Below are 55,561 nucleotides of genomic sequence, written 5' to 3' on the forward strand. Positions count from 1 at the left end.
TTGAAAAGATTTGAAATGGTTTTAATGAAATTACACTTCCTTTCATTCAAATTCAATTCAAATTATGCTTCCTTTGAGGTGTGGCCAATTCAAATTAATTTTTTGGGTCAATTCCGAATTAAAAAAATTCAAATAATTAATTTTAATTGAATTTGAGTTGGCCTCACCCCGCAGGTGTGTCATTTGGCCCTGATGATATCAAAGCAGGACAGTACTTATAGTGTGCGTTGTCCCATGAAACGTCATAACCATATTTTAGCCACTCTTTGCGTCACAAGTTATAATCAGTGAACAGAGGCATAGAAAAAAAATTGGCCTATTGAAACACTGAGTGTGTGTATATTATAATATTTACTGTAACAAACTAAAATGACCAATTGAAAATGATCGAACTAATTTCATACAACATTACAAATAAAGAGATACAAAAGAGTTAAATATTTTTTCTAAAGAACTTAACTCAGGTTTTCCCAAACTCGGGCCTGGGGACCCCAAGGGGTGCACGTTTTGGTTTTTGCCCTAACACGACACAGCTGAATCAAAGCAGCAAGCTTTGATAATTTGAATCAGCTGTGTAGTGTTATGTCAAACATCCAATCGCTGGTGGAACTCATCATTTACAGTCAATCATACTCAGCAAGATAAGTGTTCTGCAAGATCCTTTAGTGTCCACTAGAGGGCAGTGTCGTTATTGATTTGCGATCCAAATTGAAAAAGGAGCCTTGGACAGGAGTTGAGAGTCTATATACTATACTATAATACTAATAGACATAGTAAGTATATATGAATGACCAATAATGACTAAAGAAAATGTAGACTAATTAGGCCTGAACGGAAAAATGGTACTAATAAATCAACAAAGAATATGAGAAAAATATGCAATAATATAAAACTTTATGAAAAAGTCAAAATTAGAAAAGAAAGAAAAGAAGACCCGTGTCAACTATGTTCATGATTTATTTGCTGCTGAACAGGGTTATTATGCTAAAAGTCATGCTATTTAAAACCCAATTGTTTTAGCATCATATCTGGTCCTCTGGGATCGAAATGACCTCATTGTGAATATTCTGACAGAGTGGGTTATGCAATGTATTCAATTTAGGAAATGAGAAATGAGGGTCAATGTGGTTTCCTTTTACAGAATATAAAGCAATTAATCAGTCTTAAACCCTTTGGACAAATTCTACACTTTGGGACAGGAATAAGACACGGGATATATATTATCGTGCCAGAACAGTACTGGTCAGTTCTACTCTGTAAGCTCTATTGAGAATGACAATATACTTCGTATCTATTGAGAAATACATTATTGGTTTACTATTTGCTGATAGAAAAAACAAAAAACCTAGCCAGTAAAGAACTTTCAAATTCCAAAGGGAGGTTCACATGAAATATTTGACACCAATATTACATAAACCTTACATTTCCAATGATATTGTTAATCTGTTCTCTTTGAAAAAATAAATGCAAAAAATGAACCTGTAATCTCTCAGAGGTAAGACAAATCTGGAAAACTAGATCACAGTCTAATAATGAAATGCTGACTGGCACTTTCTTTACCTCAAAAACATCAGGATCATAATATCTGTTCCTAACAGTAACCCCTCTGCAAAGCTCTCCACCTCTCCCGCCTCTCACGGGGAGTAGTGCTTTCACTACCACTCCCCGTTTCCTTCACCCTTCACCCCAGGCAGAAATATAATTCTGACCTTCTGCCCCCCCCCCCCCCCCCCTCCCCCCCCCCCCCCCCCCTCCCATATACACCATTGTTGAAATGCTGTGCTGTTTAAAAGGTGCTCCAAATGAGATTTGCACAGGCACTTGACTCATCCAATCCAAGCTTACTCTGTATGTGTGGGGTGGGGACCTGTGGGCTGCTGGTGCTTAGAGAGAGTTGTGAAACTCTTAGCTGCTTGCACTGACCTACAGTTGGAGAGTCTACACTGCAGCCTGGATCACACACACACACACACACAGAGAGAGAGAGAGAGAGAGTTTTTTGGGACACTCACTCTCTCCTATTTGAAGGACTGAGCCTCATCAGCTTCATCAGTATTTGGAGCTGAACCGCTGTACCAGCCCGTACTGCAGCACCTCACTGAAGACAGGCTCTTCATAGTCACTGGCATCTGACAGAAAACCCTCCTACCACACAAAGAAAGGAAGGAAGGAAGAAACCAAAAAGAAGACAGATAAGAACAAAAGCCAGAGTGTGACTTTGACTTCAAATCAAAGCAAGTGTGTTAAGTGAGAAGACTTGTTCCATACTGCCACAGCCATGGCAGACAGTGTGATTGAGGAGTCAGACTACTACCCTGGGAAGGATGAATTGGACTGGGGATATCAAGAAGGTAAGGGATGTTGGAGGTTTTAGTATCACTTTGTTTCCTTTCACTCTATTTCTCACACAAAAACACAATTTTCTTCCCCATTTTGGCACCAAACACATGCATTGATATGGGAATGTAGTACTCTCTTTCACAGATATAACACGAAGAGAAGAATGTCTCTCTGTCTTTTCTTCTTCTCTCTCTCTCTCTCCTCTTCGTCTTCTTCTCTCTTCTCTCTTCTCTCTCTCCTCTCTTCTCTCCCTCTCTCTCTCTCCTTCTCTCTCTCCTCTCTCTCTCTCTCTCTCTCCTCTCTCTCTCTCTCTCTCTCTCTCTCTCTCTCTCTTCTCTCTCTCTCTTCCTCTCTCTTCTCTCTCTCCTCGCTCTCTCTCCTCTCCTCTCACACAACATACAGTAGGTAAAGAACTTAAAGAAGGTAGGGTCATTTGATCAATGCACTCCTTATTGGGGTAACTTGATCATGCAAATTAGCTGTCTCGAACTGAACTTAAGATTCTGGAAGTCACACCAATGATTTGGTATTCTAAGAGAGTAGTGGTCTAGCTACCATGCTTTCATGGTTTTGAGCTTTACCAGCTCCTGTCCAGGGCTCCATTGTGTGCTTTGTGTGTCTCAAATTTGCCTCTGGGCTCTTAGGGTAATAGGGTCAAGGTTTCCAGTAACTGGGAAAAGAACCTGAGAGATTGTAACATCTAAGTCAAGAGCTGACCTTTTAGTGACTCTAATAGTCATATTGTTATTGGTGTTGACTTGAGAAAACATTTGTTCATCTTGTTGGTAGGGGATAAAGTCATCCATACACTAAAGGAGGAGAGGGGAGTTGTCTGTAGTCATAACACATTAGCCGCTTCATTTACTAACTCCTGGCTTTGCTTCAGAAAGCATGTTTTTGTGCTATGTGCTCCCTCTGCGATTCAAAGCCATGGTTTCATCATCTTAATTACAAGGCTAAGTACGCGTGTAGGAGGTCAGACACTTCAGAGTGGGTCTGTATTTAGATTGGGTCAGTGATGTATGAAGGGAGAGCTTTGATCCCGTTTATGTCCCCCATCATGGGACTAGAGGAAGAGACACTGTGGAATCAAATCAAATCAAATCAGAGTTTATTTGTCACGTGCGCCGAATACAACAGGTGTAGACCTTAAAGTGAAATGCTTACTTACAGGCTCTAACCAATAGTGCAAAAAAGGTATTAGGTGAACAATTGGTAGGTAAAGAAATACAAACAACAGTAAAAAAGACAGGCAATATACAGTTGCGAGGCTATAAAAGTAGCAAGGCTACATACAGACACCGGTTAGTCAGGCTGATTGAGGTAGTATGTAAATGTAGATATGGTTAAAGTGACTATGCATATATGATGAACATAGAGTAGCAGTAGCGTAAAAGAGGGGTTGGCGGGTGGTGGGTGGGACACAATGCAGATAGCCCGGTTAGCCAATGTGCGGGAGCAGTGATTGGTCGGCCCAATTGAGGAAGGATGTACATGAGTGTATAGTTATAGTGACTATGCATATATGATAAACAGAGACTAGCAGGAGCATAAAAGGAGGGGTTGGGGTGGGGGGGCTCACAATGCAAATAGTCCGGGTAACCATTTGATTACCTGTTCAGGAGTCTTATGGCTTGGGGGTAAAAACTGTTGAGAAGCCTTTTTGTCCTAGACTTGGCACTCCGGTACCGCTTGCCATGCGGTAGTAGAGAGAGCAGTCTATGACGGGGTGGCTGGGGTCTTTGACAATTTTTAGGGCCTTCCTCTGACACTGCCTGCTGTAGAGGTCCTGGATGGCAGGCAGCTTAGCCCCAGCGATGTCCTGGGCCGTACGCACTACCCTCTGTAGTGCCTTGCGGTCAGAGGCCGAGCAATTGCCGTACCAGGCAGTGATGTAACCAGTCAGGATGCTCTCGATGTAGCAGCTGTAGAACCTTTTGAGGATCTGAGGACCCATGCCAACTCTTTTTACTTTCCTGAGGCTTTGTCGTGCTCTCTTCACGACTGTCTTGGTGTGTTTGGACCATTCTAGTTTGTTGTTGATGTGGACACCAAGGAACTTGAAGCTCTCAACCTGCTCCACTACAGCCCCGTCGATGAGAATGGGGGCGTGCTCAGTCCTCCTTTTCCTGTAGTCCATAATCATCTCCTTAGTCTTGGTTACATTGAGGGACAGGTTGTTATTCTGGCACCACCCGGCCAGGTCTCTGACCTCCTCCCTATAGGCTGTCTCGTCGTTGTTGGTGATCAGGCCTACCACTGTTGTGTCATCTGCAAACTTAATGATGGTGTTGGAGTCGTGCCTGGCCATGCAGTCGTGGGTGAACAGGGAGTACAGGAGGGAACTGAGCACACACCCCTGGGGAGCTCCAGTGTTGAGGATCAGCGTGGCAGATGTGTTGCTACCTACCCTCACCACCTGGGGGCGGCCCGTCAGGAAGTCCAGGATCCAGTTGAAGAGGAAGGTRTTTAGTCCCAGGATCCTTAGCTTAGCGATGAGCTTTGAGGGTGCTATGGTGTTGAACGCTGAGCTGTAGTCAATGAAAAACATTCTCACAGAAGTGTTCCTTTTGTCCAGGTGGGAAAGGGCAGTGTGGAGTGCAATAGAGATTGCATCATCTGTGGATCTGTTTGGGCGGTATGCAAATTTGGGTGCAGGGTTTCTGGGATAATGGTGTTGATGTGAGCCATTACCAACCTTTCAAAGCACTTCATGGCCACGGATGTGAGTGCTACGGGTCTGTAGTCATTTAGGCAGGTTGCCTTTGTGTTCACAGGGACTATGGTGGTCTGCTTGAAACATGTTGGTATTACAGACTCAATCAGGGACATGTTGAAAATGTCAGTGAAGACACTGCCAGTTGGTCAGCACATGCCCGGAGCACACGTCTTGGTAATCCGTCTGGCCCCGCAGCCTTGTGTATGTTGACCTGTTTTAAGGTCTTACTCATGTCGGCTACGGAGAGCGTGAACACACAGTCGTCCGGAACAGCTGATGCTCTCATGCATGCCTTAGTGTTGCTTGCCTAGAAGCGAGCATAGAAGTGATTTAGCTCGTCTGGTAGGCTCGTGTCACTGGGCAGCTCGCGGCTGTGCGTCCCTTTGTAGTCTGTAATAGTTTGCAAGAAGGGTGTGTCCCTGACAGATTTGATCTCAAATCTGATTCGATTAATTGTGTTTTGCACTCTCTCTGCACATACAGCAGAGTGATATGAAATAACTATGAAATAATTCAGGGCATGGTATGGAAAGACCAGAGACCTAAGACAGCTAGCTAACAGAGTGCTCTTACAGAGTGTGAAAAGATGTGAGAATATAATAATGAGGATTTTTTTCACAAACCATTTACACACAGAATGGAGAGATGTGGGACTAACAGTGTAAGAAATAGAGGGGAAAAAAGGGAGATATAAAAGTGAGAAAGAAAGTGTGAGAGGTGGGAAGAAACACGAACTAGAGCGTCCTTGTGTCCCTCTGGTGACAGTTATTCTTGGTACCGACTCCCCAACTGCTCAGCGCAGTGACACTGAGGAATTGGTGAACTCTTTAACTCCAGTGTGTGTGGTGTGCGTGTGTATGCGTGTGTCTCTGTGTGTGTGTGTGCATGTGCACACATTAGTGCGTCCTCACTTATACACTTTGTTAATGCTGCTTGCGTATTCAATGGCTGGATTTACACTACACTAGACATACTCTGTCACCACTTTGTGAATTCACCACGCACTGCATGGAGGCCTCTGCATGGAGATCTCAGTGCATGGAGGCCTCTGCATGGAGATCTCACTGCATGCCAGAGCCCAGAAGTTGTAACTTTACGCAAGCGTCAGTGACGTTGAGTGTAAGTCTAAGTTGTGCGTGTTTTCAGGTGTAGAGTGGGGTTTGCTGTTCCCTGATGCCAATGGGGAGTACCAGTCACCCATCAACCTGAACTCCCGGGAGGCGCGTTATGACCCCTTGCTCCTGGACGTGGGGCTAACACCCAACTACGTTGTGTGTCGGGACTGTGAGGTCATCAACGATGGACACACCATACGCATCATGCTGAGGTCCAAATCAGGTGCAGAACACACATCCAAAAAGTTAATTTAACATTACCATGGTACACATAAAAGCAATTCATAGGTGGAATTTATGTCAACCCTCCACTATAGTAATGATCTTGAATGCACTTTTTCAATGATCTTACATTAGCCGTGACCCCAGAAAGTTGAGTCAATGACTGTGTGCTGCAAGGGACATGCACATACACTTCAGAGTTTAATCAGAATTCAAGCCTACATTCAAAACGCAAGATCATCTGATGTGGTCTGCATTTCCTGTGTCTGCTCTCCCATGATGCTCTGGGTTTCCTGTCTGCAGTGGTAACTGTGGACCGTTGCAAATTGATCATGAGTACGAGCTGCATGAGGTGCGCTTCCACTGGGGCAAAGAGAACCAGCGGGGCTCAGAACACACCGTCAACTTAAGGCCTTCCCATGGAGGTATGGGTCTCGGCCAAACACACACACACACACACGCACGCACACACACACATACACACACACACACACCACACACACACACACCACACACACACACACACACACACCACACACCACCACACACACACACACACACACTGTCCGCTTCAAGGCCCTGACCATGTTTATTTAAGTTGGAGGCCACTGTTACAAATCAAATCAAATTTTATTTGTCACATACACGTGTTTTTAGCAGATATGGTGCGGGTGTAGTGAAATGTTTGTGCTTCTAGTTCTGACAGTGCAGCAATATCTAACAAGTAATATCTAACAATTTCACAAAATAACCCAATAACACACAAATCTAAGTAAAGAATGGAATAAAGAATATATAAATATTTGGACAAGAAATGTCAGAGCGGCATAGACTACGATACAGTAGAAAAGTACAGAATGCAGTATATGCAGTTGAAGTCGGAAGTTTACATACACTTACAGTGGGCAAAAAAGTATTTAGTCAGCCACCAATTGTGCAAGTTCTCCCACTTAAATAATGAGAGAGGCCTGTAATTTTCACCATAGACACTTCAACTATGACAGACAAAATGAGAAAAAAAATCCAGAAAATCACATTGTAGGATTTTTAATGAATTTATTTGCAAATTATGGGGAAAATAAGTATTTGGTCACCTACAAACAAGCAAGATTTCTGTCTCACAGACCTGTAACTTCTTCTTTAAGAGGCTCCTCTGTCCTCCACTCGTTACCTGTATTAATGGCACCTGTTAACTTGTTATCAGTATAAAAGACACCTGTCCACAAACTCAAACAGTCACACTCCAAACTCCACTATGGCCAAGACCAAAGAGCTGTCAAAGGACACCAGAAACAAAATTGTAGACCTGCACCAGGCTGGGAAGACTGAATCTGCAATAGGTAAGCAGCTTGGTTTGAAGAAATTAACTGTGGGAGCAATTATTAGGAAATGGAAGACATACAAGACCACTGATAATCTCCCTCGATCTGGGGCTCCACGCAAGATCTCACCCCGTGGGGTCAAAATGATCACAAGAACGGTGAGCAAAAATCCCAGAACCACACGGGGGGACCTAGTGAATGACCTGCAGAGAGCTGGACCAAAGTAACAAAGCCTACCATCAGTAACACACTACGCCGCCAGGGACTCAAATCCTGCAGTGCCAGACGTGTCCCCCTGTCTAAGCCAGTACATGTCCAGGCCCGTCTGAAGGTTGCTAGAGAGCATTTGGATGATCCAGAAGAAGATTGGAGAATGTCAGATGAAACCAAAATAGAACTATTTGGTAAAAACTCAACTCGTCGTGTTTGGAGGACAAAGAATGCTGAGTTGCATCCAAAGAACACCATACCTACTGTGAAGCATGGGGGTGGAAACATCATGCTTTGGGGCTGTTTTCTGCAAAGGGACCAGGACGACTGATCCATGTAAAGGAAAGAATGAATGGGGCCATGTATCGTGAGATTTTGAGTGAAAACCTCCTTCCATCAGCAAGGGCATTGAAGATGAAACGTTGTTGGGTCTTCAGCATAGACAATGATCCCAAACACACCGCCGGACAACGAAGGAGTGGCTTCGTAAGACGCATCAAGGTCCTTGAGTGGCCTAGCCAGTCTCCAGATCTCAACCCATAGAAAATCTTTGGAGGAGTTGAAAGTCCGTGTTGCCCAGCAACAGCCCCAAAACATCACTGCTCTAGAGGAATCTGCATGGAGGAATGGGCCAAAATACCAGCAACAGTGTGGGAAAACCTTGTGAAGACTTACAAAAAACGTTTGACCTCTGTCATTGCCAATAAAGGGTATGTAACAAACTATTGAGAAACTTTGTTATTGACCAAATACTTATTTTCCACCATAATTTGCAAATAAATTCATAAAAAATCCTACAATGTGATTTTCTGGAATTTGTTTTCTAATTTTGTCTGTCATAGTTGAAGTGTACCTATGATAAAAATTACAGGCCTCTCTCATCTTTTTAAGTGGAGAACTTGCACAATTGTGGCTGACTAAATACTTTTTTGCCCCACTGTAGGTTGGAGTCATTAAAACTCGTTTTTCAACCACTCCACAAATAGTTTTGGCAAGTCGGTTAGGACATCTACTTTGTGCATGACACAAGTCATTTTTCCAACAATTGTTTACAGATAGATTATTTCACTAATAATTCACTGTATCACAATTCCAGTCGGTCAGACGTTTACATGCACTAAGTTGACTGTGCCTTTAAACAGCTTGGAAAATTCCAGAAAATGATGTCATGGCTTTAGAAGCGTCTGATAGGCTAATTGACATCATTTGAGTAGTTTTGGAGATGTACCTGTGGATGTATTTCAAGGCCTTCGGTCTCAACGTAGACTTTAATCTGAAGCCATTCTTGTGATTATTGTGACTTTTGCCATTGTAATTGTTTGTAAGCTTGTGTAGTCTAAAATGAATCTATGATCGTATGCTATCCATTTGTTTTTTGTATGCTGTTCTTTGTATGCCATTTTAATATTTGAGAATTAACCAATGATATTAAACCACGCTTGGCCATGATTACAGACACCTGAGTGTCTTTTGACACTATATAAACGAGTCACCCTGCAGTGTTTGTGATTATACCCTGATGAAGACAGCTTGCCCGTCGAAACGTTGGCTATTACATTTTTGCATCTGAGCTCCTAGAGTGTGCGGCTCTCCTTTATTTTCAAGTTTTCTATCCACTAGCCAGCACCTCGCCTAAATAGGTGTGCGTTTCTTTTTCTTCTAGATTGTATTTCAAGGCCTACCTTCAAACTCAGTGCCTCTTTGCTTGACATCATGGGAAATTCAAAAGAAATCAGCCAAGTCCTCAGAAAAAAAATTGGAGACTTCCACAAGTCTGATTCATCCTTGGAGCAATTTCCAAACGCCTGAAGGTACCATGGTCATCTGTACAAACAATAGTACGCAAGTATAAACACCATGGGACCACGCAGCCATCATACCGCTCAGGAAGAGGACGCGTTCTGTCTCCAAAAGATGAATGTACTTTGTGCGAAAGTGCAAATCAATCCAGAACAACAGCAAATGACATTGTGAAGATGCTGGAGGAACAGTTAAAAAAGTATCTATATCCACAGTAAAACGAGTCATATATCGACATAACCTGAAAGACCGCTCAGCAAGGAAGAAGCCACTGCTCCAAAACTGCCAAAAATAGCCAGACTACGGTTTGCAACTGCACATGGAGACAAAGATCGTACTTTTTGGAGAAATGTCCTCTGGTCTGATGAAACAAAAATATAACTGTTTGGCCATAATGACCATCTTTATGTTTGGAGAAAAAGGAGGAGGCTTGCAAGCCATTGAACACCACCCCAACCGTGAAGCACGGTGTGGCAGCATCATGTTGGGGGTGCTTTGCTGCAGGAGGGACTGGTGCACTTCACAAAATAGATGGCATCATGAGGGAGGAAAATGATGTGGATATATTGAAGCAACATCTCAAGACATCAGTCAGGAAGTTAAAGCTTGGTTGCAAATGGGTCTTCCAAATGGACAATGACCCCAAGCATACTTCCAAAGTTGTGGCAAAATGGCTTAAGGACAACAAAGTCAAGGTATTGGAGTGGCCATCACAAAGCACTGACCTCAATCCCATAGGAAATTTGTGGGCAGAACTGAAAAAGCATGTGTGAGCAAGGAGGCCTAAAAACCTGACTCAGTTACACCACCTCTGTCAGGAGGAATGGGCCAAAATTCACCCAACTTATTGTGGGAAGCTTGTGGAAGGCTACGTGAAATGTTTGACCCAAGTTAAACAATTTAAAGGCAATGCTACCAAATACTAATTGAGTATGTAAACTTCTGACCCACTGGGAATGTGATGTGAGAAATAAAAGCTGAAATAAATCTTTCTCCCTACTATTATTCTGACATTTCACATTCTTAAAATAAAGTGGTGATCCTAACTGACCTAAACAGGGAATTGTTACTTTGGATTAAATGTCAGGAATTGTGAAAAACTGAGTTTAGGTGTATGTAAACTTCCGACTTCAACTGTACATATGAGATGAGTAATGCAAGAAATGTAAACATTATTAAAGTGACATTATTAAAGTGACTAGTGTTCCATTTATTAAAGTGGCCAATGATTTCAGTCTGTGTATGTAGGCAGCAGCCTCTCTGTGCTAGTGATGGCTATTTAACAGTCTGATGGCCTTGAGAAAGAGGGACTTGTTATATTCACATAAAAACAGGTTACTTCGGGTCAGGGCTTTTAAAGCTCATTACTTTGTTACATATATTTACACATCACTCAGGCCATTGACGCGTTTGAAAGGGCCTGAAGAGGCTATGCCAATGGTGGTTTGGCTTTATAAGCTTCCTTTTCTATCAAAGGTGTTTTGTGCTCTATTTCAAACTGTAGAGTGCCCTTACGTCCCGTACACCTGCTCTGTCTCGGCCCTGTCTTCTGCAGCCTCCCTCTGCCCATACTTCTTTCATTTACTTTCTTTCTTTCATTTTCTTTCTTTCTTTCTTTCTCTTTCTTTCTTTACCTGAATATCATACTGTATGTGGTTAATCTTTTTTGTGATCAGCTTCACTATAATATTGTACAATACAATACATGCGCTTCCCCCCCAGCTCCATCTGATCCACTGGAACACAACCCTGTTCAACAGTGTGGAGGAAGCCCTGGGTAAGAAGAACGGAGTTCTCATCATCGCTCTGTTTGTGCAGGTATTGTTTGCTTTGGTCTCAGTCTATAGTCATATGCGAATCCCCTCTTCTCATGCTCTGTATGGTTTTGTTAGGCACTTGGTTTATTATTACTGTAATTTATATCATATCATATTCATATCAGCTTTGACACTAAAGCTTTGACACTAAATATACATTTTTTTTATTGTACTGAGAAAAACCACCACATTGAAATAACCATGATAACATTTGACTGATATGAACTAGCTTGAGGCAATGACTGAATATATGAATGGACAAACACTTAGTGGTGTAAAGTAACTAAGTAAAAATATTTTTGAAGTACTACTTAAGTATTTTTACTTCACTTCATTTTTACTTTTACTTCACTTCATTCCTTAAAAGGATCTGACACTTTTTCCCATTTTCATCTAAATTTACATACCCAAATCTAACTGTCTGTAGGTCCTGAGGCAAGGATATGCATATTCTTGATACCATTTGAAAGGAAACACTTTGACGTTTGTGGAAATATGAAATTAGTGTAGGAGAATATAACACATTAGATCTGGTAAAAGATAATACACCGATCCCGTAGAGGTTAAGATAATATGTACTTTTTTACTCCCAAACGTTTTCTCTGACACCCAAAAGTCTTTTGTTACACTTTGAATGCTTAGCAGGACAGGAAAATTGTTTAATTCACACACTTATCACACTTATCAAGAGAACACGTTGTCATCCCTACTGCCTCTGATCAGGCGGACTTACAAAACACAAATGCTTCGGGTTGTGAATGATGTCTAAGTGTTGGAGTGTATCCGTAAATACAATAATAAATACAATTGTGCAGTCTGGTTTGGGATACTTCGGGATTTTGGCAATGAAGCCTTTTATCTACTTCCCCAGAGTCAGATTAACTTGTGGATACCATTTGTATGTCTCTGCGAGCGATTTGAAGGAAGTTGCTTACTAGCGCTAGCACAATTGTTAACTAGCGTTAGCGCAATGAGTGGAGGCTAGCAGATACCCATAGACTTCCAGTCATTGAGCTAATGTTAGTTAGCACTGGCTCGTGAAACTAACTCTACCTTCCTTCCAGAGACTAACTCTACCTTCCTTCCAGAGACTAACTCTACCTACCTTCCAGAGACTAACTCTACCTACCTTCCAGAGACTAACTTCTACTCTACCTTCCAGAGACTAACTCTACCTTTCTTCCAGAGACTAACTCTACCTTCCTTCCAGAGCTAACTCTACCTACCTTCCAGAGACTAACTCTACCTCTCCTTCCAGAGACTAACTCTACCTACCTTCCAGAGACTAACTCTACCTACCTTCCAGAGACTAACTCTACCTTCCTCCAGAGACTAACTCTACCTTCCTTCCAGAGACTAACTTCACTACCTTCCAGAGACTAACTCTACCTACCTTCCAGAGACTAACTCTACCTCCTTCCAGAGACTAACTCTACCTACCTTCCAGAGACTACTCTACTCCTTCCAGAGACTAACTCTACCTACCTTCCAGAACTACTCTACCTCCTCAGGACTAACTCTACCTTCCTTCCAGAGACTAACTCTACCTTACCTTCCAGAGACTAACTCTACCTACCTTCCAGAGACTAACTCTACCTTCTTCCAGAGACTAACTCTACCTACCTTCCAGAGACTACTCTACCTACCTTCCAGAGACTAACTCTACCTACCTTCCAGAGACTAACTCTACCTTCCTTCCAGAGACTAACTTTACCTACCTTCCAGAGACTAACTCTACCTACCTTCCAGAGACTTACTCTACCTTCCTTCCAGAGACTAACTCTACCTACCTTCCAGAGACTAACTCTACCTTCCTTCCAGAGACTAACTCTACCTACCTTCAGAGACTAACTCTACCTTCCTTCCAGAGACTAACTCTACTTCCTTCCAGAGACTAACTCTACCTACCTTCCAGAGACTAACTCTACCTACTTCCAGAGACTAACTCTACCTTCCTTCCAGAGACTAACTCTACCTACCTTCCAAGACTAACTCTACCTACCTTCCAGAGGACTAACCTACCTCCTTCCAGAGACTACTTACCTACCTTCCAGAGACTAACTCTACCTACCTTCCAGAGGACTAAACTCTACCTTCCTTCCAGAGACTAACTCTACCTACCTTCCAGAGGACTAACTCTACTTCCTTCCAGAGACTAACTCTACCTACCTTCCAGAGACTAACTCTACCTACCTTCCAGAGACTAACTCTACCTACCTTCCAGAGACATAAAAATGGTATCCACAAGTTCATCTGACTCTGGGGAAGTAGATAATGGGCCTAATTGCCCAAATCTCAAAGTATCCCTTTAATATAAGGAATTTGAAAGTATTTATTGCATTTACTTTTGATACTTAAGTATATTTTAGCATTGAGTTTTACTTTGATAAGTATATTTAAAGCCAGATACTTTTAGACTTTTACTGAAGTAGTATTTTACTGGGTGACTTTCACTTTTAGTTGAGTCATTTTTATTAAAGTATCTTAACTTTTACTCAAGTATGATAATTTAGTATTTTTTCACCATTTTCACATCCTTCCAGGATGCTCCAAACACGTCAACAGCCCCATGTTAAGATGTGTTAACATCATAACATTACGTTGATCTGTTAGGACCATCTTTCATGACCTCTTTTTGACATTGTTTCCTTCAGATAGGGAAGGAGCATCTGGGGTTGAAGGCCATAACAGAAGTGCTGCAGGACCTACAATACAAGGTAAGATCTTGGCATCCACATTGTTGACCAAGTCATATTGTTATGGTGATGATGTTATGGTTATGAGTTGTCATGGTGATGAGAGGACAGAGGTTATGAGAAATTACTGATATGACCTTAACAGGGTAGATGCCCAATGCTTAACTGAGAGATAGAGGAAGACATACAGTACATAGACAATCAAACTAGGCAGTTAACAGAAAATCAGTAGAGTTGCAACGATTGGAGCATGCAGCAATTGATCCATTTGTTGATTTTCCAATTAAACCTGATGGAATCAATGCTCCAGATTGACTTGAAACCATCTGAAACATTTCAGATTAGACAGGTGAAGTGTTGATGCAGAATGTGAAGAAGGAGCTCCAGTAATACAGATGATCTGCAATAATACAGTCATGACAAACATGGTGGCGAAATAAACAGTACATTACAAACGAAGCAGGTCAACAAATATTTTTGTGTGTTCACCTATCTGTACAGGGGAAGACCAAGATCATACCGTGCTTCAATCCCAACACACTACTTCCTGGTGAGTCCTTCATCTAATTGTGTATGATTCCTGCTTGCATGTATGGTGTGACACAGTATTAGATGAAGACATGGGCATGTGTTTGTTACTCCCTCCAGACCCTCTCCTGAGAGACTACTGGGTGTATGAGGGCTCCCTGACCACCCCTCCATGTAGTGAGAGCGTCACCTGGATCCTGTACCGCTACCCACTCACCATCTCACAGTTACAGGTAGGCCGTCTGACACAATGGTCTGGCTCAATTAATCAATTAAATGTATTTTATACAGCCCATTTTACATCAGCAGTTTTCACAAAGTGCTTTATAGATACCCATCCTAAAACCCCAAAGAGCAAGCATTGCAGATGCAGAAGCACAATGGCTAGGGAAAACTCCCTACCCTACCCAGCATGGTATAGCTGGCCGAACAGAATGGTCTAGCTGTCAAACTGGTTTGACCAGCATGGTCTAGCAAGCAAAACCACAACCATAAAGATCATATTTTCCAGCATGCTCTATTGCAGTTCCATRTGTTTTTTTTTTACCCCTTTTTCATGGTATCCAATTGGTAGTTACAGTCTTGTCCCATTGCTGCAACTCCCGTATGGACTGAGGAGAGGCGAAGGTTGAGAGCTGTGCGTCCTCCGAAACACGACCCAGCTAAGCCACACTGCCCACTTAACCTGGAAGCCAGCTGCACCAATATGTTGGAGGAAACACCGTACACCTGGTGACCGTGTCAGCGTGCGTGCGCCCAGCCCGCCACAGGAGTCGCTAGAGCGCAATGGGACTAGGACATCCCAGCCGGCCAAACCCTCCCCTAACCCGGACGACGCTGGGCCAATTGTGGGCCGCCCCATGGGTCTCCCGGTCGCAGCCAGCTGCGACAGAGCCTGGACTCAAACCAGGATCTCTAGTGGCACAGCTAGCACAGTGATGCAGTGTCTCAGACTACTGCACCACTCAGGAGGCCCTGCAGGTCGATTGTTTTTGCATGTACATTGACTGATTAATTAATCTCATGTGACACAAAGATAAATTCAATTTTTTTCAACTAATCCAATCTGAATTAGTAGTTGGAATTAGTAGTCATTCAGAATTCAGATTGTGGATGAATTAAAGTTCATAATGTGACTTCCAGTCCTGATGTGGCCACTGTATTAGGGAAAAACTAGGCCTTCATTTATGATGTATGTAATGTATTGTCTTAAGTAATTAAACCTGCAATATGTAACTTTTTGGGTAACCTAAAATTTACATAGAAATGTGTGTTATAGATCTGTCATTCTCATTGAACGGAAGTAAGAAGCGGTAGATCTGTTCTATGTGGGCGCTATGTATATGTCTGCCATCCTTCGGTTTTGTATACCAGCCTCAAACAGCTGAAAATACAATATTTTTGGTTATGAAAAATATATTTCACAGTAGATGGTACAATGATTCTTACTATTTTTGTCACATAAACAGAAATTAGGGAAACTATTAGAATTTTAGCAACCAGGAAATGGCGGAGCGATTTCGTCATAGTGCATCTTTAAGCACTTTGATGCTTGTTTTGTTGGTGACCAGCATATGCTGGTACTTATGATGATATGCTGGTTGCCAGCATCACAGCATCACCAGCATACCAGCATAAGCTGGTCATCAGCATCAAAGTGTCCAAAACACAATGAAGGCTGGTCACCAGCAAAACCAGCACTAGTCACCAGCATATGCTGGTCTATGCTTTTATTTTCAGCAGGAACCTAGTAAGAAACCTAGAGAGAAACCAGACCTTTTCTGGCTGTACTGGGTGATGCTTTTAGAGTACATGTGGCCATTAAGGCCAGATCATTTTTCAAGACCTTCAAATATTCATAGATGACCAGCAGGGGCAAATAATAAAGAATTGATTAATGTTGGCTTCTAGACCCTTGCCCCAGGTCCTACCCCTAGGTCTTATCCCTTCACATGTCAATGGTGATGGCACCTGCTAGCCCTCCAAGTGGCCGTATTGCTTTTATACCAAGTGTTATTCAAACCAGCTCATAGATATTGAGGTTGCTCTAGCTACCTGCATTGAAGTGTGTGTTCTGCTAGAAGGTAAAATACAGTGTTGTGATTGATTTGGCACTTATAAGCCCATATTTATGAAGCAAGGTCCCAACTTCTGATTCAACAGCATTGCACAATACAGTTTGTTCTCCAAGTCAGCACACTTTCTACAGAGGCTTTGATTCTGAGCAAGCCTTTCATGTAAAGGCCAGACACCTCCCTTTGAGAGGACGGAAAGGTTATGGTGGAGAGCAAAGGCACGAATTGAAATATCATAAAGCTAAAAAACAGAGTGATTAATGAATTGTTCATACGTATTGAGCGACCAATTATTCACATACAGTAAATAACACAGGACAGCTCATAGAGATCCTATAATTCAGTGTTATATAAACTCTGGAGGGCAGTTACCCAATATGCAGCCTGTTTAGGAACACCTTTAAACCTGTGCTGTGATGGTAAATCATTGTTCAATGGAATATTCTATGTAGATTTTCCCATCTCCCAGCTGTAGCATTGTTTTATAACTGTTGACTACTGACTAAAAGCACTATGAAAAGTACAACATGTTCCGTATGTGTACCATCTAAGGAAGCCAGAACAAATAAAACACCTTTCAGTGCATTTTATTGATAGTAAATGAGTCATCAGTATTGATTGATTCATCTGATAATGGTTGTTAATGGCTCTGTTTATGCAGACAGCTCTATGAAACTCTACTGTTGTCAAGTAGTTAGTTGGCTGTGCCTCATAAAATCCTGTATTACTGAATCCATCTGTCTTGTTTGTTTCGGGCAAACACTATCCTCCTGCATTGGCAAAGTCTGACTGACCATCCAACCAGATAACTATTAGCTTAGAGCTAGGTGTCCAGTCCAGTACCCAATGAAAATCTTAACGGAGAACGTCTGTCATTTTACTGCTACACACACAAGACCAGACTCAGCTGGAAAGAGGTCTGTAAAATAGACCAGGACAGGAAGAAATTAGCTCTTAGCCTAAGCATACAGTAGAATGCCAACATGTACAGAACACTGAAAACAATAAATAAGATCAGATATAAGATATACAGTGCATTCAGAAAGCATTCAGACCCCTTGACTTTTTCCACAATTTGTTACGATACAGTCTTACTCTAAAATCAATTAAATTATTTTTTTTTGGTCAGGGAGGTGACCAAGAACCCGATGTTCACTCTGACAGAGCTCCAGAGTTCATCTGTGGAGATGGGCAAACCTTCCAGAAGAACAACTATCTCTGCAGCAATTCACCAATCAGGCTTTTATGGTAGAGTGGCCAGACAGAAGCCACTCCTCAGTAAAAGGCACATGAAGGCCTACTTGGAGTTTGCCAAAAGGCACCCTAAAGACACTCAGACCATGAGAAACAAGATTCTCGGGTTTGATGAAACCAAGATTGAACTCTTTGGCCTGAATGCCAAGTGTCACATCTGGAGAAAACCTGGCACCATCCCTATGGTGAAGCATGGTGGTGGCAGCATCATGCTGTGGGGATGTTTTTCAGCGGCAGGGACTGGGAGACCAGTCAGGATCGAGGAAAAGATGAACGGAGCAAAGTACAGAGAGATCCTTGATGAAAACCTGCTCCAGAGTCCTCAGGACCTCAGACTGTGTCCAAGGTTCACCTTCTAACAGGACAATGACCCTAAGCACACAGCCAAGACAACGCAGGAGTGGCTTTGGGACAAGTCTCTTGAGTGGCCCAGCCAGAGCCTGGACTTGAACTGATCGAACATCTCTGGACAGACTTCAAAATATCTGTGCATTGACGCTCCCCATCCAACCTGACAGAGCTTGAGAGGATCTGCAGAGAAGAATGGGAGAAACCCCCCAAATACAGGTGTGCCAAGCTTGTAGCGTCATACCCAACAAGACTCGAGGCTGTAATCGCTGCCAAAGGTTCTTCAACAAAGTACTGAGTAAAGAGTCTGAATACTAATGTAAATGTCATATTTCCTTTTTATTACATTTTTATCAATTCACAAAAAATCTAATCTGTTTATGCTTTGTCATTATGGGTATTGTGTGTAGTTTGATGACGGATAAAAACAATTTAATCAATTTTAGAATTGATAGAATTAAAGTAACAAAATATGAAAAAGTGAAGGAGTCTGAATACTTTCTGAATACACTCTACTTTATTAGTCCACACAAGATGGACATATGTCTTATGCTTTTATCCACATTAGGTTTGTAAAGGCTGGAGCAGAGGGCAGCCGCAGTGCAGCTAGACAGAACATTGATCAAAACTAGACTGAATACTTATCTTAATTAATCCATCACCACTCTTTACCTTCGCCATTCTTTTCATCATCTCTCCCAGATAGAGGAGTTCAGGAGGCTCAGGTCCCATCTGAAAGGTTCTGATCTACCTGAGGGGAACGACGGGATGTTGGGAGACAACTTCCGCCCCTCTCAGCCCCTCAGCGACAGGACCGTCCGGGCTGCCTTCCAGTGACACCCCCCTTCCCCCGTCCATCCTCCACGGGGGATCTTTAGCCCCACGTTTAACAGGTAAATGTCAACCATGTAAATACCAAGTACATGGTTTTTAAATACACTACATGACCAAAAGTATGTGGACACCTGCTTGTCGAACATCTCATTCCAAAATCATGGAGTTGGTCTCCCCTTTACTGCTATAACAGCCTCCACTCTTCTGGGAAGGCTTTCCACTAGATGTTGGAACATTGCTGTGGGGACTTGCTTCCATTCAGCCACAAGAGAATTAGTGAGGTCGGGCACTGTCGGCGTTCCAATTTATCCAAAGGTATTCGATGGAGTTGAGATCAGAGTTTTGTGCAGACCAGTCAAGTTCTTCCACAACAAACTATTTCTGTATGGACCTCGCTTTGTGCACGGGGGCATTGTCATGCTGAAACAGGAAAGGGCCTTCCCCAAACTGTTGCCACAAAGCTGGAAGCACAGAATGGTCTAGAATGTCATTGTATGCTGTAGCATTAAGATTTCCCTTCACTGGAACTAAGGGGCCTAGCCTGAACCATGACAAACAGCCCCAGACCATTATTCCTCTTCCACCAAACTTTACAGTTGGCACTATGCATTGGGGCAGGTAGCGTTCTCCTGGCATCCTCCAAACCTAGATTCGTCCGTTGCAGCGTTTCCACTGCTCCAGAGCTTTACTCCACTCCAGCTGACGGTTGGCATTGCGCATGGTGATCTTAGGCTTGTGTGCGGCTGCTTAGCCATGGAAACCCATTTTATGAAGCTCCCAATGAACAGTTATTGTGCTGACATTGCTTCCAGATGCAGTTTGGAACTCGGTAATGAGTGTTACAACCGAGGGCAGATGATTTTTATGCACTACGCGCTTCAGAACTCGCCGGGCCAATTCTCTGAGCTTTTGTGGCCTACCACTTTGTGGCTGAGCCGTTGTTGCTGCTAGATGTTTCCACTTCACAATAACAGCACTTACAGGTGACCGGGGCAGCTCTAGCAGGGCAGAAATGTGATAAAATGACTTGTTAGAAAGCCGGCATCCTATGACAGTGTCACGTTGAATGTCACTAAGCTCTTCAGTAAAGCCATTCTACTGCCAATGTTTGTCTATGGAGATTGCATGGCTGTGTGCTCAATTTTATACACCTGTCAGCAACAGGTGTGGCTGAAATAGCCAAATCCACTAATTTGAAGGGGTGTCTACATACTTTTGTGTATATAGAGTGTACTTTATATATGTATAGATATTTTCAAAAGTGTTTATGACATCTGTGTGACTACTAGATACCATCGCTCTTCACAACCACAAACCAGGTTCAAACCTGATGGGAAGTCATTTATACCACAACAACAAAAATAACCATGTTTCAAATGAAATCGGGGCTATATTGTCATGCCCTGGAAGTCATAGTTTAATAGAAATAGGCCAGGCATTTCCCAGAGGTAAAACTGTCTCTTATACACATCTAGATGTGTATAAGAGACAAGCCGTTGTTGCTGCTAGATGTTTCCACTTCACAATAACAGCACTTACAGGTGACCGGGGCAGCTCTAGCAGGGCAGAAATGTGATAAAATGACTTGTTAGAAAGCCGGCATCCTATGACAGTGTCACGTTGAATGTCACTAAGCTCTTCAGTAAAGCCATTCTACTGCCAATGTTTGTCTATGGAGATTGCATGGCTGTGTGCTCAATTTTATACACCTGTCAGCAACAGGTGTGGCTGAAATAGCCAAATCCACTAATTTGAAGGGGTGTCTACATACTTTTGTGTATATAGAGTGTACTTTATATATGTATAGATATTTTCAAAAGTGTTTATGACATCTGTGTGACTACTAGATACCATCGCTCTTCACAACCACAAACCAGGTTCAAACCTGATGGGAAGTCATTTATACCACAACAACAAAAATAACCATGTTTCAAATGAAATCGGGGCTATATTGTCACTGTCTCTTATACACATCTAGATGTGTATAAGAGACAGTTTCAAGAGTGCACAATTTTCATGTTTTTTTAATTTACGGACAGACCGTGGCACACTCCAACACTCAGACATAAATGACAAACACAGTATTTGTGTTTAGTGAGTCCGACAGATCAGAGGCAGTAGGGATGACAACACGTTATATTGATGTGTGTGAATTGCACCATATTGCTGTCCTGCCTGATTTAAAGAAAACTACTTTTGTGTGCCAGGGAAAATGTAAGGGAGTAAAAAGTTAAAAATATATTTTCTTTAGGAATGTTTTGGAGTAAAAGTTATAAAAAATATAAATAGTGAAGTACAGATACTTTCAAAAAACGATTTAAGTAGTACTTTATTGTATTCATACTTAAGTACTTTACACCACTGTGAAACAGTGTAGCTACAGAGAGAAATGCGGGAGAGATAGTGGAGTATTGTCTCTTTGGTAAGGGATATTACCTGCCCATACCTGAGAGGGGCCAGGAAAAGGAGGAATAGAGGAGGAAGAAGGAAGGATAGAGAAAGGGGGTTCTGAAGGGATAGAGAAAGGGGGTTCTGAAGGGATAGAGAAAGGGGGTTCTAAAGGGATAGAGAAAGGGGGTTCTAAAGGGATAAGAGAAAGGGGGTTCTAAAGGGAATAGAGAAAGGGGTTCTAAGGGATAGAGAAAGGGGGTTCTTAAGGGATAGGAGAAAGGGGTGTTCTTAAGGATAGAGAAAGGGGGTTCTAAAGGGATAGGAGAAAGGGGGTTCTAAAGGGATAGAGAAAGGGGGTTCTTAAGGATAGAGAAAGGGGGTTCTTAAGGGATAGAGAAGGGGGTTCTAAAGGATAGAGAAAGGGGTTCTTAAAGGGATAGAGAAAGGGGGTTCTTAAGGATAGAGAAAGGGGGTTCTGAGGGATAAGAGAAGGGGTTCTAAAGGGATAGAAGAAGGGGGTTCTAAAGGGATAGAGAAAAAAAAAGGGGTTCTGAAGGGATAGAGAAAGGGGGTTTTAGGATAGAGAAAGGGGGTTCTGAAGGGATAGAGAAAGGGGGTTCTGAAGGGATAGAGAAAGGGGGTTTCTAAGGATAGAGAAAGGGGGTTCTGAAGGGATAGAGAAAGGGGTTTGAAGGGATAGAGAAAGGGGGTTCTAGGGATAGAGAAAGGGGGTTCTGAAGGGATTAGAGAAAGGGGGTTCTGAAGGGATAGAGAAAGGGGGTTCTAGATAGGGCAGTAGAGAAAGGGGGTTTCTTAGAAGTGATAGAGAAAGGGGTTCTGAAGGGATAGAGAAAGGGGTTCTGAAGGGATAGAGAAGGGGGTTTAAGGGATGAGAAGGGGGTTTCTGTTAAGGAATAGAGAAAGGGGTTCTGAGGGATAGAGAAAGGGGGTTTCTAGGTGATAGAGAAAGGGGGTTCTGAAGGGATAGGAAAGGGGGTTCTGAAGGGATAGAGAAGGGGGTTCTGAAGAGGGAAAGGTAGAGAATAGGGGGTTCTATAAGGGATAGAGAAAGGGGGTTTAAAGGGATAGAGAAAGGGGGTTCTGAAGGGATAGAGAAAGGGGGTTCTGAAGGGATAGAGAAAGGGGGTTCTTAAGGATAGAGAAAGGGGGTTCTGAAGGGATAGAGAAAGGGGGTTCTGGCAAGGGATAGAGAAAGGGGGTTCTGACGGGATAGAGCAAGGGGGGTTTTAAGGATAGAGAAAGGGGTTCTGAAGGGATAGAGACAGGGGTTCTGAAGGGATAGAGAAAGGGGGTTCTGAAGGGATAGAGAAAGGGGGTTCTTAAGTGATAGAGAAAGGGGGTTCTGAAGGATAGAGAAAGGGGGTTCTGAAGGGATAGAGAAAGGGGGTTCTGAAGGGGACCTGACTGTTGACTCAAATTGCACAATTCAGCAATACCTTAAATTATATTACCAAACCATTACTTGTTAATCATAAGGTAATAATGCATGTAATTACATTGTAGCACATTTGTAAATGCAGGTAGTTAAATGGGTCTGCCAATTGTCAATACTGTTTACCATGGAAATACTAAAAGTTTGACAGTACTGCATAATTGCATGCACTAACTTAGCTTGTTACAATTACATCAAATAATTTGCATAAGTGATTTTATATATATTTTTTGTATAGACCATTTATTTCATTTTTTCCTATTTAACTCAAAACAACCATACAGTATACCAAACTATACACGTGCCCAATGGGCCACAACAAATAAAATACAACAAACAATAACCAACTAGAAAAACCAGTGTCGTGTCTTTGCTATCATTAAATTGAAGACTTATAGTTTATATCAAAGATTCCTGTAATTAGTTATTACGCGATCAACTGGTTAATAACGTAACTAATTAACTATGAATTCGGGGGCACCAGGGAAAGTAGTCAGATTACAAAGTTATAATTTCCCAATATAACCTTTCAGATATTTTCATATCTGATCAATAGTCTTCTGATTAATGATTTATTTATTTTTACCTCACGTTAGTCTCATTCCAAACGTCGTAAATTGTTGGTTATCTGCACGAACCCAGTCTTCACTATGAGTCATCCATACATCAATTGTCTTAAATCATTTATTTATTACTAACTAAGTAATTCACAGAAATSCATAAACAAACAAACAAACTTAAAATGGTTACATGAAATGATGGGAGAAATATGCCCTAGTGGGCTGAACCGGCATGGCGGCTTGTTAGACAAAGGGAAAATTGTGGGTCGACTAGTTCATAACTATAACAATTGACATGCTAATCCTTTACACATGAACGCTCACTCATTCGGGAACAATTGCAATCAATATATATATATTTACGCTCAGTGTGTCGTCTTGATCGCTGGAGAAAAGTTAGTTTCTGTTGGAGTTTCCTCTGTCTCTGTCTTGGTTATTGTGGATAGTTCAGAGTGACATTCGTTATAGAATGGGTGTTTCGGCGGTTGTCTTTCTTCGCGTTCAATGATACCGAATTCCTAGCTGCAGACTAGTAGTCAATATCAAAGACTTGTTCTTATTCGTCTAAGAGTTTAACCACGTGGTATGGTTAAAGATTCAGCAATGGTACTTAACCTTCGTTCTCCTCCTATGGAGAAAAAACATGGTCTGCTGATAATTTCTCAGAGTTGGGTCTTTATTCGGATTGYAGARAGGKGCTGTCCCAGGATGTCTGACCCAACTGGCTCAGGGGCAGGTCCTCGGATTTAGTTCAAATCAAAAGGGATTTGTATTTTTCTTCATTAAACAGTCCAAAATCATATTACACAATTATACAAACAGTATCATACTCACTCATTAATTTTATACAACACTCAGATGTAAACCTCATATCTGAGGTTATTATACAAACAGCTGTATGGTAATGTAGCCACACAGTCTCCCATGAGTTTCCCACATGGTGACAAACGGACATGTTAATAGCTGGAATCTTCACCGATCTTTTATACTTTTTCCGGAAMWTGAAATTTGTTCGTACCTCAAGCTCTGTGAGGTGGAAGAAATTTCCTTTGTCCTGAAAGTTTACCCTCTCTCTAATACTGTTTGGCCATGAGGAGATTCTCAGGAATTTACGACGTCTCTCTATGACAACAGCATGGGTTGAAGGAGGAAAGGGGGAGGCAGGGAGTGGCAGGGAGAGGGGAATGGGCTTTATGTACCTAAACAGGCAACGTCATGACACCAGCATATTCAGCAAAAGCACAAATACACTAACAAAATACATAAGGAGAGATTTTATCTTCTGATAAGTGATATTTTATATCCATGATATTCCTTTGTGCCTTTAAAAAAAAACAAGAACCGTTSCCATATCTTTTTGGAGTCTGTATTATTTTTGTCTTTGCTAACATTTACATTTGAGTCATTTAGCAGGCATTCTTATCCAGAGCGACTAGAGTTAAGTGCCTTGCTCAAGGGCACATCAACAGTTTTTTCCCCACCTAGTCGGCTCGGTACTGGCCCAACGCTCTTAACCGCTAGGCTACCTGCCGCAATGTTGTTTTTATCAACAGATTTCGAAATGTTATTGACCCAGTTGGTTCTCTGGTATTGTCACATCTGCTCCTGCAACGTGTGATTGTGTGGGCGGAGACAAGTGTGCTGGAGTCAGAGCAGATCCACACCAGCTGCAACCTGTTCCATAATCAAGACCTCTACAAATACTCAGCCTTGCCACTTCCACGCTGCCAGATCGTAATCTCTGCTCAGTCAGTCTACGTTTCTAGCYGTTTGTTACTATTCAGATCCTGTTGTGCCTGTTTTCCTTGCCTGACGCTGTTTTCCTCTCCACTACAGTTCTGCGCGCTGTGACTCTGGTCCCTGTCTCCAGTCCCACATCTCGTCATTCTACTACTCTGTCCTGGATTCCCCACTCTACTACCCCCTTGKAATCCCCTCCRGACCTGCTTAGCCTGTCTCAACCTCTCTCGCTCCAGCCTCAGCATCCTCACCTGGTTTCCAGCAACCCGCCCGAGCTTCCCATGACCTGCACTCCATCTCCCCCCTGTGTTTCAATAAATACCTTGGTTATTTCATCCCAGTCTCCTCRTCTGAGTCTGCTAATGGGTTCCACTCCGCGTAACAGGTATAAGGATTCATAAGGATTATGTGACATAAAGTGTGCCTGAAAATGTAATTTCTAGCTCTGTAACCATCATAGCGCATACATAGAAAACAGGATAATAGTTTGTGGATTTAAGAGTGGAAAATATTAATATTAATATTGCACAATGTCAAACAACTCTAACCCAAAACATAGGACTTATAAAAATAACCCTTTGCTCCTCTACCCGCTACCTCTGTTTCCAAACCCAGTCGTAGCGGCGACATGATTGCTGGAATGTTCCAACATCTGCAAAATATTCCCTTTTTTTATTTTCATAGTGAGAAAGAGAGTGAAACGAGAAAAAGGAGGAGAGAGGGAGAATGGCCTTGTTGAATCAGCTGGATGGCTGGAAGTTATGTTACATTGAATCCCCTGGACTGGTAGCTACAGATTGTAACACCAGATTTGGACCACTATATTGGTAGTTACAGAAGTGGCTGTACAAAATGTTGCTGGAGATTTTTCAACTAACCTGRTATTTGCGATACTATCTTCGTCCTCGAATCGTGGAAACAGGCATTTCATAAAATGGCTGTGTCCAGTTTCAGGGGGTCCATTTGAATCGATAAAATGCTCTGTTAAAATAAATAAATGTTTGTTTGGTCCATGAAGTAATCCAACAATGTGTAMACCACCATCTCGTCTTTTTCAAATCTTCTCATTGATTGAGACAGGGGGGTCCACCCCAAAGGGCTGCATGCCAGGATGACAGAAGCCTGTCTCGATTAATGATTCGATTAAGATTTGTAAAAAGAAGATGACGGCATACACATACCAGGTTAGCTMAAAAATGCCAACGTTTTGTAGAGCCACACCTGTACCTACCAGTATAATGGTCCACATTTCTGTGGTTAAATCACATTATCTGGTGTTACAATTTATAGCTACTGGACTTGGAGGGAGCTCACAAAGGCACGATTTTACTCTGTTGATGAAGGTAGCGCTGACAGACCAACCAGCTGGCTTCACCTTTGACCTGGAACAAAGCCATTTGCTGTTGGCTGGTACAAGATGTCTCCATGCTCTGGAAGGAGAGACATGATTGGCTCTGATCCAATATCCACACTAACAGTAGTATACTAGATGGAAGCGCTGGATTGGTCATGCATTCTTACTGGTGTGATAGTGGGGTTATTGGTGGAATGTAGTCCTTGTGATAGGATTTGTGCAGGCTTTATACTTAGCTTGGGGCATGTCATTGTACTGTACTGTCATGCAGGTTGTGTAATAAGTAGAAAAATGTTAATGAACTAACACCTGTTCCTAGGGATTTTCAAAATATGGAAAATAAATGTACAGTACATTACTTTAAAGAAAGATGCTGTTAAAACCGCACTGTCTCTCAGAATAGGAAACACACTAACAAGCAGAAACATATGTAGTTCTGTATAATATACATGGGCAGGTCAGGTTTAATGACCTCAGGTCAGGTTTAATGCCGTATAATCTCAGATGTCTCACAGGCTGATATTTGTTGAGATATTTCCGTCAGCTTCTGGCTCCTGTCCTCGCAGTATTAAACACAGTGTTTTTGTGTTTTTCGATATCTGCTTATCTAGCAATAGGAAGCATGACAATAGACGATTAGACCACAGTGTGCCCTTTCTTGTAAAAACAAAGGAGACATCCATCAAAGGTAAATGACCTTTTAAGGGCTATAGACAACACAGTACAGCACAGGGTTATAGGCTATGAAAATGAAACAATGAAGACTTGAATTTTGTTGTGATGTTTTTAGACATTTTAAGGTTCTGTAGTTCTTGTACTGACTAATGTGATAATGATGATGATGATGATGATAAAGATTACTCTTACTGTAACTTAACAATAAAGGTCAAACTGTTAGTAGTAATACATTTGTCACTGGTGTTATTTCAACTATCTAGCCAGTTCAATTTACCATTACACCACTGAAAAAGATCACTACCATTTAGTATGGGTAGGTATATTTTCATTACATAGGACCAAAGTCGCAGACTTCTCCAGTCCCTGCCACACTATACCATGTATACATCAGGCCCTACTGTACTAGTGTCTGTCTCCAGCATTCCCTGACGAAGAAACCAAGGGTGTGTTCGTAAATTCCATCTGGAGTGCCAGAGTGCGCTCAGAGTGCGCTCTGTGTGTTTGTAAATTCAGAGCATTGTGTTTCGCTTGCCACAAGTTCAGAGCGCACACTGGACGCTCTGGCCGAGGAGGTGGGTTGATCCGAGCGTTCTGATCTCACAACAGAAGTCAAGCACCCAAGCTAACTGGCTAACATTGGCTAACTTGCTAGCTACTTCCAGACAGAACACCTCACTCTGACCATTTTACTCGCCCTAGCAGAGCTGGTTAGGCTGTTTTCATGTTATCCAGAGCGTTGGTGACTGTAACTGTGCTGCTGGCAACAATTTAATTACGCTTTTTCGCCGAGGTTCACTGACACCTTCCATATTCAAGGGGTGTTGAGTGTTCATAAATTCCTCAGTTATTCTGCACTCTGCACACTCTGAAATCGGAGCAGATAGCCAGAGTGAATTTATGAACGCACCCCGAACTGGATCGGTGACATAACAGCCAGTTAATGACATCACACCTACAGCTGGAGGCCATGTTTACAGCAGGATGTGCTCGTTACACGGGCCATAATGAATAAAGTCACTTAAAACAACAACAGGCTTATCCAACCTACCACACCCACCTATCTAATACACAGCTAATCTGCCCATAGGGAGCTCTCTTCTCACAGTGCAACAGTACAACAGAGACCCACCCATATTATTAGTATAAGCCATAAACGTACTGGAATACAATACAGAAGAGCGCTTAGAAAGCCTATGCCAAAAGGTCTTGTTTAATTAAAAAGTATTGCAAGTTGGGCCAGGAGTTTTTCCTGACAATGTGACCTGGGCCAGGAGTTTTTCATGGCCAAGAATAACTACAAACATGTCCAGCATGTTTTACTGTTTTGTGGCCTTGAGGAGATTGGAATCACTGTAAAGAAATACAAAACATTCATACTAATATTGGGGTTATTCATAAAAAGGATAATGCTATTTATATATGTTTCACCTGTCATAAAATATATGCATTATAATTAATTACATAACTACTACATAGTTATAAGAGCAACTTAATATAAAGTCTGATGGTTTRAGCAGGAAACCATATACAGCTGCACTATGCTGGAGCATCTATGGTAGGAATGTGAATGAGACCAAACAGGTCTTACAGCGCCCTCCTCTGTMTGAATGACTAATGGCAGCACCGAAACCTAGCCATGTCTCATACRCTGATAATGACTAACATAGCACTGGAGAAAACACGACACCTGAAAGGTCATTGACAAAGGGGGTCACATGGCTGTAGCTAGACACACTGTAGTCACATACAGTAGGCTAGTTGGGTGAGTCGCAGTACAAAGACATGTAATTGACCCACATGTACTATCATGACTTTATCTCTTGCACAATCCTGTGTAGTTGTGATGTTTCCTATCTATTGGTCCAACTATCTTAAGATTTAAGTTTTCATTCTTTAGAAAGCGTGTAGTTAGTGGTGTGCATGCACCATTCACAGCAAATGCCTCCCTAGTAGTTTCCTTACAAATGTATCTGAGTTGCGGTTATTCAGTGAAACAGCAGGGGGCACTCTAATCCAATGCTGTGAGAACCTGGTACTGAGAGAGAGAGAGAAGTAACGGGGGAATGTTCCAACGGGGGAATGTTCCGGGCCACAGGGCATCTAACTGTTTGATCAGGCGTGGCCTTTCACGGACCGAGAGAGAATATCAGCGATGACGGAACATCTCGTCTGACATTTCTATTATTTCGTTTCTATGACTCTYGCAGAGGAGGGAGGATAGAAAAAGCTACATTATTCTATGATCAAGAGCACCGAAAGAGAGTGAGAGAGGAGAAGGGACACAGAGGGAAAAGAGAGTGAACAGAAATGGAGCCTTACTGTTGTAAAATGTGCCTCATGCATCCTCAAGAGAGTGCAAATGTCTATTGTCCTCGTCCTTTGATTTTTACCAAGTTGGAGTGGAGCAGCGTGAAATGGATCCTCTTCAGATAACATTGTATAGTACATTTAACTTTCCCATCAGTAGTTGCTCTCTCACGGGCAGGGAAAAAGGTATTCTGGCTCTAAAACSTACAGTAGTTGCATCCATATTTAAATTCCAACTACTCCCAAAGTCCTGTCCAGATTCATGGTAGAAAGAAACAGAAATGTACTGATGCAGTACATCATAGTCAATATGAGAGATGAATCAAATCAAATCACATCAAACTTTATTTGTCACATGCACCGAAAACAACAAGTGTAGACTTAACTTTGAAATGCTTACTTACAAGCCCTTAACCGACAGTGCAGTTCAAGAAAAGCTAAGAAAATATTTACTAAGTACACTAAAATAAAAAGTAATAATTAAAAGTAACACAATAAGAATAAGAACAATAAGAATAAGAACAATAACGAAGCTATATTCAGGGGGCACCGGTACCGAGTCAGGCTGCGGGGGTACAGGTTAGTTGAGGTAATTTGTACATGTAGGTAGGGGTGAAGTGACTATGCATAGATAATAAACAGCTAGGAGCAGCAGTATACAAAAGGATGTGGGGGTCAATGTAAATTGTCCGGTGGCGGCCCGTATTTCCTTTTATTAATTGTTCAGCAGTCTTATGGCTTGGGGGTAGAAGCTGTTGAGGAGCCTTTTGAGCCTAGACTTGGCGCACCGCTACCGCTTGCCGTGCGGTAGCAGAGAAAACAGTCTATAACTTCGGTGACTGGACTCTCTGACAATTTTATGGGCTTTCCTCTGACACCGCCTATTGAATATGTCCTGGATGGCAGGAAGCTTGGCCCCAGTGATGTACTGGGCCGTTCGCACTACCCTCTGTAGCGCCTTACGGTCAGATGCCGAGCAGTTGCCATACCAGGCGGTGATGCAATCGGTCAGGATGCTCTCGATGGTGCAGCTGTAGAACCTTTTCAGGATCTGGGGACCCATGCCAAATCTTTTCAGTCTCCTGAGGGGGAAAAGGTTTTGTCGTGCTCTCGTCACGACTGTCTTGGTATGTTCGGACAATGATAGTTTATTGGTGATGTGGACACCAAGGAACTTGAAACTCTYGACCCGCTCCACTACAGCCCCGTCGATGTTAATGGGAGCCTGTTCGGCCCATCTTTCCTGTAGTCCATGATCAGCTCCTTAGTCTTGCTCACATTGAGGGAGAGGTTGTTGTCCTGGCACTACACTGCCAGTTCTCTGACCTCCTCCCTATAGGCCGTCTCATTGTTGTCGGTGATCRGGCCTACCACTGTTGTGTCATCAGCAAACTTAATGATGGTGTTGGAGTTGTGTTTGGCMACGCAGTCATGGGTAAACAGGGAATACAGGAGGGGACTAAGTACACACCCCTGAGGGGCCCCAGTGTTAAGGATCAGTGTTGTCAGTGTTGTTGCCTACACTTACCACCTAGGGGTGGCCCGTCAGGAAGTCCAGGAKCCAGTTGCAGAGGGAGATGTTTAGTCCCAGAGTCCTTAGCTTAGTGATGAGCTTAGTGGGCACCATGGTGTTGAACGCTGAGCTGTAGTCAATGAACAGCATTCTCACATAGGTGTTCCTTTTCTCCAGGTGAGAAAGTGCAGTGTGGAGTGCGATTGAGATTGCGTCATCTGTGGATCTGTTAGGGCGGTATGCAAATTGGAGTGGGTCTAGGGTGTCCGGGAGGATGGTGTTRATGTGAGCCATGACCAGCCTTTCAAAGCACTTCATGGCTACTGACGTGAGTGCCATGGGGCGGTAATCATTTAGGCAGGTTACCTTCACTTCCTTGGGCACAAGGACTATGGTGGTCTGCTTGAAACATGTAGGTATTACAGACTYRGTCAGGGAGAGGTTGAAAATGTCAGTGAAGACACTTGACAGTTGGTCCGCGCATGCTTTGAGTACACGTCCTGGTAATCCGTCTGGCCCAACGGCTTTGTGAATGTTGACCTGTTTAAAGCTTTTGTTCACATCGGAAACTGAGAGCGTTATCACACAATCATCCAGAACAGCTGGTGCTCTCATGCATGCTTCAGTGTTGCTTGCCTCGAAGCGAGCATAAAAGGAATTTAGCTCATCTGGTAGGCTCGCGTCACTGGGCACCTCGCGTTTGGGTTTCCCTTTGTATTACGTAATAGTTTTCAAGCCCTGCCACATCCGACGAGCGTCAGAGCCAGTGTTGTAGGATTCAATYTTAATCTTGTATTGACACTTTGCTTGTTTGAYGTTTTGTCTGAAGGCATAGCAGGATTTCTTATAAGCGTCYGGATTAGTCTCCCGCTCCTTGAAAGCAGCAGCTCTAGCCATTAGCTCAATGCGGATGTTGCCTGTAATCCATGGCTTCTGGTTGGGATATCCATGTACAGTCACTGTGTGGACGACGTCGTCGATGCACTTATTGATGAAGACGATGACTGAGGTGGTATACTCCTCAATGCCACTGGATGAATCCYGGAACAYATTCCAGTCTGTGCTAGCAAAACAGTCCTGTAGTGTAGCATCYGCRTCATCTGACCACTTCCGTATTGAGCGAGTCACTGGTACTTCCTGCTTTAGTTTTTGCTTGAAAGCAGGACTCAGGAGGATAGAATTGTGGTCAGAATTGCCAAATGGAGGGCGGGGGAGAGCTTTGTATGCATCTCTGCATGTGGAGTAAAGGTGGTCTAAGATTTTTTTCCCCCTGGTTGCACATGTGACATGCTGGCAAAACTTTGGTAAAACTGATTTAAGTTTGCCTGCATTAAAGTCTTCGGCCACTAGGAGCGCCGCTTCTGGGTGAGCATTTTCTTCTTTGCTTATGGCCTTATAGAGTTGGTTGAGAGCGGTCTTAGTGCCAGCATTGGTCTGTGATGGTAAATAGACGGCTACGAAAAATATAGATGAGAACTCTCTTKGTAGATAGTGTGGTCTACAGCTTATCATAAGGTACTCTACGTCAGGCGAGCAATACCTCAAGACTTTTTAAATATTATACATTGCGCACAAGCTGTTATTGACAAATAGACACATACCCCCACCCCTCGTCTTACCAGAGGTAGCGTTTCTGTTCTGCCGGTGCATGGAAAATCCCGCCAGCTCTATATTGTCGGTATCGTCATTCAGCCACGTSTTGGTGAAACATAAGATGTTACAGTTTTTGATGTCCCGTTGGTAGGATAATCTTAATCGTAGGTCATCAATCTTATTTTCCAATGATTGCGCGTTAGCAAGAAGAACGGATGGCAGTGGGAGTTTACTCGCTAGCCTACGGATTCTCAGAAGGCTGCCCGATCTGCTGCCTCTTTTCTTGCGTCTTTTCTTCTAAAGAAGAWGCCCATTGTATTTTGACCTACAGATGTGGTATCTCAATTTGATCACTCTTTTGTTGCTGAGAATTTTCCTACACGGCAAGAAATGCGAACTTGTAGTGTGTTTTAGTTTTTAAAAGGCTTCTAAAGTTTGTAATTTCCACTTTGAAATTTCAGACTTGATTTGCCCTAAMGAAAATGCATCAACATCTACAATAAAAATTCCATTAATTATAATCCACATAATAATTCACATTTCCTGTTGCTGCGGGATTATTTTCCTGCTGTAGCAAACTGGCTCAAATTAAGATCCTACATCTCTATAAATATCTCCCTTCCCTTTCAGAGTCAAAGAGAAAGGCACAAACTAAAACCTTAAAGCTGAACCATAGAATCCTCCATATCCTCCCAGTTGTCCACCTCAGCATTCTCTCACGGCGTCTAATAGATTTATCTCATAGCAGGAGATGATGTTTGACACAGATGTACTGACCATAGCCCAGCAATGGGCTCTTCTATTGTTCTGCGTTCATTCAAAGGTTTATTGATGTCCCTCCTAACGTGACCCTTTTGATTCGAGCCTTTCGGACAATAGAGCCAGAAGGCCAAACAGATGGGCAGGTTTCTACACACAGAGGAGGAGACACTGACCTTGGTAAGCTATAGCTRCCATAACGTTACTCTAACGTTATTCTGTATCCAGTCATTCACATCACAGCAAACCTGATGCAAAATGCATAATACCAGCTGTATTTCTGTGTTTTGACAGTTATATTCTTGAAAATTTGATTGCTGACATGCAAAACATGTTGGGAGTATATCAACAATGGACTAATGGAACAAATACCAAAATATAGTTTTGGGGTGGAGTTTTCCTTTAACCAAGGGTGGTAATGACAATGTAATGACAGGTACTCTGTGAGGGGGTGAATGAGTGTAGATATCTATAGGTATCTCAGAGAGTGGTAATAGCTGCTAGACCGTGGGTGTGCTTTTCTGTGTTTGTGCTCTCAGTGGTTATTTAGGACTGAACTGGTTGTGTGTGTGTGTCTGTTGTGTGTATGTGTGAGTGTGTGTGTCTCTGTGTACATGCGTGCGTGTCTTACCTGAGCACGTACCCCAGGTATCTGTGAGGAGGGTACTGACCCCACCCTTCCCCTGTACAGCAGCGTTTCACTATACTGTATAGCAGGGTTTTACTGCAGCCACTGAGGTGTGAGTGGAGTGGGCCATTCCTGGAGTGCAGCGGAGCATCGTAAGGACAGATTGGAGCTGATGTGTGATTGTGTGAGGGCAGGGACCCAGAAAATGGACGGTTATTGAGCCCATGCTATGGGGAGGGTTCAGCAGTACAATGTCCCATTCAAACCCTGGATGTTACACAAGTATACCCATGGATACTGATGGATACTGATGGTGGAACACAAAAATGGGAAGAGATTTGATAAAAATACAAAATTCACTTCCTGGTTGGTGTGAGACTGAGCCACCCATGGTTGAAATTTGTGTTTGGGTGTGAGTGAGGGCACAGACCATTTCATCTTTAATAGTGTCATTTTCCACTTGTATAAAGACTAATCTCTCCTGGAAAGACTTCGTAACATAAGAGACCTTAGACTCGTGAGAAATGATGTCTATTCATGAGGCGCTCTCAGTTAACAATGGTAAGATCACGGTAAAATCATCATTGATAAAAGAGGTTGGATTGTGGCAGAGCGGTAATATTTTTCTGACCACACTTCAAAAATAGAAAGTCTCAAAACACCATGATTGTGTAATGAAATCATGAAAAGTATCGCACCTCAACTGAGATCTGGTGTTTGGAGGGTGTTTGAATTTAAGTGGAAGTGTTTTAATACACAGAATGTGTTTTAAAACAGAAATTAAGTACTCCGAAACACCCAAAGTGGTTCTTCAACCTGAATTTTTGAGTTTTTAAGAGAGTGTTGTGAAATCACTTTTTGGGGTTTAAAAAGGCTGCATCAAAACAAAAACGGTGTTTTTCTTTATTTTTATTTCCCCCCCCCAATTTCGTGGTATCCATTTGGTAGTAGTTACAGTCTTGTCTCATCGCTGCAACTCCCATACAGACTCGGGAGAGGCGAAGGTCGAGAGCCATGCGTCCTCCGAAACACAACCCAACCTAGCCGCACTGCTTCTTGACCAAATGCACATCCAACCCGGAAGCCAGCCGCACCAATGTGTCGGAGGAAACACTGTACACCTGGCGACCTGGTCAGCGTGCACTGCAGAGGCCCCAAAAACGGTGTTTTTCATACAATCAGCGACCCATCACTGATGGCCTGTCATACAATCAGTGTATTGAGCCCCACATTTTTAGCAAAAACAAAGATACATAAATATATATAAATATACATATTTTTGGGGGGGGCTTGCCTGTTTTGCATGTTATTTTGCCATTAATATATGTCACATATCAGTTTGCAAACAATTAAATGTTTTAATATATATAATTCAGCTAATAAAGCTGCATACACACATGGTCTCTTTTTGTTTTCTTGAGTAAGGCAGCTCCAAAATGCAGATGTTTCAGCTTAGCTCAGTGCTTTCTGTGGTGGTGGGGCGAAATAGCAGAAAATAGGAGCATTGCGCCGTGATTGGCTCAGTGTTCTGTCACTCATAGGAACAGTACGTCATCGTCAAGTTAATGTCCTTAGTAAGGGTAGACATCCCAAATTTCAGCCCAAGCATTGCAAAGCAACCACTAACGACAGCCTGCTATTCAATATAGTGGCTGTGTGTTTTTTTTCCAGAGTTCCCACCATAAATCCACAGAATGCCAAACTTTGATGACAAAGTTTGATGACAAAATTTGCCCACAAAGGACCGCTGCACCACCTTCACAAGGTGAGTGCAAAAATGTTTTGTGTGCTGCTGCATAAATTATGCAATATGCAAGGAAGATATGTATACTGTAGCTAAGAAAGTAATACTAAGTGTATGTTGTGTAGTAAGCTGTTAGTAGCCCATGTGCCTCACCCTAATAATTTGGTCTATTTTCACCAACGCGATACTGTTAACACATTGTTCGTGGCCCGGTGTGTGCTTGTTTGCCAACTTTCTTGTACAGCTTTGACAGTGCTACTGATAGTAGTGGTGGCGCTTGGCTTGCACGTGCAAATTCAGAACACACAACATTCTATAATAGAATATTATTTGACACGTCAAATTAAAAGCTTATTTAACGGGTCAAATAGTGTTATATGACATGTATCTTTTTTGACACGCAGAGACCCAAACAGCGTTCAATGTGCCTCACCCTAATAATTTCGACTATTTTCACATTTAATTTTGTCTACGGTTCTAACTTGGTGGTGCATATGTAGCCTTTAACCTGTTTTAGAGAAATGTAAGCATTGAATATCGTAAGAGCTTTCATTGTCTGCTCATATGCCCYCTTTATTTATCCTACGGTTCTGACTTGGTGTACAGGGAGAATAGTGTAAGAATGGCCCATGTTCTGAATTCTGCTGCTGTACATTTCAAAAGTGCTGAACAAATTGTTATATTGACTACGTTCGTCATCGCTCGCTCATTAATGTCTTAATCGAATTGCGGATTGCCTCCTATCTGCTTGTCGTCCCCTTATGCCATCGGTTGTACATCTCAATTGTCAGTAGAAACCACATTTGTTTAAGCAAAATCAGCCATATCAGATATGGTTTTTTAAAAGGCAGCAAATGAGGCTAAATGAAATGTTCCGCTGCCAGGCAAGGCTCCGCTGAAAGCCAGTTGTAGAAGTGGTAAGTTGTTGGGACTGCTGTTGGGACTCTGCTGTTAGGATAGCTTTATGTAGGCCCTAACAGTTTTTGCGCACCGTTTGTCACTGTTATAGTGCAATTAATGTATTGTTTAGTGTTGTGTTGTGGCTTTGCTGGCATGCATTTTGTTTTTGCCCCAAGATTTACATGCTAAAATCGCTACTGCATACAATCAATGGTTTATAAATGCAAATAGTTTTTATACTAATTATTGATTGATGATAAGACAGTATGGAGAATATTTGTTGTGGAATTCCACCTTAATTATTTCAATGATTTATTTAGACAGATTGGAAACAGGAGGGACAGTAAAATTGTATATTTCCTTGGAATTTGACCCACTCAACCGCATAGCCGAACTGTAAGAAATTATTCTGGGGTGAATTGAAATTGACTACCTGTAACGCACCCGGTTTTGTCACCCCTCTCCCTACCGAAGACCGGGGTTAAATTCCCGCTCCAACCCTTCAATCTGTTTCTCCCACCTATCTGTATCCCCTCTGTCATTTCAGAACTGTCTTAATAAAGTGTCAAAGTACCCCCAAAATATATGTAAAAACATTTATGTAAGTTGTTTCAATTATTTTTTCAATTCATTCTACCAAAAATAATGTAAGAATAAATCCAACTTCATTTGTTGCTCAAAATGTAATTTCATGAGGATAACCAAAGAGAGAGAAAATTGAGTGATCAAACTCATTGGAAGTCTGGTTTTGATCAACTTGCCTTTCCTATCTTGCCACTTCATTTTGACTTTATGATTCATTCGCACAATGTTGTATGCATTTTTGAAGAAAGAAAAGTATATGTATTTATTAGTATTAAGCTTGTTGTGCCATGAGGTGTAATGGATCATGATGAACGGATATCAAAACTGAGAATTGAGGTTCAATGGGGACAGAACCCATTCCCAAACTCATGATTGCCAATGGAAGAGGCAAAGGCAGATTCCTCAATTCTTGCAGTTCAGCCTGGAGTTAGTGCTGGTGGTTTGAACACTGTGTCTGACAATGCTTGCAAAAATTTTATAAAATGGCAAATTATCAAATACATACAATGTTAAACATCAGCACTTCAGAAAAAATGAAATAATTCTACACTAGAGAGGATTCAAAATATCATAATGGTGTTTAGAAGCTGTGAACAGAGGAAAGGACACCAAACGAGAAGGTATCTAATTCTGCACGGAACAAGACTCAAACATCAACATAGTGTTTTCAATATTTTCTGTTCGTGCTCCCAGTTCCTGGAAAGGTGTTGCACAACACTTGATTTAGTGGTGTTACAACACACCATGTAATGTTTCAAAACTTCTCAGGATGATGTGTTTCAATACCAGAAAGGTTAGGGTTTTGTCTCCTTCAAGTTGGTGGCAGCTCAGTTGCCACTAGTTTTGGTTTTACAAAGCACTTCATTTTCACAGTGCAACAGCAGCTAGGCTAGAGCCTGTCTGTTTCTGCTTAAGCCAACTCATTTGTCTATGTCATGCCTAACAAAGGTAAACACAGCTGCCCCTTATAAAACATTCCTGTCGTTCCCAAACTCACAAGTCAAACATCATGCACTATATACAATTTATTACATGTATACACTAGATGATTGACGGACCAAACAAGAAAAAGCTCAACTGCTATTTCTCTTCTCCTTTGTGAGCCATTGGTGGCTTGTCATCAATGTATTGATTACTAATCTATTATGCTTGGGATATGGGATATGGTCTGGCCCTATCATCCAGAAGGCGATGTCAGTACACGTGCATCACAGCTGGGACCGAGAGACTGAAAAACAGCTTCTATCTCAAGGGCATCAGACTGTTAAATAGCCATCACTAGCACATTAGAGGCTGCTGCCCTATATACATAGACTTTAAATCACTGACCACTTTAATAATGTTTACATATTTTKCATTACTCATATCATATATACTGTTTTCTATCTTATTCTACTGTATCTTAGTCTATGCCGCTCTGACATTGCTCATCCAAATATTTATATTTTCTTAATTCCATTCCTTTACTTTAGATTGTGTGTATTGTTAGATATTACTTGTTAGATATTACTGCACTGTGGGAGCTAGAAACACAAGCATTTAGCTACACCTGTAATAACATCTGCTAAACACGTGTGTGACCAATAAAATTAGATTTGATTCAGACTGTTTCCTATGAGACTGGAAGTTGAGTTGAGCTCAGGTGCATCCTGTTTCCATTGATCATCCTTGAGATGTTTCTACAACTTGATTGGAGTCCACCTTTGGTAAATTCAATGAATTGGACATGATTAGGAAAGGCACACATCTGTCTATTTAAGGTCCCACAGGTCTGGGGAAGGGTACAAAAAATGTATTAGGCTACGGATGAAATAAGTTATGATGAACTTCACAGGGTGGTGAAACTGCACAGAGATGAGCTTGATGCTCCTTTCCAATAAATATCCAGGGTCTTCTTCTGGTGACATGATGATCAAATCAAATCAAATATTATTTGTCACATGCACCGAATACAATGCTTACTTACAAGCCCTTACAAGCCCTTAACCAATAATGGAGTTAAAAAATTATAATAATATTCTGAATAAGAAATAAAGTAACAAATAATTAAAGAGCAGCAGTAAAATAACAATAGCGAGGCTATATACATGGAGTACCAATACAGAGTCAATGTGTGGGGGGAACCGGTTAGTAGAGGTAATTGAAGTAATATGTACATGTAGGTAGAGTTACTAAAGTGACTATGCATAGATAATGACAGAGAGCACCAGCAGCGTAAAAGAGGTCAATGCAAATAGTCTGGGTAGCCATTTGACTAGTTGTGTAGGAGTCTTATGGTTTGGGGGTAGAAGCTGTTTAGAAGCCTCTTGGACTTAGACTTGGCGCACCGGTACCGCTTGTCATAGAGCAGTCTATGACTAGGGTGRCTGGAGTCTTTGACAATTTTTAGGGCCTTCCTCTGACACTGCCTGGTATAGAGGTCCTGGATGGCAGGAAGCTTGGCCCCAGTGATGTACTGGGCTGTACGCACTACCCTCTGTAGTGCCTTGCGGTCAGTGGGCCAGCAGTTGCCATACCAGGCAGTGATGCAACCAGTCAGGATGCTCTCGATGGTGCAGCTGTAGAACCTTTCGAGAATCTCAGGACCCATGCCAAATCTTTTCAGTCTCCTGAGGGGGAATAGGTTTTGTCGTGCCCTCTTCACGACTGTCTTGGTGTGCTTGGACTATGTTAGTTTGTTGGTGATGTGGACACCAAGGAAATTGAAGCTCTCAACCTGCTCCACTACAGCCCTGTCAATGAGAATGGGGGCATGCTCGGTCCTCCTTTTCCTGTAGTCCACAATCATCTCCTTTGTCTTGATCACGTTGAGGGAGAGGTTGTTGTCCTGGCACCACACGGCCAGGTCTCTGACCTCCTCCCTATAGGCTGTCTCATCGTTGTCGGTGATCAGGCCTACCGCTGTGGTGTCATCGGCAAACTTAATGATGGTGTTGGAGTCGTGCCTGGCCGTGCAGTCATGAGTGAACAGTGATTACAGGAGGGGACTGTGCACGCACCCCTGAGGGGCCCCCGTGTTGAGGATCAGCGTGGCGGATGTGTTGTTACCTACCCTTACCACCTGGGGTCAGCCCGTCAGGAAGTCCAGGATCCAGTTGCAGAGGGAGGTGTTTAGTCCCAGGGTCCTTAGCTTAGTGATGAGCTTTGAGGTGACTATGGTGTTGAACGCTGAGCTGTAGTCAATGAAAAGCATTCTCACATAGGTGTTCCTTTTGTGATGTGGGAAAGGGCAGTGTGGAGTGTGGAGTGCAATAGAGATTGCATCTCTGTGGATCTGTTAGGGCGGTATGAAAATTGGAGTGGGTCCAGGTTTTCTGGGATAATGGTGTTGATGTGAGCCATGACCAGCCTTTCAAAGCGTGTCATGGCTACAGACGTGAGTGCTACGGGTCGGTAGTAATATAGGCAGGTTACCTAGTGTTCTTGGGCACAGGGACTATGGTGGTCTGCTTGAAACATGTTGGTATTACAGACTCAGACAGGGAGAAGTTGAACATGTCAGTGAAGACACTTGCCATTTGGTCAGCGCATGCTCGGAGTACACGTCATGGTAATCCGTCTGGCCCTGAGGCCTTGTGAATGTTGACCTGTTTAAAGGTCTTACTCACATCGGCTGCGGAGAGCGTGTCGTCCGGAACAGCTGATGCTCTCATGCATGGTTCAGTGTTACTTGCCTCGAAGTGAGTATAGAAGTAATTTAGCTTGTCTGCTAGGCTCGTATCACTGGGCAGCTCTCGGCTGTGCTTCCCTTTGTAGTCTGTAATAGTTTGCCCTGCCACATCCGACGAGCGTCGAAGCCGGTGTAGTATGATTCGATCTAAGTCCTGTATTGATGCTTTGCCTGTTTGATGGTTCGTCCGAGGGCATAGCGGGATTTCTTATAAGCTTCCAGGTTAGAGTCCCGCTTCTTGAAAGCGGGAGCTCTACCCTTTAGCTCAGTGCGGATGTTGCCTGTAATCCATGGCTTCTGGTTGTGGTATGTATGTACAGTCACTGTGGGGGCGACGTCATCGATGCACTTATTGATGAAGCCAGTGACAGATGTGGTGTGCTCCTCAATGCCATCGGAAGAATCCCGGAACATATTCCAGTCTGTGCTAGCAAAACAGTCCTGTAGCTTAGCATTTGCTTCGTCTGACCACTTTTTTATTGACCGAGTTACTGGTGCTTCCTGCTTTAATTTTAGCTTGTAAACAGGAATCAGGAGGATAGAATTATGGTCAGATTTGCCAAATGGAGGGTGAGGGAGAGCTTTGTATGCATCTCTGTGTGTGGAGTAAAAGTGGTCTAGTTTTTTTTACCTCTGGTTGCACATTTAACATGCTGGTAGAAATTTGGTCAAACGGATTTATGTTTCACTTCATTAAAGTCCCCGGCCTCTAGGAGCGCCGCCTCTGGTTGAGCGTTTTCCTGTTTGCTTATGGCGGAATACAGCTCATTGAGTGAGGTCTTAATGCCAGCATCAGTCTGTGGTGGTATGTATAAAGCTATGAAAAATACAGATGAAAACTCTCTAGGTAGATAGTGTGGTCTACAGGTTATCATGAGGTACTCTACCTCAGGCGAGCAAAACCTTGAGACTTCCTTAGATATCGTGCACCAGCTGTTGTTTGCAATTATACATAGACCACCACCCCTTGTCTTACCAGAGGCTGCTGTTCTATCCTGCCGATACAGTTCAAACCCGCCAGCTGTACGTTATTCATGTCGTCGTTCAGCCACGACTCGGTGAAACATTAGATATTACAGTTTTTTATGTTCCGTTGGTAGTTTAATCTTGCTCGTAGGTCATCCATTGTATTTTCCAATGATTGCACATTGGCCAATAGAACAGATGGCAGTGGGGGTTTACACGCTCGCCTACGAATTCTCAGAAGGTAGCGCGACCTCCTCCCCCTTTTTCTCCGTCTTCTCTTCACACAAATGACAGGGATTTCGGCCTGTTCCCGGGAAAACAGTATATCCTTCATGTCGGACTCGTTGGACTCGTTACATGAAAAAGCTTCTACCAGTTCATGGTGAGTAATCGCTGTTCTGATGTCCAGAAGTTATTTTCGGTCATAAGTGACGGTAGCAGCAACATTATGTACAAAATAAGTTACAAAAATACGTTACAGACAATGCAAAAAAATGAACAAAATACCACATTTGGTTTGGAGCCCGTAAAACGTCAGCCATCCTCTCCGGCGCCATTCTACTACTGTTTGACAAATACATTTATTCTTGAGCTTTCCATAATAATCTCATCATGTAGACTAGACAACCCGCACAGCACTGTATCTGTGAGCTGTTGGCTAGAGCACACATGCCAAGACCAGAGTACAGTGCCTTCAGAAAGAATTCACACCCCTTGACTTTTTACACATTTAGAGCTTTACACACCTGGATTGTGCAACATTTGCCCATTATTCTTTTTAAAATTCTTCAAGCTCTGTCAAATTGGTCGTTGATCATTGCTAGACCATTTTCAGGTCTTGCCATAGATTTTCAAGCAGATTTAAGTCAAAACTGTAATTCGGCCACTCAGGAACATTCAGTGTCTTCTTGGTAAGCAACTCCAGCGTAGATTTGGCCTTGTGTTTTGGGTTATTGTCCTGCTGAAAGGTCAATTAATCTCCAAATGTCTGGTGGAAAGCAGACTGAATCAGGTTTTCCTCTAAGATTTGCCTGTGCTTGGCGTCATTCCATAAAAAAAATGATCCTGAAAAACTCCCCAGTCCTTAATGATTAAAAGCATACCCATAACATGATGCAGCCACCACTATGCTTAAAAAATGGAGAGTGGTACTAAGTAATGTGTTGTATTGGATTTGCCCCAAACATACTGCTTTGTATCCATGACAAAAAGTTAATTGCTTTGCCACATTGTTTGCGGTATTAATTTAGTGCCTTGTTGCAAACAGGATGCACACACACATTCCTTTGTCAAACAAATTGCAGCACCCCCACCACAAAACATCTTCCCGAGGCTATGAAAATGCGCATATTTTCTTTATGCATATTTTTTTATATTTGCATGAAGATCTGTCACCAATTGGATGGAAACCTAGCTATTTAATTGTTACTCCAAAATGATTTGATATTGAGATAAAAACTGTTGCATTGGACCTTTAAACACGGAACCCACATATTGATAACAGCAGTGTACTGTAGTAGTGTAACCTATAACCTCAGCTCATAGTTACAGTAGTGTGTTTTGTGTATTCTCAGAAGCATTGATAGTAACAGTTGATTTTTTTTCATAGCAGCCAATGTTCTGTGCACTACTCCCCTGGTTCCCTGCAGTCTGGGCTCTACAGTTAGCCTATACAGAGGGCTTTTTGTTCAAGTCCCGCAGGACCAATCTTATTCTATGCTATATCCTTTCCTGACTGAAAAAGTCTGTAGTACACCACCTCAGTGCAAAGAAAATCTGCTTAACACAATATTATTACAGATGAACAAAATGAAATCAGATGACCCAAGGCAGTCTATTTCACTGAGGTTTATTGCGTCATAATCTTCCATTTTTTAAATTAAATCTTTCATTTTTCCCTGTCTCCTTCCTGCTTTTAAACGAAAGGTGATTTGATATCTCAACACATTCATTTCGCGGTTTATTGACTGTTGCACAGCTACAGAAACACATGCAGGGGAGCGTGGGATATGCTCTGGAGGACTGGAGGACTGTGGCGACAGTAAAGAACATACAAGCTACTGTTCTCTCAACAGAACACCAAGATTACAGCTGAAAACACACCTCGTGGGGTACACCGTAGTGACATGCAGTGAAGTCGGTGGCTAGGTAGGCAATTATCAAAGCCGGATTTACTCACAAATAAACCTTGATGTAGCCCAAGTTCACCATACAACAGATAGCTCCAGCAACCAGAGTGATATTGTCTATTAACTAATCTTGAGAAACAACTTTCACTAAAATGTAAATACCAATGTAGCCAAGATACACAAATGATAGCTTCCGATAGTGGCATATTTCATAACATCCGACAAAATGACACACTGCTCAACTCAGTCAGCCATAGAGCCACAGTTACAACCAATAGGTGGCACTAAAATATATGGACACGTTTCATCCGAATCATTTGCAACGCAAACTCCATAGCTTTTCACAATGGATTTACAATTCCTCCAATCCACTGTGAGCATTGTGGGCAAACACAGACATATTAATATGTACAATATTATTGCACACACACATATATAATGAATACAGTTCTAAGGAAAAGTCCATATCAACAATCAAAATTACTCAAAAATGCAGTACAAAATTTAAAAAAAACTGTCTCATCAAAACGAAACTCGCAAATTGCAAAGGAAAATGCATTTAGGCCTACCTTTACTTGTAAATGAAGTGCATTCGTCTGTTTTTTACTGCTTCAATCAAATCATTCTGTAATCTGTTTGATGTACCGAAACAAGGTTGAAGTGTCCATGTGTCTAGCTAACCTTTTGCCTTTTTCAGCAACTCCACATAGTTCAGTTGTCACGTTTACATGAGCTTGTTGCCTTCTTTGAGGTGCAGAACCATAAAATGGTGCTGATAGAGAGGGCAGCCGTGCTTCTAGCCCCTAGGCAACTTTGCAGTATTTTGTTTATTTAGTGTTATTTCTTACGTTATTAGGTCAGAATTTTGTTTGTGTTATTACATACAGCCGGGAAGAACTTTTGGATATCAGAGTAGTGGTAACTCACCAGCATTACCAGCATTACGTCCAGGAATAAGACTTTCTCGAATCGGATCCTTTCTTCGTACCCCCCAGGGCAATTGAACTGATTCCAGAGGCTGATCCAAAACATCGCCGGCGGAGAAGAGGTACTCGGAGTGGACTTCTAGTCCGACTCAGGAGGCGCGCACATCACCCACCACTTCCGAGTATTTTACTCGCAAATGTTCAGTCTCTGGATAATAAAGTTGATGAGCTGACGGCGAGGATTTCCTTCCAGAGAGACATCAGGAATTGTAATATACTCTGTTTCACGGAAACATGGCTCTCTCCTAGATGAGTCCGTACAGCCAGTTGGGATCTCAGTTCATCGCGCAGACAGGAATAATATCTCTCTGGGAAGAAGGGCTGTTGTGTATGTTTCATGATTAACTACTCATGGTGTGATTGTGATAACATACAAGAACTCAAGTCCTTTTCTTCACCCGACCTAGAATACCTCACAATCAAATGCTGACCATATCACCTCCCAAGAGAATTCTCTTCGGTTATAGTCACAGCCGTGTTTATTCCCCCTCAAGCCGGTACCACGACGGCCCTCAAAGAACTTCACTGGACTTTACGCAAACTGGAAACCACATGTGCTGAGGCTGCATTTACTGTAGCTGGGGATTTTAACAAAGCAAATTTGAGGAAAACGCTACCGAAATTATATCAATACTTTGACTGTAGTACTCGCGCTGTCTAAACACTCGATCACTGCTACTTCAACTTCCCGGGATACTACAAGGCCCTGCCCGCCCTCCCTTCGGCAAATCTGACCACGACTCCATTTTGCTCCTCCCTTCCTATAGGCTGAAACTCAAACAGGAAGTACCCGTACTAAGGACTATTCAACGCTGGACTGACCAATCGGAATCCACGCTTCAAAACGTTTTGATCACGTGGACTGGGACATGTTCCGGGTAGCCTCCGAGAATAACATTGATGAATATACTGATACGGTGACTGAGTTTATCAGGAAGTGTATAGGAGCTGTTGTACCCACTGTGACTATTAAAACCTACCCTAACCAGAAACCATGGATAGATGGCAGCATTCGTGCAAAACTGAAAGCGTGAACGCATTTAACCATGGCAAAGTGACTGGGAATATGGCAGAATACAAACAGAGTAGTTATTCCTACGTAAGGCAATCAAAGAGGCAAAATGTCAGTATAGAAACAAAGTGGAGTCGCAATTCAACGGCTCAGACACGAGACGTATGCGGCAGGGTCTGCAGACAATCACGGACTACAAAAGGAAAACCAGCGACGTCGCAGGCATCAACGTCTTGCTCTCGGACAAGCTAAAACACCTTCTTAGCCCGCTTTGAGGATAACACAGTGCCACCGACGCGGCCAGCTACCAAGGACTGTGGGCTCTCCTTCTCCGTGGCTGACGTGAGTAAGACATTTAAGCCTGTTAACCCTCGCAAGGCTGCCGGCCCAGACGGCATCCCTAGCCGCGTCCTCAGAGCATGCGCAGACCAGCTGGATGGTGTGTTAACGGACATATTCAATTTCTCTCTATCCCACTCTGCTGTCCCCACGTGCTTCATGATGGCAACCATTGTTCCTGTACCCAAGAAAGGTAACTGAACTTAATGACTATCGCCCCGTAGCACTCACTTCTGTCATCATAAAGTGCTTTGAGAGACAGGTCAAGGATCATATCACCTCTACCTTACCTGACACCCTAGACCCACTTCAATTTGCTTACCGTCCCAATAGATCCACAGACAATGCAATCGCCATCGCACTGCACACTGCCCTATCCCATCTGGACAAGAGGAATACTTATGTAAGAATACTGTTCATTGACTATAGCTCACCATTCAACACCATAGTACCCTCCAAGCTCATCATTAAGCTTGAGGCCCTGGGTCTGAACCCCGCCCTGTGCAACTGGGTCCTGGACTTCCTGACGGGCCGCCCCCAGGTGGTGAAGGTAGGAAACAACACTTCGCTGATCCTCAACACTGGATTCCCACAAGGGTGCGTGCTCAACCCCTTCCTGTACTCCCTGTTCACCCATGACTGCGTGGCCATGCACGCCTCCAACTCAATCATCAAGTTTGCAGACGACACAACAGTAGTAGGCTTGGTTACCAACAATGACGAGACAGCCTACAGGGAGAAGGTGAGGGCTCTGGGAGTGTGGTGCCAGGAAAATAACCTATCATTCAACATTTACAAAACAAGGAGATGATCATGGACTTCAGGAAGCAGCAGAGGGAGCACCCCCCTATCCACATCGACGGGACCGCAGTGGAAAAGGTGGAAAACTTCAAGTTCCTTGGCGTACACATCCCTGACAAACTGAAATGGTCCACCTACACAGACAGTGTGGTGAAGAAGGCGCAATAGCGCCTCTTCAACCTCAGGAGGCTGAAGAAATTTGTCTTGGCAGCTAAAACCCTCACAAACTTTTACAGATGCACAATTGAAAGCATCCTGTCGGGCTGTATCACCGCCTGATACGGCAACTGCACTGCCTGCAACAGCAGGGCTCTCCAGATGGTGGTGCGGTCTGCCCAACGCATCACCGGGGCCAAACTACTTGCCCTCCAGGACACCTACAGCACCCGATGTCACAGGAAGGCCAAAAAGATCATCAAGGACAACAACCAGCTGAGCCACTGCCTGTTCACCCCGCTATCATCCAGAAGGTGAGGTCAGTACTGGTGCCTCAATGCTGGGACCAAGAGACTGAAAAACAGCTTCTATCTCAAGGCCATCAGACTGTTAAATATCCATCACCAGCCGCTCTGACATTGCTCGTCCATATATTTATATATTCTTTATTCCATTCCTTTACTTAGATTTGTGTGTATTGTGTGTATTGTTGTGAAATTGTTAGATATTACTTGTTAGATATTACTGCACTGTTGGAGCTAGAAACACAAGCATTTCGCTACACCTGCAATAACATCTGCTAAACACGTGTATGTAAAATTCTATTTGATTTGATTTGAGTATAGCATCCATTTTGTCAGGTTGTTTTTGCTAGCTAGCTTTGTTCACTTAGTGCCAATTATAGTCTACATAAAGTGCCAATTATGTAGGCACGCCCAAATGTGCAGAGCTTATCCCAGGCTTACCCACACAACATGCTTAGGCGATACGCATGCACAAAATATGAAATTGTCTAAATGCAACAAATTAAGCTAGACAAAGCAGCAAGGCTTATGATGACCCTGTCCATATTTCCTGAGGTTTTGATGCAGGTTTTGATGCAGTTTTAGCACATTTTGAGATTTGGAGCATAAAAACCACCAGAATCATTGAGACAAAACATTACATAACAAAAAAAATATTTTTATTTTTATATCATAATTTTTTGTATTTGGCATTTCATAATAGCTCTTTTAAATTAGATTATCACAGAGTAAGCACTGCCTGCCCTGCCTACCCTAAATGCACGTCACTGGTACACAGTATGCAAAGAGGTATGAATTTTGTTACTGCTTATTTAGATAATCTGTGGACAATTTAAGCACAGTTGATAGTAAAAGTACTTCCATTAATGTCACACCCTGATCTGTTTCAGCTGTCTTTGTGCTTGTCTCCACCCCCCTCCAGGTGTCGCCCATCTTCCCAATTATCCCCAGTGTATTTATACCTGTGTTCTCTGTTTGTCTGTTGCCAGTTCGTTTTGTTCGTCAAGCCTACCAGCGGTTTCCGCTTGCTCCTGTCTGTTTCTAGTTCCTGTTTTCTAGTTTTCCCGGTTTTGACTATTCTGCCTGCCCTGACCCTGAGCCTGCCTGCTGTTCTTTACCTTTTGGACTCTGATCTGGATTACGGACCTCTGTCTGCCCTTGACCTGTTGTTTTCCTGCCCCTGTTCTAGTAATAAACTTTTGTTACTTCAACACTGTCTGCATCTGGGTCTTCCCTGAAACGTGATAATTAAAGTAATAGCGGTGATGGCCACAGACGCATGGTTGTCTGTACCAGGAAATGGGAGGTTCTACTGTGGTCAAGTGGTTTTATGATATCAAGGCACATTGCAGAAATGTGTGAAACACTATCACTCTGCCACCCATTATCATTCAGGCAGGAGATTCTCTCTGATCAAATGTGGTTGTGTTTAATCTTGCATCCTACTCATTTCAGTGTACTACATAGTCTGTGTCAAAAACCAATGTCTATGTGGCCAAAACAGGTTCTATTTTTAAGTCTATGTGGGTAAAACAGGTTGTATTTTTAAGTCTGTGTGGTTCTGCTTTTCTACACTTTAAAAAAAAGGGTTCCAAAAGGGTTCTTCGGCTATCCCCATAGGATAACCAGGTAGAACAATTTTGGGGTTCCAGGTAGAACTCTTTTAGGTTCCATGTAGAACCAAAATGGTTCTACCTGGAACCAAAAATTGTTATTCAAAGGGTTCAGGACAGCCAAATAACCATTTTAGGTTCTAAGAGTGTATCAGCAGCCAGTGTGAGAGAAATAAACCTGATAAACCTGTACAGTGTTGCATGAAAACATCAAGAGCGAATTAGGGCCAATTTGACCTGCCTACAGCCAGCCTCTCCTCAGGGTCATTACCCAACAACCTCCACATCAACCTCAATCCATCCCCTGATTTGTCTCTGAAACATTTCTCTCACGAAAAGAACAAAATTAAGTTTGTATTAGAGATGATGGATAGCAATTAATTACAGTAGAGGGGAAAGGAGAATGACAGAAAGAAAAAAAAGAAAGAAAGAAAGCTGAAAAAGAAAGATAGCGGCTGATGGTGGTGGGGTTTTGTTGAGAATGTTTTCCGGGGTAGTATTAGTGTAAGCTGGGGCCTGAATACTGCCTTTGAAGGATTGGGGGAACGGGAACTCTGTCTCTGGCAAAGGTCCTAGAATCACAAAGGTAGAGAAGAGGCTGGTGAGGTCATGTGGTTGTCCACAGTAATTTCCAGGTTCACAGAGGTATGCAGCCAGGCCACATTTGGCCCTTTTATTTTGAGCTTTATGACAGATGGAAGCAGAGCCATGGCTTGTGGTGTTGCCAGTGCACTTTACCATCGAGAGTCCTGGAGCTGGAACTATTGAAATAGGCAATGATATGGGGTATGCTTATACAATGTAGCCTATACATGGACGAACGCTAACTTGAGAGACTAACGTTAACTTAAGGCGTGCGATTCTACCATGCAAATCTTCCATTGACATCAGTCCATCATTTCTTTGAAAGTTTGGGCTGCATGCACATGTCTTAAGACAGGATTTGAACTTATTGTACATTTGAATGTTGGAATCTCTGTTTGTTATTGTCTATTTGGCTCTTGTATGGATGAACTCCTTCCCCATGAAAGGAGACTGCCGAACCTCCTGAGAATCCCGTTTAGATTATCTGAGCCACATTTGAGCGAAGTGTTTGAATTATGGGGAACGCTTTGGGGTCCTCCATAACAGCTACATAACACATTCATAACCAAATCAACATAAAACAGTCATAACCAAATCAACATAACACATTCATAACCAAATCAACCAAACACGTTTGTAACCAAATCAACATAACACATTCATAACACAATCAACATAACACGTTCATAAACAACACAGAGGACATTCACCTTTCACTTATCACCTTTGTGCCCCTCATTGTTTTACCAATCCACCATTAAAACTCTTTTTAACATGTATAGGAGGTTTCTCTCAGAGCCCACCGGCCAAAAATGCAGCCTTGTCTTCTCACGGCTTGATAAAGCACTCAAGGTCAGAGTCAAACAGTAGTGGACAATCCAAAGCCAAGAAGCTATCTTAGTTTATGGAGCTACGATAACTCATCCTGGAGCCAGATGTAAGCACCGTACAGAGAGTATAGAGAGTATATATAAAGAATAAAGAGATCTTGGTGCTTTTACCCTTTGGAGCCGGAATCATTATGGGGGAAAAGTAAGGCATTGTTATAGCACCAACCCCCCACCACCACACAAACCACTCCATTATTTATCAATGCAGATTCCCCTGCCATCGATGGTCTTTTCTGTTGAAGACTCTCATCACATTGACAGTTGAGCGTTAATAAAACATAACTTCTTTGCATTATGTCGTCTTTACACCAAACATCCTCCATCAGAATGGCTGAATATTATTCTCTGCTTCTCCTCGGCCACGAGGTGATCTGAGGAAAGAGCGAGAGCGAGCGAGAGACACTGGGGTTGATTGCTTTCCACTTCAGAAGACCTGCACAAGTCCTGTTTCAGCTAGCTACAGTATAAATTATGCTGGTGGTAGAGGTGGGGTAGGCCTAATGGTTCAATCGTATTCATGTTTGAAAAAAATTGCAGTCGTATGGTTTTGATCAATCAAAATAACTGTTATTGTCTTGTTTTAATTAAATTACTGTATACATGTTGAGATGCCAAATGTGGGAAAACGTCACTGATGTTGAGGGTATGTTTTGTCTGCAGCTGTACATCAGTAGGTTATCAGGTTATCAGCGAGGTTATTACAGTGAGAAAAGCCTATTCCTTTAGCAGAATGATATGTGGAAAAGCTTTCCTTTAGGTCAATGTTCAGACCACAGAATTAGAATGAATGAATATAATTAGTTCTAGTTGCAGTACTGTATGTGGTTTCATGGTGTTTTCATGGCGCTTGATGAAACAATAACAACACAGATGATTTTGCACAGCCGCAGTGAACACACACACACACACAAAGCATTTCACCGAACCACTCACCATATACCATTATGGTTGACAGCCCATTCCATCTGAGATTGAAGAGGGGAAATGATTAAGAGTATTGTACTTGGTTGCCATGGCACTGTGGATTTGCTCATCTCGCGGAAGTGTAATCACTACAGTTTCAATGATGCCCAATCACAAAGCACAATAATAAGAAGCAGAGACATGGAGATAGAGGTGCTTGGGTGGAGGAGATGGAGGGAATGTTTCCATGGCAACAGCAATAATAATAATCCTGATGATTGATGTGCCATTCTGCTTTTCCTGTTTTGGCTGTTGCATTCAAAAGGTTGTGTTCTCTCTCTCTTCTCTCTCTCTCTCTCTCTCTCTCTCTCTCTCTCTCTCTCTCTCTCTCTCTCTCTCTCTCTCTCTCTCTCTCTCTCTCTCTCTCTCTCTCCATTCAGTTAGGTTTCATATAGTTTATTAGTCTGTCAGGCTAGTTTATGAAACACTGTTGAGAATGCAATAACCGTGTTCCCTGCCATAATGACATGCCACACTCAGTATTTACACAGTCCTTGGGTATAAAACAACCATCAACAAATTCATCAGTCTTAACGCATTCTTCTATTGCATCTTGAGGAAACAAACTGTTCCTTATTGTAGTATAGGTAGGTTGTATGAAATGAGAGCAACAGGAGGTCGACGCTCACGCAGAAATAGTTATCCCACGATAGGTTTTTTGATAATTACTTTGACTTGACATGGAAAATGTAACGGTAATCTTATTTGAGCAGATACATTGTGTGTGCGCGTACCATGCACGTGCGTGCCCGATTGGGGCTGCCTGTGTGTGTGTGTGTGTGTGTGTGTGTGTGTGGTGTGTGTGTGTGTGTGTGTGTGTGTGTGTGTGTGTGTGTGTGTGTGTGTGCGTGTGTAAAAAAAATGCATTCAAGTTGACATGGATGTATTACATAGGCTATATATAATTGGAAAGATGCTTTTATATACCAAATCATAAAAAAATATAACACAAATCAAACTGCTCTCTGCTCACAAAACATCACTACTCTATTTTTACATTGTAGGGATTGTTATGCACTGTACTGTACCTCATTGATATGAATCTCTTTGGAGGGTTGTATGGGCTGTCTGGTCAGATCTGGCCTACTGCTTTGATGTGTGCTCTGGTTGACTGGAGGAGCTCGCTCTGACGTGTGTGTGTGTGTGTGTGTGTGTGTGTGTGTGTGTGTGTGTGTGTGTGTGTGTGTGTGTGTGTGTGTGTGTGTGCACGCCCTGTGCATAGTTCCTCAGTATACGCTCAATAGAACAACGTCTCGCCACACTGGTTCATTCCACTGCTTTGAGGCCGGTAAACTTATTTAGTGAACAAGCTAGTGTTCTTTAGCTCGTTGCTAGGTGTCTCGTGTTTCTATCGCCTGAGCTTCAGTAATTCCACTATTGAGTGGACCACAGTTATCATGTTCTTACTCAATGTCGATGTCTAATCCACACTGAACCAAGAGGTTATCAAACTCTCACCTACCCATTCAGCTACTGCTATTCCACTCTCCACCTGGTAGTAAACCCTGAGCCAGGTATTCTAGCCCTTGCAATGTTACTCCTTGCAACTTCACAAACAAGACCACCTTACCTGCCAAAGAGAGAAAGCTGCCAGGCCATACAGATATTCCATACCCTACCAGATTCAAACCATGAGAACGCTATTGTTATCAAGGTATTCAGTTACCGTAATGCATTATCAATATCAAGACTTATCAATCAACACTGATGTCCAGTTGTCCGTGACAATGTAGTGACGCGTGATAAAAATTTGACAACAAAACACATTTAACCCTTCACAGTACTTGAGCTGAAATGAAGAGGTGCTGTAAGGAAGAGAATACAAAACTGCGGTGTTGTAGGATTTGGGCTGATGAGAGGAGGAGGGAGGGTGGAGGAATCTCTCCAGCATGAACCCATGTGACATTATTCAATGTGATGGTGATGTTCCCCATTTACAGTAAGAGACTGAATCAATCTCACTGTGTCATTGTGTTAGAGCACTCAGGCGTTGGCTTATAGTGTGTGTGTGTGTGTGTGTGTGTGTGTGTGTGTGTGTGTGTGTGTGTGTGTGTGTGTGTGTGTGTGTGTGTGTGTGTGTGTGTGTGTGAACAAGCCATTCAATTGTGATTGGAGAATATCAAGGTGGGCAAAAAGGTTAATGAGTTTATGAGTGTATAATGTGCGTAAGGTGTTATGGAAGGTGTGTGTTGTGTGTGTGTGTGTGTGTGTGTTGTGTGTGTGTGTGTGTGTTGTTGTTGTGTGTTGTGGTGTGTGTGTGTGTGTGTGTGTGTGTGGTGGTGTGTGGTGTGTGTGTTGTGTGTGTGGTGTTGTTGTGTGTGTGTGTGTGTTGTAGAGCGCGCCTGCGTGTGTTGGTGTGTATGCATGTGCGTGCGAATGCAACCAATGGGCGTGTATTTTATGGCATGTCTGTCTGTCTGGTCTGTTTTTAAGTCTGTCTCTTTTTCTGTGAGAGGCAGACGCCCTGTCAGATTGTGTTGTCTGCAGACAGAGTACACTTAAGGTATGTCCGTTTTTGACAGGCTCTGCACTCCACATTGGAGAATCACAAGCCAAATTGGATTTGATCAGATGGATTCAAAAATAATCCCCTCCTTGGAAGACCTGGTTTGTCAAGGTGACGGGGGGGGGGGGGGTTCAGAAAGAAACTGAGCTATCAGAATGGCTGATGGGTTTGATCAATGCGGGCACAAGATGTGTCACCCTATGCATGCACAGGAACAAACAAGAACCCACAATATCACCATGTTAATTGTAGTGTAACTACTGTGTGTTATACGTTGTTGATAGCATGTTGTAATACAAGGTATAATGTACACACAGTGTAATTTAATATTATACCTCGTAATCACAGTAAAATGTGCCCAATTAAATGCGCGCCTCAAGAGGCGCTCTATCACACAAGTGAAGTTAAATGCCGTTTACCAATACTGCGGGTTTTGGTACTCTATGCTTATTAGAATCAAGTTTATAAATACAACACATAACTAGGCTGTACTCCAGTATAGAGCGATTTCCCTCAGCTACAGGTCAGTGACAGTCTGAGACATCTGAGAAAAGCTATACCCCACTATAACAGTATTTCAGTTGGAATCAATTGATGTTAATGTGTCTCCCTTCTCTCCGCAGCACAGTGCTGTTAATAATACGCATGATGAGATATGGATAAAAAGCACCAGAGAAAAAATGTGTGTTGAATGATGCATGGCCTCTGGCAAAAAAAAATGTGCAAATGATTCCATGTACTTGACATCCATCTATGAGGAGATTGTCAGATCACAAGGATTGTGTGTGTGTGTGTGTGTGTGTGTTGTGTGGTGTGTGTGTGTGTTGTGTGTGTGTGTGTGTGTGTGTGTGTGGTGTGTGTGTGTGTGTGTGGTGTGTGTGTGTGTGTGTGTGTGTGTGTGTGTGTTGTGTGTGTTGGTGCAGAGAGAGAGTGAGAGAGAGAGAGAGAGGAGAGAGAGAGAGAGAGAGAGAGAGAGAGAGAGAGAGAGAGAGAGAGAGAGAGAGAGAGAGAGAGAGAGAGAGAGAGAGAGGGAGAGGGAGAGGGGGAGAGAGATAGAGAGGGTGAGAGAGAGATCGGGTGAGAGCGAGAGAGAAGAGGATAGAGAGAGAGGGGAAAAGAGAGACAGAGAGAGGAGGGGTGAGGAACCAGAGGTGA

The 55,561-nt window shown here is 42.7% G+C and overlaps 1 protein-coding gene across 1 annotated transcript; it reads left to right on the forward strand.

Moving 5' to 3' along the window:
- Positions 1 to 1,924: 1,924 nt before the first annotated feature.
- On the forward strand, positions 1,925 to 27,682 carry LOC111956303 (carbonic anhydrase-related protein-like). Its single transcript, XM_023976755.2, is given in 10 exon segments — positions 1,925 to 2,351; positions 6,206 to 6,397; positions 6,700 to 6,705; positions 6,708 to 6,812; positions 11,440 to 11,546; positions 14,200 to 14,262; positions 14,743 to 14,791; positions 14,890 to 15,002; positions 19,149 to 19,339; positions 25,521 to 27,682. Coding segments are annotated over 9 exon segments (843 nt in total). The 5' UTR covers positions 1,925 to 2,278; the 3' UTR covers positions 19,284 to 19,339; positions 25,521 to 27,682.
- The last annotated feature ends 27,879 nt before the right edge of the window (positions 27,683 to 55,561 follow it).

This window comes from Salvelinus sp. IW2-2015, linkage group LG32 (assembly GCF_002910315.2).
Source record: "Salvelinus sp. IW2-2015 linkage group LG32, ASM291031v2, whole genome shotgun sequence".
NCBI lineage: Eukaryota > Metazoa > Chordata > Actinopteri > Salmoniformes > Salmonidae > Salvelinus > Salvelinus sp. IW2-2015.